Below are 72,089 nucleotides of genomic sequence, written 5' to 3'. Positions count from 1 at the left end.
CGCAGCAGGCGCTCCTGCTTCTGGCCGGACTGCTTCTAAAAGCGGTTCCAGCAGGGCCGCTCCTGGCCGCAGTTGAGCAGCAACTGCATACCCAGGGCAAACCCAAATATCACAGGGAGGTGGTAAGCGGAGATGGCACCCCGGCGGGAGGAGAGTGACAGAGTCAGCCAACCCTTGTCTCCACCCCTAGTTCCGGTGGAGACAAGATGTTAATATGCGTACCGGTAATGTGTCTGTATCTATGCGGACAGTTGCAGGGATGCATGCTGGAATTAGTAATTTCACTTTTCATGAAGTCCCACCTATGCGAGGCTGCTAGAGAAAGGACCACCACAGGAGCATTGTGACTCTATATAAATGGTTCAATTAGCTAGAATCAAGTTCGTTTTGGCTTTGTTTGTCTGTGGCACTTTGGATATTTGTTCTGCAAGTGGCCAAAAAAACACTCCTTGTGTATTGCACGTGCATTACCGCACCCCCCACACCTCCCCTTTGACTTCTATGGGAACCTTTAGTGCGCAAATACGCAGAAAGATAGAGCATGTTCTATCTTTTCTTGCACGGGTGAAATGCACACGCAAAATATGCACATGTGAATGAACCCATTGAAATCAATGTTTTATATTCACTGTGTATTGCGTGTGCAAATACGTACCTTTGAAATCGGCTTTAGTCGTAGCAGAGATGTTTTCAATGAATTGGACATTTTTGCGATCGCATAATTGAGGGTACAGCATTCCTGCTTTTGGTTTTTATTACACATGTAAGATAATTAAACTGAAGCTTTGGGTAATATGTGTGGGTAGTTTTAGCACAACCGATACCCGGTGTGCGGTGTCCATGTTTGGATCCACATATCATGTTTATATTTATATACTACTATGTGATTTCAGTATCAGTGATCGTCTATGAATCTTATGTTATGCGTGGATCTTTTTTGCAAGGCTATTGGTAATATATTTAGCTATTATGTAACAAATTTGAGATGTTATGATGTTGGCAACTGCTCAATCATGTGACCTGTTAACTGATGTTCACGTGTCTGTAATTATCAATTTGTTTTTTAGGCCTGGCTCACATGACTGTATCTCGCAGCATACAGCCTATAGCCTTCAAGATATATGGCGGCACCCAGTCACTACACAATGACATTGCATACTGGCTGTGTGCCACCCATCGCCATTTACTATTTGGGGGGTATGTGTGTAATAAGTGCCAAGATAGAACATGCTGTGATTATACTTGCGTTTGTATTTTGTGCAATTAGTGTGAGCCTGGCCGACTATGGGAGATTGGTACAGCGTATTCCTAACACAAAACGTGTACGAAATATGCAACACCAACATGTTCTTGTGAGCCCGGCCTTAAACTACATGTTGGTTGTTCACCTCTGATACAACTAAGGGCACAGCTATGTTCCAGAAATGTATCAGAGAAGTTTTTGTAGTGTGGGAGGGTCATCCTTCACTTTATAATATTTATGAAATAAAGTGGATTTTTAATTTTTTTCTGGGTCTTTGGACAAGCTGGAATTCCTTTCAAAGTTGCTTGCTTATCTGGATGGTCAAACAAGCCCGTATTCTCCCGTGGATCTGAAATAGGCTGGTGAGCTGGTTCCTCTCATTCTGTAGATCGGCAAGTACATGTCATAAGGTAATATGGCCAGTAGATGTCACCCAAATCACACAGCAAACAACACAAATTACTGAGAAAAGTTTAAACACAATGTAACATACAGGTACCTATATACCAAATAAGGTTAGTTACATATTGTATCTGTATGAAACATTATACTACACAATTTATTATCTATTTAGTTTGATTGTCTCCTAGTTTTGGTCCCTATCATTACCTTAAGACATTATTGTTTTGTACTCATTGATTTAACCCCTTAAGGACCAGGCTGTCTTGTACCTTAAGGACCAGACAATTTTTAGGGATTTTACCCATGTGGAGGTTTAACTGCCCTATTTTTTTCCTTCAGCTACCAAAATTACTTTTGCTGTGTTTTTTTCCCCCTGTGATATATATGGCTATTCTTTAAATATCTTTTTCACTGCCTTTTTTTCAGTTTTTTTAGTTTTATTGGGATAAAAAGCTAAAAAAAATGTATTTTTTAACATTTGTAGTTTATTGTAATTAGTATAGTTACGCTAAAATAAAGTGTTCCTCATTTTGTGTTGGACATTTTGATATATAATATAGTCTTGGATTGCAGGGCGTGTACGGCCACTGTTTTGGTTGGCATCGGCTTTGGGTTATTTTCTTTCTTATGTATATATTTTCATTTTGTATTCTGTAATTTTGTTTTACTTATGTATGTAATTATTTTTTTTACTATCTATGTCCCCCATGACGTCATATAAAACCTGTGGGGAATATTTACATAGGAGCCCCAGTTACAGGGGAAAATATCCCCTGTAGTGCCAATAGTCACTGGCAGAGCTGATCAAAGTCTGCTAGGATCCTGTAGCTCTGCTATGTCAGGGGATCCCTGCGGTCACGTGACTGCCGGCTCATGTAGTGGATGTTGTACTTCCACTTTCACTTTTTAGTACATAGCGCTCATTGAGCGCTGTGTACTAGTGAAAGGAGAAGGCAGAAGGTGTTAAAAACCACTTTTCCCTTCTCCTCCAGGTTCTCAGATGTGACTAACAGCTGACAACCCAAACTACTTCTGCTTGATTGCAGAACAGGGTCTTTAATCCTGTGCCGTATTTTTACTATTGGCCGAGATTAAAGCCCAGAACCAAGCGCCGTAAATTTACGGTGCTTGGTCTTTAATGGGTTAAAGAAAACCAATAAAACGAAAACCTAAAGTTAGTTAAATAGCAAGTTCCTGATCTGAATTCTTACTGACTGCCACAGAAATAAGGTCAGCTTCACATCTGCGTTGGAACCTCTGGTCGAAGGTTCTGTTGCAAATCCAACATAAAATACCGGAAGAAAAAGTCAGGCAGATGAGCCACATTATAGTCAATGGTGTCTGTTTGGCGCTGTTCAGTTCCATCCAGACACTGAGCTGTTTAGCCACAGGGATTCCCCTTTCCTGCCCCCGAACAGAGCAGAAGAGCAGCACGCCGGGTGCAGGTGTGAAACTACCCTAAGTGGTTCAACCAAGGAAGGTATGTAACTGGTGCTAATAGAGAAAGGGTTCTGCTGTACAATGTATGTGCAATTACTGTCAGAAGAGCTCTTATTTTTAGGCGGACTTTGTGTAGTCATGTTAATGGTGGTGTAAAAATGCTATAGTACATAGCAGAACTATGATGGGCACCATAGAATGCCTGAACTGGTCACATGGATAGAAGAAATCCAAGGACGAGAATTTGTTCTTTAGTAGAGATGAGCGAACGTACTCGGTAAAGCACTACTCGTCCGAGTAATGTGCTTTATCCGAGTACCTCCCCGCTCATCCTGAAAGATTCGGGGAGCGCCACGGAGCGGGGAGCTGCAGGGGAGAGCGGGAAGGAACGGAGGGGAGATCTCTCTCTCCTTCTCTCCTGCCCGCTCTCCCCTGCTCCCCGCCGCAACTCACCTGTCAGCAGCGGCGCTCCCCGAATCTTTCAGGATGAGCGGGGAGGTACTCGGATAAAGCACATTACTCGGACGAGTAGTGCTTTACCGAGTACGTTCGCTCATCTCTATTCTTTAGTTTTTCAACATAAAAAGTATAGGTGATGATGTTTAAGCCTCACATAGCCTGTTTAACCCTTTGCAATCCACTGCTTGACATCTGAAGACATTATGATTTAAGGCTGTATAGCTCCGATGTTGGAAGACGTCCGTCGGGGTTCTCTTACTGTATATTGCCAGCCTCTTTGCTGTCTGAGCCTATCCAACATGTCACCTCATGCAGTACTGGCTTTAGCCAGCATATAGCGCCATTGTATAACGGCAAAAAAAGAGTAAGCCCCCTAGGAAAACCAGGGTACAAATTGGATTGAAGAGGGTTAAAGCCAAGTAAAATACAGAACATTGCAACTACAGGACATGGGGTCACTCAATCTCCGTAGAATCATATGGATGGGTCATATACAGAAACCAAGCAGATTGATGGCTGAATGGACACATACTCCAACTAGTCCACCCTTATATTAAACTTCTCAAAAAAAATGAAGGGAACACTTAAATCACACATTGGATAATGTTCACCACCGTGTGTCTAGACTCATTCACATCCGTCACATGTGCTCAGTGTGAACCTGCTCTCTTATGTGAAGAGAATAGGGGTCAGTGGCAGAACTGCCAATTCTAGTGTTTTCTGGTGAATGCCAATCAAGCTACATGGTGCTTGGCTGCAGGGCCAGCCTTACTTTATAAGGCGTCCAGTGTGAAATGTTCTTTGGCATCCTCACTCCTTCCCCCATCATAATCAGAAACACTAAGGCTGCCTACCCACAGGCGTTGCCGTATTCCCCGGCGGAGCCGCCGCCCGGGAGCAGGAGCCTTGACGGATTTCCACAGTCAGCCTATCTGACAGGCTGACTGTGGAGAATTGCGGCAATTCACAGCATGCTGCGAATTGCCGCCCGGGAGCGGAGAATCGCTATAATTCTCCGCTCGTGTACAGGGGGGCTGTGGTTGCCATAGCAACGCTATGGAAAGCATGCATTGCGTTCCCCGCGGCCGGTTTATCGCCGTGGGGGACGCAATTCAAAAACGCCTGTAGACAGGCAGCCTAACAGTGTTGGGACAGCACCTCCGGCAACAGATATGAGATGCAGCTCTACTATCCGAGAGCACCGCCACACAAAGGACTGGCTGACAAATTTTAGCATGGGAGGCAAGTGCAAAACACTGACCAATATCTGCATCATTTTGTGTGGACTTTGAGTTGTATTTTGATGTAGATCTAAATGGGTGAAATCTGGCGGATCCATTCCAAAATCTGTGTCAAAATCCTGCATCCGTATCGTAGACCAGAATCGGACATGCAACATCCTCTACCCACAGGTATCGAGCAGAAAACAGACATATCTTTGTGTCCAATGCAAGTTGTGCCCAAAATTCTCAGGTGCAACACGAATATGCCTGTGTGAATATGGCCATAAGTCTGATTCACACACAGTATAAATGCTGTGGAAATTCTCCAGCAGAAATCAGCAGTTTTTACAGTACAAGCATTTCTAAAATCTCCTGCACATGGAACAGAAAATTTCTGCAATGAATTGCAAATTCCAAAATCAGCAGCATAACTATATATACACTGCAGATTTTGACCGTTGTAATGCAAAGGTTAAAATCCACAGCAGATCTGCAATAAAAAAACATGGCAAAGTCTGCACCATTCAGATGTGGATTTTAACTACTGTGGATTTTCAGTGTATTTGTTCTGGATTTTCTGCGGCGGAAAGCCTGAAGCAGGTATGCTGTGCGTAAAGCCGTATGTGGCCCCACTTAGTAATAGGGGAACCCTTGGATGTCCACATTTTTTGTAATAGTGAGTCTGTTTGTGGCCCCAAATAGTAATTCCTTCTATGGCCCTACATAGTAATAAAGCTCCTCTATGGCCACCAATTAGTTGTGCCCCAGTCCATTATTTGGGCAATCCAGCCCTGCACCTAACAATCCAGTAGGTGGAAGGGATTAACCCTTTGCAATCCAATTTTGGATTCAGGGCTTCCTAGGGGGCTTTCTCTTTCTGCCATTATACAATGGCACCATCTGATGGCTAGAGCCAGTACTGCAGTGTGGGACATGCCAGAGAGGCTCCCAGCAACAGAGCGGCCAGTAATATACAGTAAGAATACCCTGCCGGACGTCTTCCAATATCGGAGCTGTACAGGCTTCAGTCAGAATGTCTAAAGACGTCAGACAGTGGATTGGAAAGGGTTAAATGCAGTAATACACACATTGCCATTAAGAGAAGCATAGAGTCTAGATCACGTGAGGTAATTATCCCCCTCTACTCTTCCTTAGTCAAACCTCATCTCGAATACTGTGTCTAGTTCTGGGTACCCCACTTTAAAAAAGACATAGACAAACTGGAGCAAGTTCAGAGAAGAGTTACCAAGACGGTGAGCGGCCTGCAAATCATGTCCTATGAGGAACGGTTAAAGGATCTGGGAATGTTTAGCTTGCAAAAAAGAAGGCTGAGAGGAGACTTAAAGGGGTTGTCCCGCGGCAGCAAGTGGGTCTATACACTTCTGTATGGCCATATTAATGCACTTTGTAATGTACATTGTGCATTAATTATGAGCCATACAGAAGTTATAAAAAGTTTTTTACTTACCTGCTCCGTTGCTGGCGTCCTCGTTCCCATGGAGCCGACTAATTTTCGCCCTCCGATGGCCAAATTAGCCGCGCTTGCGCAGTCCGGGTCTTCTGCTCTCTTCAATGGAGCCGCTCGTGCAGAATGCCGGCTCCGTGTAGCTCCGCCCCGTCACATGCCGATTCCAGCCAATCAGGAGGCTGGAATCGGCAATGGACCGCACAGAAGAGCTGCGGTCCACGGAGGGAGCAGACCCCGGCGGCCATCTTCAGCAGGTAAGTATGAAGACGCCAGACCGCCGGGATTCAGGTAAGCGCTGAGCGGTTTGTTTTTTTAACCCCTGCATCGGGGTTGTCTCGCGCCGAACGGGGGGGGGGGGGGGTTAAAAAAAAAAAAAACCGTTTCGGCGCGGGACAACCCCTTTAATAGCGGTCTACAAATATCTGAAGGGCCGTCACAATGCAGAGGGATCAGCCCTATTATCATTTGTACAAGGAAAGACTGGAAGCAATGGGATGAAACTGAAAGGGAGGAGACACAGATTAGATATCAGAAAAAACTTTCTGATCATGAAAGTGATCAATAAGTGGAACAGGTTGCCACAGGAGGTGGAGAGTTCTCCTTCAAGGGAAGTGTTCAAACAGAGGCTGGACAAATATCCATCCAGGATGATTTAGTGAATCCTGCACTGAGCAGGGGGTTGGACCAGATGACCCAGGAGGTCCCTTCCAACTCTACCATTCTGTGATTCTATGATCTGTTCTGAGTCCTTGACACTCTGAGTCTCACTGCAGTCAATGGTACATAGCAGCTTCTTCACTCCTCCCCACCCTGGCATTCACTGTAATCTGGGCACTGGAACCTGGTAGGGGGAGGAATGAAGAAGCTGCTAAGTCTGATGAACCACAAAGAGACTTGGCAAATTAAGGACTCGGAGCAGACAGCAGACTGTGTATTACTGCATTTAACGCCTTCCACCTGTTGGAGTTTTAGCAGCAGGACTGGGTGGTGCTCCTTCATCTTGGTGGATTGATGCACCATGTGCATTTGCACAGATTACACATCCCACAGGCTGGCCCTGCTTGGCTGTGAGCAAAGGGCCCACTACAAGACATTGAGCTAATAGGCCACCCTCATGGAGTCTGTTTCTGACTGTTTAGAGGTCACGGTGTAGGGTTCTAACAGTGCTCTTCCTGTTCTGATGCTGAATTGATGCCCTTCTACAGCCCTGTCTAGCTCTCCGTGTGTAACAGTCTGTGCCCTGGTATTTGTTGCATGCTTTTCAGACTGTGCTGAGAGACACAGGAAGCCTTCTGGAAGAGCAAGATTACCTGTGCAACCTGAAAGGAAAGCAGGTACCACCTCATGTTGTCATGTTGCATGTTTGAAGCATTTCTAAACTGTAGCAAAAAAGCACAAACAGATTTTAAAAACCAAACAATGTTGTAAGAAACTCATAACATGTTAAAAACTAAATGCATTTTTTTTAGAAACTGCACACTGTTTTTAAAAAAAAATCATGGCTTTTTTGAAGAGCCACATTCGTTTTTTAGTGTGGTATTTTTGCTGTGGTTCAAAGTGTGATTGTTCTCAGTGTAGGCCCATTTAGATGGGACGAATGTCGGGCAAACGATGGCCAACACTCGTCCCCACACATACTCACTCCCGTGCTGTTGCACGGGAGCTACTATCGCTGGCTCGCTCACAGAGCGGCCAGCAGGGGGGCAGGGAGGCTGCAGAAGATTTCTCTCCTCGTGCTCACCCGCCCCTCTCCATTGAGTTAACACATGATCGTTCAGTGTAAATAGGAGCCGTTCAATATTGAATGGCCGCTATGTTAAGTCAATGGAGAGGGGTGGGGGAGAGCGAGGAGAGAAATCTCCTCCAGCCGCCCCACTGTGAGCCAACAATGCTAACTCCCGTGCAGCAGCACGAGAGCAAGTATGTGCGGGACGAGTGTCGGGCATCGTTTACCCGACATTCGTCTTGTCTAAATGGGCCTTAAGAGAAACCAAGTAATATTGTAGATATGATACCCTTTAATGGCTAACACTAAAACATGATGTTATAGCGAGCTTTCAAACCTACTTAGAGTTCTTCTTCAGGCTTAATGGAATAAATCCGAAGAAGCATTCATATATATTCACATATATATGAAAAGGTACAGACATGGTGTTTTTAATTTGCACTTAAAACAATACCAAAACAGGATGAGCAGATGAGTGAATACTTAATTAGTCCACTGATAACGGATGTGAAAGTTTTATGGTCTCCAGGGGTTACCAGGCCAGTGTGTTATCTCTACTCCAGATTTCTCATATTCTCCACTGATGCGAAAAGTCCCCTTCTCCACTGATTCCAAAAATGCCAAGTGTGAACCCAATGTAAGTGCTCCTTTAATTTTTTTGAGGGATGAATTTCCTTTTAATTTCGTTCTTAGGTAATACATTTATCGTAGGCATACTTAAAGGGGTAATCCGATTTATTCTAGTTTTAGCTAAACAGGCTGCCCATGTGAAAAAATAATAAAGTGGCAATAATCACCTCTCCCAGTTCCCCGCTGTGTGCAGTGTTGCCGCTCCTGTCTCTCCCATGACATATTATTTACAGGCTGCAGCAGCACATGTAAAGGACATCACAGGCTGCTGCAGCCAATGACAGAGCTTAGTAATTATGTCACAGGAAATAATGAAAAGTGATGTTGTAACATGACAATTGAACACAGCCTGAGAATAAATTAAAAGGTTGTTCTGACATGACAGTAACACAGCTTATGAATAAAGAAAAATGTTATTCTGGCATCACCACAGTAGAATTCTGCCAATGAATAACACTAAGTTTTATTGTGATCACACAATGGATTATTGCATGGGGATTAAGCAAATGCTATTATTACACCATCACAGTGGAATACTATTTAGGAATAAAGTCAAAAACTATTATGCCATTATTACGTGTTATGACTGAAAATAAAGAGAAAGTATCTTGTGACACCACAATTAAACTCTTCCAAGGATTTAGGACAAATGCTATTGTGCCACATTTACAAAGGAAGACTGTCTATGGAAGAGGACAAAGGCTCCTTCGAAATCATAGTGGAACACTGCCTTAGAATAAAGACAAATGCAATTGTGACATCATAATACTGCCCTAAATGAAATATACATTTTATTGTGACGTAATAATTATTGAATCTGCATAGTGATCCTAAAAAGTGGTATTGTGAGATTACAATGAAAAACCACATGGGAATAAACATGAAGGCATTCATGACAGCACTTGGGTACGAAGATTACTTGGTTTCTCTGGGAACAATCACATTTTGGGTACGAAGACAAACTCTACCAAGGAACCATCACAATAGAATACCTCAAGAGAGTAAAACTAATGCTTTTATGAAATCACAGTTTAACACTGCCTGGGAATAACACGAATGGCATTGTGACATCATCACAATGAAATAATAAAGACAGTGACATAATCACTATTTATACTTCATTTGAATGAAGAAGATTGCTATTGTAGCATCACAATAGAACACTGCATGTGAGTAAAGAGAAAGGTAACTTTGACATCACTATTGAAAACATCCTGGGGATAAAGAAAAAAGCTCTAGTGACATCACAATGCAATGCTACCTGGGAATACAGACAAATGTTATTAAGTAATCCCAACATATTTCTTTCAATAAAGACAAACGCTAATGTGATATTCACTTGAGAAGAGAGGCAAGGGTACTGTATTCTCCCCTTCATTATGTCGGAAAGCTTTGGAGAAGATCATGGAAGTGAGAGAGATATGTGGTTACTGCAATATAGTCAAACGTGGAATCAATTCCATAGGCAAGTAATGCCAATCTCCTGGGACTAGGGATAAATGGGAGCATGAAATCTGATACTTACTGATACAAAGATACTGTATGTATAAACACTAACGGCATGCAGAAAAGACAAAATAATATGTAGGGAAGGTTACACAGGTATAAAATACTGATGAACAGCTACTCACAACTACCATCCAAGGTCCTTGGTTCCGTGTAGACCCTGTGTCAGTAAATTTCTATTTGGGTAATTTCTGTGTGGGTTATTTTTCCCGTGGCCAAATTTCCATGTAGGCAATTTTCCTGTGGGCATTCATGGCCATGGGCTTTTTTCTGTGGCCATTTTTCATGGAACCATCATCAGTAACTGTGATAGAAGTGTCTGTGTCCCACTCTAAGCAGTTTCTGTAGTACGATTTATGCAACGACATCACGCAAGCTGAAAAAATTGACCAGCTGCAGACAGCATAAACCCAAAGAGATGTCAGGTGGACAGAACTTAGATCACATGACCATCTGGAGAAAAAGAAGCCCAGAGTTTCCGATGGAGAGAAATACCTAACGAAGATAACACTAAGTCCTATATATACTTTGGAGGATAGCTACATAATAAATGAAAAAAAAAAATCACAGCAGTGTCCCTTTAAATTAGCTAAGTTGTGATCAGGGTTGAACTGGAACACCAGAGAGCCAATGAATCCCCCTATTGCCCCTGATCAAAGAAAAAGGCATAGCTTTCTAAAGAAAGTTCTCCTCCAGCTCCATCACCAACTGCTAGGAGCTATTATGTGCACTGCATGGCGGTATATCAATGGTGCATATACTCTAAAATGGCTCTCGGAATGCAGCCACACCAAATGATTTTTTTTCTATAAAACATAATTTTATTGTGCAAAAGTAATAAAATATGAACTAAACTTTACATACTCCGTATCATTGCAGCTCAGTATCACCGCAGTAGAAATAATGTTATTTTCTATACATAATAATGGGGAAAAAATCTTTTTTTTCCTATTCCCTACAAACAAAATCAATAAAAGTGAATTAAATAAATAATATGTACCCTGCCCCTCAAATGGTGCCAATTAAAAAAAAAAAGGGCCCCCATTTGGCTATGTCAATGAGGGTGGATTCAGACGACTGTATATTGGCTCGGTTTTCACGCCGAGCCGATATACGGTGTCCTCATCTACAGGGGGGGGAGGATGGAAGAGCCAGGAGCAGGAACTCAGCTCCCGCCCCCTCTCCGCGCCTCTGCACTATTTGCAATGAAAGGAGGCAGGGCGGGGATGGGGCTAAGTTCCGAGAATGAGCCCCGCCCCGTCCCGCCTCTCCTCATTGCAAATAGTGCAGAGGGGCGGAGAGGAGGCATAGAGGGGACGGGAGCTCAGAGCACTGCTCCTGGCTCTTCCAGTCCCCCCCCCCCCCCCCTGCAGAGAGAGACGACGTATATCGGCTGGGTGTGAAAACCCAGCCAATATACGTTTGTCTGAATCCAGCCTAAGAAAAAAGTGTGTGGCTCTGGGAATGCTGTGATAAAAAATGCTGCATCCTGAAGGTCTAAAAGTGAACAGATAATATTTGCCTAAAACTTTATGCACCCAAATCTAATACTTATTTCGATGATAATTAGCTGTTGACTATGTAATGGTGCACCCCCACTGATCAGACTTTTTCACCTATCCTAGGCATAGGTGATAAAAACGTAATTCTGGTTAAAGCCTTTTAAGGGCCTTTCACGTGAGCAAACTATCTCTGTATTCCGCAAGTAACAACACAGCTAAATCAGCCACTGCCGATTTCCTCTCCCATTACCCACATGTATACATGCGGATTTTGGTGCGGGATGCAGAAGTATTCCACTCATGTTAAAGGGCCCTACGTACAATTTTGTTTCTATGTAATGCAAAAGAGAACTTTTTAAATCAAGCATGTGCTGTATGTATGCGAAAATAAAAATCCACTTATGAACAAATGTGTGACACTTTTGACGCACTTATTTACAAAATTTCTATATATGACCCAGTATCTCAGATGATGAGTGTTGTGTTATTTCAGCATACTGCATATAGGCTAAAAGAAATGTGTATGGCCGATTGGTGCAGCCTAAGCAGCCAAAGGCTTCCAAGACATATGACCTACCCCCCAACAAAAATGAAAAGTCAGTTCTACAGGGTGATAGTGATCACAGTGCAGTTATCTCCAGTAATCACAGGTGAAGTTTCCAGTGATTGGCATCATTCACTTTTGTTTTTCTTACCTACCTGGGCCCAGAAAGCCATTAAGACTTCTTCCAGCCACAACTCATTCCTGTACTCCCTATCTTGTTGCTGCCTCCAATGGCCCTCTCAGTCCCACCTACACTGTAATGGTGCCCCATTTGTGCCTCTCCACGAGGTAATAATGTCTCCTTAGTGTCCCACAGTTATAGTACCCCCTTTATGCTCTCACAAAGGAATAAAGCCCTCTTTGTGGGGTGCACTAAGTTATAGATAGTTATAGTTCCCACAGGTTTACAGTGCCCTTACAAGTTAACACAGCCTCTTGAGTGCCCTCACAGGTTTAGAGTGCCGCCTTAGTGCCCCCACAAGTTAAAACAGCCTTCCTAGGGCCCCCACAAGTAAATGCTGCCTCCTTAGTGCCCCTATAAGCTAATGCTGGACACTAAGGCCCCCTGCACACGGGCGGAAATTCCACAGAGGGATTTCTCGCAGAATTTCCGCCCGTGGAAGCTGTCATAGGATTGCATTAGAAAACGCAATCCTAGGCAGACAGCCGCGATTTGTCCGCGTGAAATCACACGCAGAAAATAAATCGCGGCATGTTCTATTTCTGTGAGGGTCTCGCAGTTGTTTCTGTAACTCCCATTGAAGCAAATGGCACAGCCTGCTATATTGTTTGTGTAACATGTGAGTTACAGAAACATTGTAGCACATTGTGTTATGCTGTTTCTGTAACTCCTATTCGCTTCAATGGGAGTTATGGAAACAGTATAAGGATGCCGACTCAGGCTACACTGTTTCAGTAACACCCAGCAAAGTGATCAGGAAATAGCTGCAGGTTTCTCATCTCAACCATGAAATACTGAGATAGAAATACCCTTTTAACACTGCCTCCTTAATGTCCCCCAAAATTTACAGTGCCTCCTTAATGCCCCCAAATTCAGTAGTGTCCCCTCTATGCCCCTCCCGTCCTGAAGGCTGTTCAGCAGCAGTGGCACTGTCTATATTTGCAAATGAGTGGTCCAGCAGCTCACTCACTGCCCTGTTGCTTCAGTCTGCTGTTTACTTCCTAAGTCCATGGCTGTGTTGTCACTGTGTGGCACTATGTATCACCAGTCCTCTTCCTCCCATCCCCTTTTCTTTGATTCCTCTTCACTGAAGCACCAGAGTGCAGGAAATAAGGGAGGAAATACACAGTGCTGCACGGTGACAACACAGCAACGGACATAGAAATAAACAGCAGACTAAAGTAAGAGCGCAGTGAGTGAGATGCCTGACTGGTTGTCTGCAAATATCGGCAGCGCTGTTGCTGCTGAATTGCAGTGGTGGCACTGAAGGCACAGGGTCCCTTAGGGAATGGGATCTTGAGCAAACTCCCAGTTTGCCCCATCCTAATGCTGGCCCTGCTGGTGAGCCATACTGCCCTCAGTGTTTTCCCGAACAAAAATGGAACAGCTCTGCAGAAGATTAACTCGTTTGTTCTCAGTAGGATTTGTATAAGGCCTCATGCCCACGGCCATGTCAGATTCCGACTGCGAAATCTGGCAGCGGAATCCAACCCTACGTTACGGCGGTGACCCCTGCGTACCTGTCTGGCGCTGCGGCCTAGGTGCCGCGGACCTGCCTGCTGGTGCTCCGTCACGCAAGCGAAGTAAGCACCAGCGCTGGGCTATGATGCGGATTCCTGCAATACATCCGCAGTGCTGACTGTGGGAGTGCCGCACGATGGATGGCTTCCATTGACTTTAATCCCGGACAATTGTAAAATAACAGTACAGGATTAAAGCTCCCATTCCTACAATGTAGCAGGAGCAAGTTGGGTCCTCAGTTGTTAGTCACAGCCGTAAACCCGGAGGAGAAGGCAGAAGCGTTTTTTAACTGCAATAGGGATTAAATAAAGTCTGTTAGCTTGATCACGCAGTCCAAACTGCAGGCACCATGTTACAGTAGGAGGAGCTGAGAAAATTGATATATAGTTTTATGGTGAATGATTCAGTATAACTTCTATTTTATTCATTTAAACCTCTGCTTATTAGGATATGAACAGTCCAGTGGGCGGTCCTATCAGTGATTGACAGCTACCCCTCTATGCACATTCATAGCTGTTAATCACTGATAGGACCGCCCATTGGACGTTTCAGATCAGAATCAGCAAAGGTTTAAATTAATAAGTACAAGTTATACTGAGAGTTTCCCCATAAAACTATATATACAATCTGCTCAGCTCCTCCGGATTTATAACATGATGCCTGCAGTTTGGACACCAGATTCCAGCTGACATATTCCTTTTAAATGTACAGTACATTCTAGCAATTTATATAGTTAAAAAGCTATTTAAAGTGCAGCAATAATTAAAAAGATACATTGAAAAATACATTCAAATCAGTGCGAATTCACATGCAGCTGATTTGCTCTGGATTTTCCCACATATTTTGGTCTAGATCTGCAGCAGATTTCACTCCATCAGTTTGAATTCAATTAAAGGAGTGAAATCTGCTGCAGATCTGCAACAAAATCTGCACCAAATCAGCTACACCTGACCACAACCTTAAAGGGCCACTCTAGCGAAAACACATTTCTCCATCCCTGTCCATCAGCTGATTGCCTGTCACACTCTGGAGATCTCCTGTGTGTATTGCAGCCACTTCCATGCAGTGCAACCCCTTGTCTGATGCTTATCAGGCACCATTTTGATTGTGATATTTTTTTGGCTTCACTTTTACATTAATCCCATGATGCATTAGTTAGAGGCTATATCATTTCTGCCTGCTGGGAGGACAGTTCAATTCTCATTACCTTCTGTAAGCTACAGACCATAAGTATATAGTCAGGAAGATGAGCTGTGATCTCCTCATTATAACTGTGTGACAGGAGCTGTGTGATCATCATAAGTAACTGTAATAGGTGTGCCTGTGTTCCCTTCTGGGCAGTTTATGTGGTAGGATCCATGTAACAGCATCACACAGGCTGAGAAATTAACTAGTTTCAAACAGCATAACCTCAAGTGAAGGGTCAGAATTGAGATCACATGACCATCTGGGTAGAAATTGGGAGTCTCAGATAGAAAGGGATAACTAATCAAAATAACACTAGTTCACTTATATATACTGGGGGAATACTACATAATGAATTTAAAAATCCCCGGAGTGTCCATTTAACCCTTTCCAATCCACTGTCTGACGTCTGAAGACATTCTGCTTGAATGCTGTACAGCTTCGATGTCGGAAAGACGTCCGTCAGGGTATTCTTACTGCATATTACTGGCTGCTCTGTTGTCGGGGGGCCTCTCCAGCATGTCCCATACCACAGTACTGGCTCTAGCAAGCAGATGGCGCCATTGTATAATGGCAGAAAGAGGGAGCCCCCTAGGAAACCCTGAATCCAAAATTGGATTGCAAAAGGTTTAGGCCGCCTGCACACGGGCGGAAATCCCGCGGCGGTATTTCCCGCGGGATTTCCGCCACTAAAAGTTTGCATAGGAGTGCATTACAATACGCACTCCTATGCAGACGGCCGCGGTTTGGCCGCGCAAGATCTCGCGCGGCAAACAAACCGCGGCATGTCCTATTTTTGTGCGGGGCTCGCACTCACCCGGCCGCCGGCTCCGGTCTGCGCATGTGCCGGCTGCGCTGCAGCCGGCACATGAAAGAGCCGGGGCCGCCAGGCGCGGGTGAGTACGCGCTCGTCCCTGCAGGCTCTCGGGTCGGGTCCCGCGGCGAGAATTCTCGCTGCCCGATCCGACCCGCTCGTCTGCAGGCGGCCTAAAGTAGCTATTTATTGGGGAAATTCTTCTTATGAATCATAGAGCTGTTTATGGATCATAGGGTTCACAATTGTATTTATCATAGAGCTCCTCATGCCATCAATAATAGGTATGAAAAAACGGTGTTTGCCTGATTTATGAATCATAGCGAATTTATTCCTAAAGTATATTATTCATTTAGGCATGTATGGGTGACATGCAATATGTTTTCAACTTAAAGGTTTTCAGAAATCTTCAGCTCAGGATGGAAAATCATTTTCTTTCCAAGCAGAAATTATTTGAATGATACGAGAAAATAATTAATAATTTCTCGTAAACTGAATAGATTTGTGCCGGACTTTATAAGGGCTGTCTCACACAAGTGTATGGTCATAGCGCATTACATGCGTAATATGCGGTACCAATATACCATAGGCAACCATGTTGCCACTCACAAGAATTGCACAAAATAAACCCGATGGGAAAATGGCGCAGTCTGCAGCATTATTTTCCTGTAAAAAACAGAAACTTGATAAAATAGAAGCAAATGGAAGCCTTTCAGTTCGCTTTCTGTCTTTTTGAAACTTCACTGAAATCAACATGGAAAAAAACAGATCAGTTTTTTTCTGTTTTATTTCAGTTTTTCTCCTCCAAAAATAGACCAGAAAGACAGAAATTTTCAACTGAGCTCTAACACAAGCATGAAAGCAGCCTAAAAAGGTTAAAAAGTATTCACATAGCAAAACTATATAAAGGGGGGAAAAACGCTGAGTTGGGGTGGTTTCATACCTGCGCTGGGGATTTTGTTTTCCTGTTCCGTTTGGGGAACAGGAAAGGGGAATCCCCATGGCTGAACGGTTCAACCTCTGTACAGAACAGAACACCACCAGGCAGACCACATTGACTATTATGGGGTGCAGTCTGTCCGCTTTCTGCCCAGCTTTTGGATGGAAGAAAAAGTGCGGTATTTTGAGCCGGACCTGTGATGGAATATCCAGCCTGAGATTCCAACGCGGATGTGAAACCGACCTTAGCTCAACTTTACTGACATGCTTTCAAACTTCATTTGTTTTACTCTTGGGCAGATTTCCAATCCCTCCTAGCTGTTTTAATATGTAGATTTGTAGGGATCCTACTTATAGCCTGAAAGCATTCGAAAAACTAGGTAATTCCGGTGCGAACAGGCTTTTTTCCTTACTATATGCTGATCACAGCACTAGCAAGGGAAAAATAAGATAACTGATTTAGTTAATTCTAAAATATCCTTGCCTTTAATATTTTTTCTTCTAGAAGTCACTGAAGTGGACCTCTATGCATTTTATTGTTTTCTATTGCCAGTCCTTCAGTCATTCAGCATAGGAAGGACTGAGAATAGGAAAAAATGGTTGAGCAAACCCACAGAATTGTTTAAACAAGTGAATTTCTTCAGCAAAGGAGGTGTGGAGGTACTGCTCAACCAGACGAACGCCTCGCTGTATGCAGGTGTAATGTAACACAGAACAACTGAAACTTCCCAAGGTACAAAATAGAAACAGCAAAGCGGAAGAATTATGACCAACTTCTCATTTATATTAAAACCAGCAAATAAACACATTTCAAGGTATAAGACCTCTTCATCAATAAAGCTGGAGTACAGAACTATGTTAAATATGACAAATATATGCTACCAAATTGTGTTTGGTATTATGACTTTCTAATTATTCATTGACCTAATTATGCATTATGAAAATCATTGGCTTAAAATTTTATTTTTTTCCCATTTTTATTCCCCCGCTCTTCTTTGTCATCCCCTATAGTTGTCTTAGTTAACATAGTTAACATAGTTCTGTACTTCAGCAATACTGATGAAGAGGTCTTGTACCTCGAAACGCATTTCTTTGCTGGTTTTACTACAATAAATGAGGAGTTAGTCATAATTCTTCTGCCTGACAGCTTCAAGCATTTTACTCTGTATCCAGCATCAGAAGTCATGTGTGTGGGGGGGGGGGGGGGGGGTAATATAAGGCTGAGGGAAATGCCTGAACATTTGCTGTGTCTCCACAGTCCCTTCGAAAGTGAATGGAACATCAGCAGGCTCCATTCAGTCGCTTCCTCAGTGCAAGAAAGGGGGTGGGGGGGTGGAGGGTGAGGACAACTGGAGACAAGGCACCCCCGCTCTCGAGATTGCCAGGGGTTTTAGCAGTGAGACCCCTACCGATCGGCAGGCTATAGGGAATAAAATAAATAAATCTTGGCATTTGTATAGCGCCAACTTATTACGCAGCGCTTTCAGGTAATTATTACTTATTATCCCCCACCAAGCTGGGTTCTCATTTTACCGACCTCGGATGGATGGAAGGCTGAGTCAACCTTGAGCCGGCTACCTGAATCCGGGGATCGAACTTGCAACCTTCAGGTCGTAGGCAAGAGTTTACACTCTGCACCACACGAGGCTCTATCTGTGCCACACGAGGCTCTATAACTTGTAATCTTGGTACAACCAAGGTAATTGTTTTGAGATTTAATAGCAGCATCATGGGATGATTTAGTGAATGGGATGATTTAGTGAATCCTGCACTGATTAGGGGGTTGTACCAGATGACCCTGGAAGTCCCTTCCAACTTTACCATTCTATGGTTCTATGAACATCACTCAGCAAGTAACATGCACATATCTGGTATCTTTATAATCAGAAGAATTAGTGGATTATTATATGTAGTATATTTATTTGGCTTTACCAAAAACATTAGAGATCAGGGGGAAAGAAACAAGGAAAGTGACTTTTTCCTCAATGTATGTTATTTGCCTATATAACATTGACAAATCAAAAATATAGTGATTCCTTTTTGATCCTCTAAGTAAGGCCTGAATATACAGCAACAAAGAAAAAGAATATTGGTAGACTATGAAATAAAAAAAATATTCGACTTTAGAATACATTAGTGAAAAACGCTTTATTGACCCTTGGTCCTGAAAGAGTTAAACATGTCTTGAAATGATTCTGTAGTATATTTGATTTTGTTTCCTTCAGAACAGATGCAAACATTCAAACATTGTACATTTATATGAAGCTCTTATCATGCATAACAAAAAATGTCAGCCAATTTGTTAGTATGTGGGTCGTGTTCTGCTGTTATTTTAGCAGACTGTTTCTGATCCCGCAACATAATCTGTTTCACCCTGCTGAACTGCCGAATCTTTTCCAGTTGGCACACTGTAGCGTCAAATAGTTATCAGCTTTAAATGTTTGAATATTGGATGTTTCCATAGAAGATAAGAGAATCTGCGAGCAGAGTATTCTCTACTGAGGCATGCTAGATGATTAGTTTTAGACTAGGGCAGAAGGAATTGCAATTTTGTCTGACTATTACGGATAGATATATATTTATTTTTTTCATTGAAAATATCCAAATTAGCTTCCAGCTTCAGGCTCCGTGATCGAATTAAAATTAAAGTACCACTCCAGTGAAATCACATTTTTCCATCCCTGCCGCCTCACCTGATTGCCTATCACACTGTGGAGGTTTCCTCTGGATATTGCAGCCACTTCCCTGAAGTGCAGCCTCCTGTCTGAAAGTTATCAGGCACCATCTTTATGGTGAGATTTTTTGTTTCATTTTCATATTTTTCCCATGATGCCTTACCACGGCATTGGATCGAGATTGTAACCTTTTCTATCTGTGGGATGGGACAGTGTAATTATAATTATCTTATAGCTTAATTATAGTGGCTGTAATTCTAAATACCTTATTTAGGTGAATATAGAAGATAATGATAACTATCATTACCTTCTATGTTGACCTAAATAAGCTATACACCATACGTATACAGTCAGGAGTATGAGCTGTGATCTCCTCTATTATTACTGTGTGACAGGAGCTGTGTGATCATCTTCAGTAACTGTGATAGGAGAGCTTGTATCCCACTCTAGACAGTTTCTCTGCTAGAGTCCCTCCAACAGCATCACATAGACTGAGAAATTGACTAGTTTCAGATAGCATAATCCCAAGTAAATCTGAGCTGGTCAGAACTGAGATCACATGACCATCTGAGGAGAAGGAGGCCAGGAGTTTTCAGAAAGAAAGGAATAACTAACCAAGATGATACTAACTCACTTATATATATACTGGGGGGAAAGTTACATAATGAATGAAACAAAATCACCAGAATAGCCCTTTAAGTTATACACATAGCTAGGTTTGCATTCCTGTGAGATTCCAAGTTGTTAAACTATTGTTGCCATTCTTTTTCAAGTTAATTTAATTAATCTTCTGTCATAGCCATATTCATTCATAGTGACAACTAGCATTGGTTCCACGTATCCAATAGCAAATTTGTGCATATTTAGGGGGAGTCAATCTGACTGCAACATTATATTCTCTTGGTTCTCCAGAAACTTCAACCCACTGGTGCCCTGAGAACACACCAATAACTTTCCTCTCCCAGCGGCCACCACGACGTAGTCGTCCATAAACACCCGATCCACTGGCACCTGGGCGAGCATCACAGTGCTGATAGAGCAAATGTACCGTCTGCTGTTTCACTCTGCATGACCTGTAGACCAGTTCACCAGGTCGGTCACTGTCAAAGCCAGAAAAGTGTACCCTTCTTCCAGCCAACTTCTCCAAAGGTGGAGAGGCAGCGAGGTGCATATGAGGCTGGGGTTGTGCCCGTCGTAGCTCCAGCAACGCATAATCATAATCCATACTAAGTTCTATTGGGGCACCAATCCATCCTCGAGGTATCTTTGTGCTTTTAACACGTACCCAACGCAGAGAAGTTTGGACTCCTGGCCTTAGGAAACCAACTCGTAGCTTATGTGTTCCTTTAACATAGTCATGACCATCATGAATACAGTGAGCTGCTGTTAAAACATGACGTTCAGTTACTAACACACCTGTGCAACCTGTGGACACCTGAACAGCAGCTGCAAAAGGGAAATCTCTAAGAAAGCGATGACTTCTGATGGAAAAACGGATATCTGGTCCATAGATTTGCCTGCGAGGCCGTATCAGTTTAACATTCCTGTGTTTTTTCTTTTTTATATTGCTCTGAGGTATTCGTACTGTTACTGTTGTCAGTGTGCGGCTGCCATTTAGGTATGCAGTCTCATAGTCAAGTTGATGATTGATAGTAAATGCCTCTGGCTGAGACTCATGCCAGATGCACTTCTCTGTGCAGACTGTAGTTAACTCTGTAGTACCATTGGCTGTAAATTGAGATGGAGTTAAAGTCAATGTTTGTTGGGTCACAAACTCTAGAATTGGAAGTTCTGAAGCAGTGACTGAGAGATAAGCCAAGCACACAATTAAATGCAAAAAGGATCCACCAATCATCATATCAATGTTGCTGAAAAAAAAGGAAAATACATTTAGTATCATGTTACAGCACAGTAAGACATTGTTAAAGAGGACCCATCGTAGGCTATAATTAGTGGGGCTAGCTTCATGACTCTGCAGGCACGGCCCCACTGACTCATTCCCTGTTTTTCATTTTTCATCATATTCATCTCCCTTCACTGGCATGGACTTTTCTTGGTCCGATTCCCGACAATCTCAATGTGTCAAGTGGGTGGTCTCCACTGAGCTCATTCTCAATGGGTGATGTCAGACTTGATTAAGAGTCTGATGTCACACATTGTGAGTGGTGGGAACCGCCAACTTTAGACTCTGAGAGTTCTGGGAGCTGGACCTAAGAAGAATCTTTATGAACAAAGGGAGGAGTGTATATATATTACAAAAACAGGAATAGAGTCAGCAGAGACATACAACTAGCCCACTAATAATATAATCCTGTGACAGGTCTTCTTTAAAATAATGTGGCCATACACTACCGGTCAAATGTTTTAGAACATCTCAGTTTTTCCAGTTTTTATTGATATTTACACAGTTTATTCTTACAAATGTACTTTGAAATTAGCTTTGTTTCACGAAATTAAATCCACATTTTTGACTCTTCATAGTAGCCTCCTCTAGCTGATGTAACAGATTTACACAATCAAGGCATTATTTCTACAATTCCATTCAGATATTAATCAGAAATCTCTTCCTGGCATTGTTACAGACGTTCCCACAAATGTGCTACATTTGTAGGTTGCTTTGCTTTTCCCTTTCTGTCCAGTTCATCCAAAACAAGCTCAATGGGGTTTAAGTTTGGAGACTGTGCAGGTCATTCTATTTTTTTGTAGCCTATCGTCTTCTTGTCTTGTAGTATTTTTGACATGACCGAGAAGTATGTTTTGGATCATTGTCTTACTGTAATATGAACCCTTGACCAACTAGGTGTACACCGTAGGGTATTCCATGGGATAAAAAATGCGGTAGTAGCCCTCTTTGTCGAGTGTCTCAGTCACTCTGTGCAAATTGCTAACTCTAGATCCAGCAGAAGAGCCCCGGACACTCATGCTTCCTCCACCATGTTTGACAGCTGGTGTCACACACTCAGGAACCATCCTTTCACCTACTTGACAGGTTAAAAACTCTGCATGATGTACCAAAGATTTTGAATTTTCATTCATCAGCCCATAAAATCTTTTTCCACTCTTCAGTAGTCCACTGGAGGTGCTACCCATGCAAGTCTTTTTAATTTTGCCATATTACCAGGGACTTTCTTACTGATACTCTACCTGCTGTGCTTGAAGGTTTTGTGGTGTACGGCACCGATCACACAAACTGTTGACTCTCAAAAACTTATCTTATTTTTTAGTGGCCTTTGGTCTTCCAGACCTCTTTTTGTCAGAGTTTCTTCCAAGTGCCTTTTGATGGTATAGAAAAATGGTACTGACTGCCACCTTTGCTTGTTTGGCGATTTCTCTGTAGGACAGACCTACACTTCTAAGGGTAATAATTGTCAGTCTGTCTTCTTTGGTTAATTGCCTGTATCTTGTCATTATGATAGCAATGTATTCTGTCCTGAAGAGCAAAACCATCCAAATCCTGCCCTAGAGGGTGTTGTAATGCAGTCTGTTCCAACACTGGTTATATAGAATCAGAGGGTTTGAAAGTAATCTACAAAAGTTGAGACAATCTGTAGGAATAGTTTGCATCCAATTTCAAGTGATAATGAGCTTTCTGTGCTGCAGAGCAACTGTCCTTGTGTTTCCTGAAAAAAGCCCTTTGGTTAAAATAATAAATTCTGACTATTGAGTTTAAGGTTAAAATTTAATAAGTAAGTTTTTAACTTACTTTTGAACTATTTCATGTTATTTGCTGGATTTGAATTATGTTAACGTAAAAAATAACTGGAAAAATTGAGGTGTTCTAAAACGTGTGACTGATAGTGTATGTACTAAAACTATTATAACGCAAATTCTCCATAATAACTAAATATTGCCATTATTCAAATTTCTAAAATGCACTGAAAAATTTTTACTTGAAATCTGAATGGTTGCTATGGGAAACAATAATAATTTTGTCTTGATATATGATACCCTGTGTGAGGAAGAGTGTGTATGATGGCCTCCCAATGTTTCCCTGACAGCAGATATCAGAATAGATAAGGGTCAGGTAGCTAGATTACAGCAAATTTATTTTTTTCTGGAGGAGATAAATTGCTCTGGTAGAGAATGTCTTCACTCTCTGCTTTTAGAACACATACATGCTCGGCTGAGCTGAGCGTGCATATGTAAGAGAGTAAGGTAAGATAACTGTTGGATGAAAATTAGGACCCTTGACGCAGGCTTATGAACGTAGGTATTTTGGCCAAAATATTAACCAATACCTTGTATTTATCAGTATTTTTGCAGCAAGTAATGTGTCTTTAACCCCTTAACGACCAATGACGTACCGGTACGTCATGGAGCCGCGGGGCATGTATGAAGAGAGGTTGCGTGGCTACCTCTCTTCATACAGTGGGGGCGTCAGCTGTTTATAACAGCTGACACCCGCGGGCAATAGCCGCGAGCGGCCGCGCGGCTGATCGCGGCTATTAACCATTTAAATGCTGCTGTCAATTCTGACAGCGGCATTTAAATCCCCAGAACTATGTTCGGGGGTTCCGCACGGCCCCCCCCCCCCTCCGCGGTGAGATCGGGGGAGCCGTGCGGGTGTCATGGCAGCCGGGGGCCTAATGAAAGGCCCCAGGGCTGCCTTAACAGACTGCCTATAAAGCCATCCCCGTGGGGTGGCTTGATAGACTGCCTGTCAAAAAGCAGTATGACGTAATGCTGAAGCATTACGTCATACTGCAGGAGCGATCAAAGCATCGCATCTTAAAGTCCCCCAGGGGAACTTCAAAGTAACGTAAAAAAAAATAATCAATAAAGTTTTTTTTAATTGAAAAAAAAAAAAGTTGTAAAAGTTTAAATCACCCCCCTTTTGCCATATCTATTATTAAAAAATCTAAATAATAAATTAAAAATATGCATTTGGTATCGCCGCGTCCGTAAAAGTCCGAACTATCAAAGTAGCGCATTATTTTTCCCGCATGGTCTACGTAGTCCGGAAAAAAAAATAAAGAACGCCAGGAATGCAATTTTTTAGTTACCCTGTCTCCCAGAAAAACCGCAATAAAAAGCGATCAAAAAGTCTTATGTATTCCAAATTGGTACTATAAGAAACTACAGGACATCACGCAAAAAATGAGACCTAGCTCAACTACATCGACGGAAAAATAAAAAAGTTATCGCGCGCACAAAATGACGGCAGAACATAACAAAAAAATGTAATGTCTTTGAAAAAAAAAAAGAGTATAGTAAAAAATAAACTAGACAAGTTTGGTATCGTAGTAATCGTACCAACCCATAGAATAAAGTTATCATGTCGTTATTGTTGCCGTTTGTGCGCCGTAGAAACAAGACGCACTAAAAAATGGCAAAATTTCGGGGTTTTTTTCCATTTTCCTCCACTTAGAATTTTTTTAAAAGTTTTTCAGTACATTATATGGTACTTTAAATAGCACGATTGAAAAATACAACTTGTCCCATAAAAAACAAGCCCTCATACAGCGACATCGATGGATAAATAAAGGAGTTCCGATTTTTTTAAAGGGGGGAGGAAAAAACGAAAATGGAAAAAGAAAAAAGGCCGCGTCATTAAGGGGTTAAATGCTGGGGGAGCCCAGGGTGCCTGTGTTTTGGACCTTCCTTCTCTTTTTTTCTGTCTCGTTTTTCTGCTAGCTTTTCTCCTCAGGTCATCGATATATTTTTTTTTCAAGAATCATATCTTAAACTGTAATTGAGTGCTTTATGTAAACCTGAGTGTTCACTGTTTCAGAACCCACTCTAAGATGGCACTCCATAGAATTGTTTTCTACCACAGTAGGAATAACTTTTATTGTAGCTTGTTGTTTAGTCAAAAAGACAGATCCAGTGCTGTATCTCAATACTGGTCCTATATTGAAACAACATTAATATACATGCTTTCCACGTCTCTCTATGTCCCGTGCAACCACAGCTTTGACTGAAGTTAGGAAAATGTACTCTACAATACATACATGCAGCCATTGTTAGGCCTCGGTTCATTCCAGGGTTTCAACAAAGATTGGTACCTGAATCTCCAGTCAATGACGGTGGATGACTTTCTAGATGATCTGCCCCAATCGTAGCAAGAGGAGGCTTCAAGTACGCTTTCTAAGTTCAGGCCTAGCAGTGGTCCCATGGGACCTAGAGAGATACGAAAAGCAGATTTCTGCTTCTCACATGCTACTCTTCAACTTTGTAATTAGGTTTTACTCTCTCTCTTACCAAGGCCGCAGCAAAAAAAAAATTGAACTCCATGTTCCAGGGCCCGTGAACCATACCATCGTGTAGTGCATTTATGTCATCCTATTCAAATACACTATTGTTATTTCAATATAGAACACCAGTATTGGGATATAGCGCTGGATCCATCTTATTGACTACACCCAATATAATTAATTTAAAAACTAAAATTGCTCCCTTACCTCTATGACTGGTTGCAGCATCAGTAAGCTTGATCTTCATAATCTAGATGTAAGAGAGATATTCAAATGTACTCTGCTACGAAACAGTAAGTATTTAATTCTAGGCTTGCTGCAGCAACAATTTATGTGTTATACTTTGTAAGACATTTTAGATGCCAGTGACATCATCAGGATGTCTAAAGGCTAATCTGTTGATTAAAGGGGTTGTCCAAGAGTGTAAAGAAGTGTTCTGAAAGCAGGGAATGTGGTAACATACAAAAGAAATTATCTATTACTCACCTGTTAGATCCCACAACAGTGCCCTGTGGCACTGTAAGGAAAGGCTAGCGAGGACCAATAGAGACACTATTAGAACAGTGGGGGGTTGAACAGGTGAGAAATGCCTAAATATATTTGAAGGCTTGGGATCAAAGAGAGGAGAGTCTGTTTAGAGTAGATTCCTGGCTGAGTCAAGGTGGTCTGGAAGTGACTGATGAGCCCACATGTTTTGATTAAAATATGCGCTAAGAACTTTGCATTTTCATGTTATTGGTAAATATAACAGTTATGCAATTTTATTCTAATATTAAAGTGTACTAGAGCTGAGCCACATGTTTTTGCCTAGAATTATGGGAATAGACAGCTTGCTTGAGTTGCTGCAGTTATTGGCTTTATAGTAAGTATCTGGACATTAACCCTTTAAGGCACATGTGTCAAACACAAGGCCCGCTGCCTCATGTTATGTGGCCCGCAGCGTGCCGACGCCACTCACCACTGCAGCGATTACCAGCTGGGGTGCTGCAACTCCCCACTGGTAATCGCGCTGTTACTGCTGATCCCGGCACACACTGACGTCAGTGTGCAGCCGGACTCAGCGCAAGCAGAGTGGGAGCGGCGCTGACAGCAAGAAAGAGGCAAGTATATGGTTTAGGGGGGTGGGGAAGTTAGTATTGCTGGGGGGGTTAATATTGCTGTATTGCTGAGGGAGGGTGGGGGGAGTTATTATTGCTGAAGGGGGGGGGGGTTAATATTGCTGGGGGTGGTTAATTTTGCTATGGGGGGATTAATATTGCTGAGGTGGGGGGTTAATATTGCTGAGGGGGGGGTGTAATATTGCTGGGGGGGGGTTAATATTGCTGGGGGGATTAATATTGCTGGGGGAGGGTGGGGGAGTTAATATTGCTGGAGCAGGAGTTAATATTGCTGAGGGGGGGTTAATATTGCTGGGGGAATTAATATTGCTGAGGGGGGGATTAATATTGCTGAGGGGGGGTGGGGGAGTTTATATTGCTGGAGCTGGGGTTAATATTGCTGAGGGGGGATTAATATTGCTGAGGGGGGGATTAATATTGCTGAGGGGCTATTACTACTGGGGCAACTGTGGGGGTCGCTATTAGGGCTCGTTCACACAGGCGTAATCTTATTTCGGTCGCACAGGTACGCTGCGTATTTGCACAATCGAAAACAGCTCATGCCTGTATATTTGGGCACGCAAAAAAGAACACAGATGGGCCCACTGAAATGGTGCACAAATATGCAGTGAATACATAGGTTTCCTGCGCATTCACCACGTATTTGCGTGGCCCATTCACTTCAATAGCCTATCAGGGTGCGTAGTAAGCAACATAATAGGTCCCGCTGAGTGAAAATATACATTATGTGAATGAACTCATTGAAATCAATGGCTTCTATTCATTGCATATTATGTACGCAAATACGCTTGTGTGAACGGGCCCTTATTATACTGTCTTACTATCGGCCCTTTGAAGGTCACCATAAGCCTGATGTGGCCCTTGGTGAAAATGAGTTTGACATCCCTGCTTTAAGGATATGACCCTTTTTCCCCTTTTTGGTTTTTTCCTCCCCCCTTTTAAAAAAATCATATTTCTTATTTATTCACCATTGTCGCTGTATTAGGGCTTGTTTTTTGCAGGATGACTTGAATTTTTTGATGGTACTATTTAACGTGCCATATAATATACTGAAAACTTTTAACAAATTCTAAGTGGAGTGAAATGGAAAAAAATAAAAAATTCCGCCATCTTTGAGTGCATCCTGTTTCTACGGCATACACACTGCAACAAAAATGAAATAACTTTATTCTATGGGCCAGTACGATTACTACGATACCAAATTTATATAGTTTTTTTTTGCTGTACCGCTTCAATTTTTCAAAGATATTTAATTATTTTAATTTAGTTTCTGTCACCATCTTCTGACCACAATAACTTTTTTATTTTTCCGTTGACATAGTTGTGCAAGGGTGCATTTTGTGTGGTACATCCTGTAATTTCCGATGGTACCATTTTTGAATATATACGACTTTTTGATCGCTTTTTATTATATGTTTTCTTGGAGACGGAGTGACTAAAAAAAAGCCCAATTCTGGCGTTCTTTTTTTTCTGACAACATTCACCGTGCGTGGTAAATAATGCATTACTTTGATAGATCAGACTTTTATGGACGTAGCGATACCAAATATGTATTTTTGTTTTACTAGATTTTATGCTAAAATGGCAAAAGGTTGTTTTTTTTTTTTAAACTTTTATTACTTTTTAATTTTTTTAATAATTAGTAAAACTTTTTTTAAAATTATTTTTACTTTAGTCCCCAGAGGGGACAAGAACTTGCGATGGTTTGATTACTTCTGCAGTATGATGTAATTCTATAGCATTACATCACACTGCGATCTGACAGGCATTCTATCAAGCCACACCACAGGCATGGCTTGATAGATACTCTGCAATGATAGCTCTGGGGCCTTTCAGAAGGCTCCCGGTTACCATGACTCCCGCACGGCAACCCGCAGTGCGGGACCCCCAAACATTGGTTGGGGCATTTAAAGCGTTAACAGCTCCAAGGAGCGGCGCAGCTTATTGGAGCTGTTGCGGGTGGGTGTTGGCTGTAAGAAACATCCAGCACCTGCATTGTATGGTGCGAGATCGATCCCTTCATAGTATCCTGAAGCTGCTGGACGTAACTGTACGTCCTGTAGAATTAAGAGGTTAAAAAAAATCAAAACAGAAAACATTGATTTAGATAGGAAATGCTATGGCTATGTCATTCTCAAGGGCGAGAGAGGAGATTATCTGTCCCCATCACCTACTGTCAATGGTGTGAGCATGTATTATTGCCTCCAACTTTATAATAGAAGTGCTACCTTTTATTGTACGTTTCTCCTCTGATGATAATGAGATGACTGCAACTCTGCTCTTCTTGCAAAAAACCCCAAAACATTAAAAATAAAAATGTCCTAAGGAAATACTACATGGTGCCTATTGAGATAAATAGGCTTTTCCTCTTAACACATATTAATGCATAGATGAACTGATCTCCCTGGAGGAAAACCATTTCTTTGCAGCTACTGTGCACTCTGAGTTGAAGATGTCAGTTAGTAGTATACGGAGAGTGTGGTTTGTAACAATAGGATGTGGGCAAAAGGGGGATGATTGGGCCAGGCCAAAGAGGAAACCACCCATTGGACTGCTTCAACTGATTAACATACTTAATAAAATTGGCGATATTGGGGTAGTGGATAACTAAGAGAACAAATTAGGGTTGGTTTATTATGGACATTTTAGATGGTCTAATGAGGGACAGATTTTCTCAGCTGATCATAAAGTGACTTACTGTATGACCACAAAGTTCTATCTCCTTCCTGCACTCCTCTCTCTGATTATTACAGGAAGGAAGCAGGAAGCTGAACTATCAGTGTTCAGCTTCCTGCAATGGAGGGACGGGAAGGTGGGGTACAGCAGTCTGGGTGGAGGGGAGCAGTTTGTGTAACAGAGGGAGCATGGGGAGCAGTCTGTAAGAGGAATAGAGACATGAGAGCAGTCTGTCTTACATGGAAGCATGGACAGCAGTCTGTCAGATAGATGGGGTCATTAGAGCAGTCTGCGGGAGATGGGACACAATATTAGCGGGGAGGAAGGTGCAGATGTCTACTAAAAGGAGCAACACTGGAGCCTGAAGGGGTAACTGGATACCAGGTTGCAAAATAAATCCTTTCTCTGCCTCTGGCCCCCAGGGATACGGACATTCATTTGTTTTCTTCCCCAAACCACAATTTATGCAGATATTAACCCCTACACTGCCCTGGACCATGAGGGTTGCAAATATTAACTACTTTGTTCCCCCTAGACCACATTAGAGTTGCAGATGCCTAATTTAGAAGGAACTGGACCCTAACTTCTCCACTTACTAGCTACAAAGGCTTTAAAGGAACATTGCCTATGATTCTGTCCTTGGTTTACCAGTTGTCCTTCTTTGAATCACTTTTGGTAGGCACCAGCTATTGTATACTAAGAACACCCCACAAGACCTGCCATTTTGGAAAAACCTCTGACCCAGTCGCCTATCTATCACAGTTTAGCCCTTGTCAAATTCACTCGGGCCCTCATTCTTACCCTTTTTACCCTGCTTCCAACACATCAACTTCAAGAACTGAATGGTTCACTAGCTGCTTAATAAATCCCACCCCTTGACATGTGCGATTGTCATACAATAATCCATTTTATTTATTTCCCCTGTTGTTATAGCAGATCGGTGTATTGTATATTGCTTTACAATAGTATTCTTAGAAAAGTTGCATTAGCCATTGAGAAGTAAACTGAGAAGAAATTCACCACTTCAATAAACAATAGCACATAACATTTCTGAGCTAGTAATTGGCACATCACACAGCTCCCAACAATACAGTCACACGCTACATAACTACAAAGTCTGTATCCCATGCAGTGCAGTAGAACAGAGCAGGCACTTGTTCTTGTGCCTATAAACCAGATTTTACTGGATCCTTTATTCAATTGCTCCTTTAATATGATTAACAGCCCCATGCTGGCAGAAGAAATGAGCACTGTTATGTCCCAAGTCTATACGAATCTAATCTGACTGATGTGTTGACATGGGGCTATTAAGTTGAGAACATACAGTAGCAGTCTGGAGGATATGATGTAGTCTAATTCTTCAGAACGAGAACTAGAACTTGTCTCCTTATCTGCCACATTTTAAAGATATTTGACTCCTGGCCTGTTCCATGAGTAATAGTCACATACATTCATAGTAACTTTACTATAGCCAGTTTAAGACATGTGTATTGCAACATGTCTTTAATACGGACGTGTCACAGACAACATTACAACCGTATGTCATCAGTATTTGCCTCTGTATTTATTGTCATTGGTTTTATTTTCTACTGGCCAACTACTGATCCATATTTGCCCAACAGAACCAGTTAGAGACCATAATATGCCTTTTTACTGATCTCAGGGGGCTCTTTCTGTCACCCATCGACATCCCGCAATGCGTTCTCAAAATACCAATGGGTTCCAATAGAATTCACTACATAAGTAATACAATGTACTATTCTAATGAATGAACCATCGCATCTTCAAGTCGCCTTCAGGGACTAAAAACAACATCCAAAAAGTTACATTTAAAGAAAAAAACTCAGTTTAAAAAATATATGCATTTTTTCCCACAAAAAAAAAATAGTTTTAGGTGGATAAAATACTAATTTTTTAAATTAAAAGCAGCACATAAGTATTACTGCGTTCGTAACGACAAAGACAATGAAAATATTTTGCTACTTATCTCGCGTGGTGAATGGCGTATAAATAGTTTAAAAAAGTAATGCCAGAATTGTAAATTTTCATTTGTTTGCCTCCCATGAAATGCAATAAAAAGCAATCCAAAAGTCACATGCACCTCAAACTGGTACCACTTAAAACTACAACACTCTTCAAGCCAAAAACAAGCCCTCACAGAGCTCCGCTGCCAGAAAAATAAAATAGAATACAGCGATAGAGATTGAAGTGCTTTTCTTTTAAGACATGTTTTTATTGTGAAAAAGTAGTAAAAAAAAAAAAAAGTAAAAAGTCAGTATAAACTTGGCCTCACAATAATCAAACTGATCCACATAAGAAAATTACCATGTTATATTTACCGAATGGTGAATGCTGTAAAAACAAGAGACAAAAACAATGGCGCAAATTCTGCACTTTTTTTTGTATTCCTTTCCCTACCCCCTAAAACAGGGGTCCCCAACTCCAGTCCTCAGGGACCACCAACAGGTCATGTTTTCAGGATATCCTATAGTAGGAACACCTGTGACAATGTCTGAGGCACTGATAATAATTACATCACCTGTGCAACACTGAGGAAATCCTGAAAACATGACCTGTTGGCGGTCCCTGAGGACCGGAGTTGGGGAACACTGCCCTAAAAGATGTAATAAAGGCAATACAGCAGGTAAAGCCCTCACATGGCTATGTCAATGAGTTATGTCTCTTGCAATGTGATGATGTAAATCACTTGGTCCAAAAGGCACAAAATAGGCTTGTCTCTAAAGGGGTTAAAAAATCCATGGAAAACCCAGCCCTGTGAACATATGCATACATTTACATGCGCTCCATATTACGGTCCATAAAACGCAAACCAAATATGGATATAAAATATGCTTGTCTGAAAGCAGCCTATATCAGTTTAAGTATATTGCAAATGTTTAACCATTAACTGGTAAATACAGCCTGGTTATTGGATGCTGTTTATCCGTAGACCAGAAAACTGACATGGAAAAGGACTTGTGGATTTTAGTTAACTATAAACTTAACTGGAGCAACCAGTGTCAGGCAGCTGCTGCCAAGGCAAATAGGATCATGGGGTGCATCAAAAGAGGTCTAGAGGTACATGACGAGAACATTGTTCTTCCTCTTTACAAGTCACTGGTCAGACCACACATGGAATATTGTGGACAGTTTTGGGCACCGGTACTCAAGAAGGACATATCTGAGCTTCAGTGAATGGGCAACTAAAGTAATAAATGGAATGGGCGGACTACAATACCCAGAGAGGTTATCAAAATTAGGTTTATTTTGTTTAGAAAAAAGACGGCTGAGGGGCGACCTAATAACTATGTATAAATATAAGGACTGTGACTGTAACAAGGGGGCATCCTCTTAGTCTAGAGGAAAGAAGCTTTTTACACCAACATAGAAGGGGGTTCTTTACTGTAAGAGCAGGGAGACTGTGGAACTCTCTGCCTGAGGATGTGTTGATGACAAACTCAATAAAAGAATTTAATAGGGGCCTGGTAGGATGAGCCAGTGAATAGTGATCATGTACAGCACTTAATCTCTGTACTGTGCTGCAGAATAAATATATATATATATATATAATAAATAAATAGAAGGTACATTGTATTTTTGTCGTACAGATCCTCTGAGGAAACCTAGAAAAAAATGTTTGACTGAGCAGTTTGAACACCATAGCAAAGGCCTCACATCTCCCCTCATCTCCAGAGTGCAGTCATCACTCTTTACCCAAGCATCCTACGCAGCTTACCTGTTATTGAGTTAGCTCCTAGCATGAACTTCTCATTCACCGGTAGTTGTGTCCCACTTTCTCTTCCAAGACTATTTTCTTTGTCTCATGTCACCTACTTCCCTCCCCTCACACACCTTCCAGTCTCTTGGAGTAGGAGGAGGGGGGCAAGCTTCTGCATGATTGGAATGTAGCACACTGTGAGAAGGACAGAGGGAGAACATCCACCTGTAGAACAAACCCTGATTGTCTGACTTTTAGCAAGAATGACTACAAGTCACATACAGGTCAAAGAGATTGGTAAATGTGTTTGACTTTTCTAATGGGATAAAAAAAAATGCCCTTCACATATTTTTGAAAAACGCTGTGGCTTCTGATTCCATGGCATGTCTATGTAATCATGTTTTGGAATTCAAACCTTGAAATACAAGGGTTAAATTCCACAGCTGGAATCGGCATATCATTTAGGTGCCGATTTGGCCACCACAAAATTTCTTGTAAAATTGCTATGGATATTTAGTTGCGGAATGCTCACGGTGATTCCGCCACATCGGCAGGCAGCCTAAGGGTATGATCACATGACATTTTATGGCCGTGGTTTTATGTGGAATCTCCACAGATTCTGCATCAAGTCCGTGGAAAGACAAGTGAAGAATAAGGATTGCAAAAATAAATGTTCATTGTGCATATAAAACATCTGGCCAGGCTTTTTTTTGGCACAATAGGGGTCAGGGAAGGGTATCGAGAGTTATAAGGCCATCAATGCTCCTCTGGGAAATATGTAAATAAGATAGAACAATACCTCTACAGCGCCACCTATTGGAAGGCAACATTCCTGCAACATTTCACTTTTAGGAGGCTCTGTAGAGGTATTGGGTATTACTGTATCTTGACGCCACCGTAAGATAGGGGTTTGACAGGGCTTGGATGCAGAAACGCCCCGTCACACCTCTAGCTTCCGATTGCTTACCTTCAGTTAGGTCCTACCAGCAGCGTGTGGATTGCTTTTCGCCTGACCTGGAGGGTTAGGCTTAGGGATTCCTGTTCGTGTTAGGCTTACTTTATTAGCTGTCAACGCTTTAATGTTATAGCGGTAACCTGGAAGCATTGACAGCAAATAAGCTAAGGCTAACAGGAAAACTAATCCCTAACCCCTCCAGGGCAGGCAAAAAATGTATGCACACTGTGGCCGGGGAACATACACCCCAGCGCTGCTGCCAACAAACTGCTCTGCTGATTACACTGCTTCTTCCCCGCCGCTCAGTACCGCTGACATGTGCCGACCGCCAGCTGTCACCTTCCTGCATGACCAGCACTGACATCTGGCACAGGAGTACTCACAAGTGCCAACAGCTGGCTCTGACCTTCCTGCACGGCCAGTGCTGACAAGTGCCGACCGCTGGCTCTCATCTTCCTCCACAGCAGCCCAGGTCATGGGAACAGAGGAGGCACAACGCAGGCGCCAGGGAGAGTCACCGCAGGACCGCTAAAAGGGAAAGGAGGCCATCATGTTCAGAGCTGCTGAAAGCCCGCCGGCGTCTACAAGACCGATGCGCCTGAGGACTGGGAGACAGGCATACAGCCCATTATGAACAGGGGGCAACAACCCCCTGTATCTTGGCTCCACCACTACTTCCGGTGGCATCAAGATACAATAATACCCTCTTTCTATTTACATATTTCCCAGATGTACATGGATGGCGTTAAGTCTCCTCAAACCTCTAGGTGGTCTCCCCAAGGAGAGAAGATACCCTTCTAATGCACATCTATAAGCCTCTCATTAGCCAAGCCAGAAACCTGCTGCACACTGATGAGGGGCAATCACTGTGAAACAGCTGTTCGTGCATGGTTGTCTTCTCCTTCCAGAGAAAATTCTGGCTTTGGATTATAACTCCCAGTCATTGTTGTAAGGATTGTTAAAAAGTCTGACATTGACTGAAAGGAATGCTACCTTCTAATAGGTGGCGGTGTAGAGGTATGGTTCCATCTTCCCATTAGCTTCCCGGGAGCTGACATCAGAGATGGCTGAGCTCTCTCCTCTTCTTCCTCCTCTGGGAGGAGACAGAGATGAGAAGTTTTCATCATGCACCCCTCGGGACTCCCTGGGTGCATTGCCGGGGTTGACCGTTGCTTCTTCCCCAGGACACCAGAAGAAACACGAGGCATCGCCAACAGGCAGACCTGGGTCCCCTCTGCTGGTGATAGTGAGAGCCAGCCAGGCTCTACACATACATACATACATGGACAGGCACAGCAGGGATCCCCATGTCCCTCCTTCTCAACTAGCCATTCACCTCCATACCTTTCAGCAAGAGGGATCAACGTATCTACCCCAGACCTAATCTGGGGACAGGACATCAATAGTTTACAGTCAGAAAACCCCTTCACTGAATCTCCTCCCAAGTACATTTGCCACCAATGCGTGGGATGTAATTGGTATCAGATATGCTAGTTCATGCTGCTTGCTTGATTTTTAGCTCAGCACCTTTAAGACAAATTTGTAAAGCCAACTTAAGACGGAGCAACTATTTGCTTCAAGTCGCAGTAAGAATTTCTATAGATGTAGACTTTTTTTCTTGAAAAAAGAATAACGTGTGCCCCTGCTTGTCTCAGACATCAGGACATCAATAGTTTACAGTCAGAAAACCCCTTCACTGAATCTCCTCCCAAGTACATTTGCCACCAATGCGTGGGATGTAATTGGTATCAGATATGCTAGTTCATGCTGCTTGCTTGATTTTTAGCTCAGCACCTTTAAGACAAATTTGTAAAGCCAACTTAAGACGGAGCAATGATTTGCTTCAAGTCGCAGTAAGAATTTCTATAGATGTAGACTTTTTTTCTTGAAAAAAGAATAACGTGTGCCCCTGCTTGTCTCAGACTGCGTAACCCAATGGAGGCAGATTGAAATACATTTTCCTAGTGACCGTTTCCCTTTAAGCGGTGACTGCAGGATGGCGACAGTTTTTATAGAGAGTCTAAGGAAGTCTAAAATAAACCAGTGATGAGACAGGAGGTGTAGTTTGCAGCTCTGACACTGAAGATTGCCTGCTGTGTATAACACACAAGTCTATCAACAAGCCCACAAGCATGTCGGTGCATGGAGAATGTATTTCATTACAGCAAGGGCAGGAGGATTAATACAGACTGCTCTAAACTACTGGTGAGAAAAAGAGGAATATCATGTAATTGTCACACATGGACAGAGGGGGGGGGGGAGACTTGGAACAAGGGGAAACAGAGGCCTGGTCACATTAAACAAACCCCACATAAGGGGAATTTACAGTTGTGGATCTTTCTTGCCTGGTACTACTGCAAACAGGGTGCATTCACAAAAGGCAGATGTGCTGCAGGTTGTCCGCGGAGGATAAAACCTACAGCATTTGGTATGCAAACACAGCAGATTTCGCTCATTCAATTAAAGGGATGAAATCGATGGTGGATTTTCCACAGCAGAAAAAATCTACAATGTGTGAACGCAAACCTAAGGGCTTTTTTCGTTTGTCGCCCATTTTCAACCAGCATAAAAATCAATCACTGGTTCGCTCACTTCTCGCTACGTCTAAACGCTCCCCGCTCAGTGTTTCATATAACATGTGAAGCACTGAGCGAGAGGTGAGCGATTCACAGCAATGATCTGCCTGTCTAAGCGTTCTGCACGAGTGACTAGCGGCGATGTCACCCGCTCATCCGCTCCTTTAGATAACAGTTGTCCTGTGTAAATGTATCATTACTTACAGGATATTTCCACATGTGAAAAACCAGAAACTCGATTTAGTGGAGTGCAAAATCCATTTTTAAGGGGTTGTTACAAGATTAACTTTTATCACCTATGCACAGGATAGGTGATAATAGTCTGATTCGGGGGAGTTCTCAACGCTCCCCCCAAGTACTTCCAAAAATGAGGGGCCGGTGTCCCTTCTCCTCCTTACTGCCCCTACCACCACCACCACAGTGAGTAGTAGACTGAATGGAGTGGCAGTCAACCACATGTTGCTCCATTCATCAATAAGACTGCCAGAGATAGCCAGGCACTTGTATTTGGCAAGCTACCTCACCCCCATTTAAATGTATGTAGCGATGCTGTACATGTGCGACCACCGCTCCCATTCAATCTGACATCAATGTGGGTGCAGCGAGCCTGTAGTGACAGAACAGGGGGACACGAGAGCCCTGTTTTTGGAATTGGTGAGGTTTCCTAACTGATCAGACATTCAGTACAACAACTTTTGTTTTACTCATCACAACCAGCTGCTGACATTCTAGTTTTCTTATCTGTTTTATATTTCAATGGTAATTATTTTATTCTAATTTGATGTTTATGAGGGCAGACATATTGCCCGAGCTGAAATAGCATTCAGAGATCTACTTTACAGAAGCCACACGAGCCCTTAGTCTAGTCTAGAGATGATTTATTGACTTCTATAAGAGAGGGTTGTGGGCATGCTCTGCACACAGGGAGGTGGAGGAGGTGAGCTATGATAATTACTAATTGTGAATGGCGGATAATGTTTCATTTAATATATATAATGTGTGTGTAATTCTGTGTTGTGTCTGTATATTGTAAGGTTTAGTGGTAGGAGTGTAGAATGCAATATTTAATAGTTTTTTTTTTTAGAGGAAAATTAGAGGAAAGAGAAATCTGAAAAAAATCTTACTTAAACCAATAGATAATGTTCTGAAGACGCATACCCTCTGATGCACATTAAATCTTGGGACCTCAAACAGACTTTCAATTGAGCCACAGTTTCAACTATATGACTACCAACCGTAGCACGCTTTCTGTTACTGCATTCTCTAAGTAATAGCTCTCTCAAGGGACAATTGCACGACAAACATGTGAGGATGCGTTCACACTTTGCATCTGACTCGGACACGATTCTGAAGTATGGTCGACACTGCATTGCATGCAGCTACAAGCAGCCTAATTACACAGGGCCATGTAGTACTGAAGCTAACAGCAGCACTACATCATGACCACTTACAATTAAACTGCGTGGCCGATGGAAATGATAACACAGCCTAAAAGTTGCATGTCGATCTGTCCTTTCACCTGTCATTTTGGTCTAACCTTTGGTGGGAAACGCTGAAGAAAAACGAAGCACAAAAAGAAAATTCATTTTTTATATTCTACAAAAATACATCCAGACAGACCTTATTCCAGGACATAGACACTTAAAAAATAAGACAACATTTTAATACAACAGATAGAAGAATAGAAAGTTACAAATCTTCAATATAAAAACGTACATTTTAAGAACGGGAAAGTAGGTTTATGACAATGAAGTCCTCCGGACACATCAAACACTATAAAAACAATTTATACTGCTTAGTCTTATAAAAAAACACGTTTAACCAAGTGATGTCATCAAATGAAAAGTAACATTCTTGTAAAATACTTAACGACTAGAGATGAGCGAGTATACTCGCTAAGGCACATTACTCGAGCGAGTAGTACCTTAGCCGAGTATCCTCCCGCTCGTCGCTAAAGATTCGGGGGGGGGGCGGCAAGCAGCGGGGGAGAGCGGGGAGGAACGGAGGGGAGATCTCTCTCACACCCCCCGCCGCAACTCACCTGTCACCTGCGCCGGCCCCCGAATCTTTAGAGACGAGCGGGGAGATACTCGGCTAAGGCACTACTCGCTCAAGTAATGTGCCTTAGCGAGTATACTCGCTCATCTCTATTAACGACCCATAAAAGGAATATTTTCAATATTTCCACTTTCACATAGCATTTTGATCAGTATTTTACTTCAGTATTCGAGAGCCAAACCCAGGAGTGGAACCTACATAGAAAAGTATAATGGGAAGATTTGCACCTCTTCTGCATTTTGGACCCACTCCTAGGTTTGGCTTGTATTGATGCAAAATACTGTGAAAGTGGCCTTAATACCGGTATAATAAAAACTCCTACTTCTATGAACCGTACAAGGTGATCCTACCATGCCCTCCCTTCTGATATCCTCCTTTGATGATCGCGTGATTACTACAGTGGGAAAAGGGCCGGCAAATTTATTACACCCAGATCTACCATGGCAGTAATACAGTTGTCACATTAATATGTAGAGGATGTAATGTAACTTTAGGAACGTCCACGTATCCGATTTTTATTGCCTACAATAAGTTACTATTTTATTAAATCAGTGCAACTAAAATAAAGACACAACTTCAGTAATTACATATACCCTAACTCAAGGCACAAGCGATCATGGGATTTGACCCCCAATGTGCCAAACAATGAGGATTCCTTTTCTCTGTACACATTTCAGAGGTGACCATACATTCGGCGTCATCCACAATAAGTGCATGGAAGTATCTGAATGCTTTCAATGCACGTGCAGTTCTCTCTGTAGAGAATGGGTTAGTATGCTCTCTAGATGGATGGCCACTCCAATCACTGGACCAATGCCAATCACAGTTTTTTGATATTTTGGGCAAGAGTGTTTATTTAGACCAGTAGTTTAGACAATGGTCTAAGAGATCTGAAGTTAAGTGCACCAAGTATATTAAGAGGTGCACGCCTTCAAAACTGGGGTAGATTTCAGCTATAATTCACAACAGTTTTTGGCATAAATTATAGCAAGACCCCTTGAGTCCACGCTCCCTTTTTGTTATGCCCTGCTAATTTATTTAAGTAAAGTGGTGAAAATGGTGCAAAAGGCACAGAAGTCACAATTCTTTTTGATTAAAGTAGGATTTGCGAAAAATGCGCAACATTTTGTTACGCCACAAGGCCTCCAGTACACTAGCATATTTTGGAGCCACGAGCTGCCCGTGTAATTCCACGATCAGCACATAGCCCCATTATAGCCAACAGGGCTACACAAGGACTTTTTTTTTTCCAGACAGACTAATGTTCCATATGAAAAAACTCGTCAGTTTCACTGATGAAAAATAGGACATGCCAATGTGCAGTGTCCGTGTAGATCGGACAGCACATGGACTGGTCCACGTGTGCTGTTCGATGCAAGTTACACCTAAGTTTCTCTGACACAAATCGAACTTATGGCTAGGATGCTAATTAGAGATGAGCGAGCATACTCAATAAGGCAAACTAGTCGAGCGGGCAGGTACTCGAATAAGGCACTACTCGCTCGAGTAAAGATTCGGCTGCCGGCGCGGGTGAGTTGCGGCGGTGAGCAGGGGGGAGCGAGATCTCCCCTCCGTTCCTCCCCGCTCTCCTCCGCTGGCACCCGAATCTTTAGAGACGAGCGGGCAGGTACTCGGATAAGGCACTACTCGCGCCAGTAGTTTGCCTTATCGAGTATGCTCGCTCATCTCTAATGCTAATGTAAAAGTGTGAAATTCCCCTCAACAATGTAAAAACGGTTTAGGACAAATGTCTTACCAAAACCTGAAATTCTGAGCGACTTTCTACAGAGACCTAAGAGAACATGTCCAAAAAGTGTAAACTGGTTAGTATATACGGAAGAAACCGTGAAGTACAAATGATGCAGCATATGCTAGCAATAGTACAAGAAACTAAGCTGAGATGAAGAGGAGCCGTGGAAAAAGTATAAAAATTAAAAAAATACAATAAATATATCTCCTCTGTAAACATAAAATTCAAGCATTCATGTACAGGCACTTCCAAATCATGCCCAGCTTAGTACTTTTCTGAAATCGTTGCTTAACATTCAGGTATTTGAAAGGGAACTTCCATTCTAAAAAAAATATAATTCAATATATAAATAAACATGTTGGCAGAACTCAGTCTGAATATATTCCTACATCACAATACATTACAAAGAGGAAGCCGCAGCTGAATGCAAGATGAGATCTAGCTTTTCATCACAACTGACAATAGCGGTTGATGGCAAAAATGAACACATTGTAGGAATCTCAAGAACAGCACAAAAACCTCAAGAAGAATTCAGGCTGGTTATACCGAGCCCGTTACTATCTGTATGAGATAATCTACACATCTTTAAAAGTCTCCTGCTATTGCACAGTCAACTGGCTAAAACATGAAGGATTCAAGAAAATAAGGAAGTCCGTCACCTACATTACGTTTTAGGATTGCTTTCATATAGTAAATGTGCCAACAGCAGATGAAAGGAACTATCTTTTTGCTTTTTTAATCTCCCTTTGGTGCTTTCAATCTCTAAATCAGATAACCACGCAATGGACGCTTCCACTGCTGAAGTTGTCCGGGCTCCATTCTCACTGCCACACCCCTCCCTCTAATGATTGACGTCTCAATCTCAGCCTGGAGATCTTGTATTCTAGTAAGACTGCACTTGTGTCATTGCGGACTTCATTGCGCATACAACTAAGCCAGAAGTTCAGTGAATCATTAAAGTGAGGGCTGCGGTTGCAAGAATGGAGAATAGAGCCCAAAGAACTTTGGCATTGGAACACCCATCTGTCTTTAAGATGACCATCAGCACACCACACAGGAAGTTGGACTTTTCAGGAATGAAAACACAGAGAAAGATAAAAACTTGTTTTTGTTGTTGGCACATCATAAGTTAAGATTACTTTTAGGCTATGTTCATGTTTTTTTTGTTTCCATCTAGCTATTCTATTGTGGGAGCAGCTAAATGAAAGAAAACACTTCAATTGTAGTGCCCATAGACAAGCATTCAAACAGAAGACCTTCAGTGTCAATGCGTTTGTCAATTTACTGTTACAGTTTCATATATATTTTTTTTTAAACTGAAGCAAAAGTGATTTTCCTTCCAGATCAAAAAACGGAACCAAAAACAGATTTTTTTTTTTATATCATTGCTGTCAATGGAAAGTTCTGTATTTGCTTGCGTTTTTCATTTCCTTTTTCTTCCCCTTTAGCTGCTCCAACAACAGAACAGCTAGACGGAAGCAAAAACCGCTAGTGTGATCATAGTCTACTAGCAAATCTAAGCAACAGACTTCCTTTAACCGGATCTGTAACCATTTTACAGTTTTGTAATTGTTAGATATCAAGCAAACCTTTTTGGCTGCTCCATGACCACATTAAAGTTGGAGCTTTGACGGATCAATAAAACAGAGAAACGAGAAGCTGAAATAAATAGTCAAGCTGAAATTCTAGGGGCCACAATGTACCTACATGGCCACAATGTAACCATTGTGTTTGACTCATGTAGTTTGATTATTTTATTATATAACAGTTGCCGAATGATCCTTGATAGCTTGACTGGGAGAGTCGGGGCTTCCCAGATTGTTCCTCGCCTTAGAGCTCTGTTCCTCAGTGCTGTTCCAAATGCCATAGCCGAAGTAGATAATGAAACCTAAAGCACAAAACAATTGAAAATTACTTAACTGGTCACTACACTTTGAGTCATTTTAACTTACTATGATAGCCAATGTGATAACAGACAAACGTGCAAATAACTTTAATTCACCCGAAACTATAAAGTGTTGACCAAGGACTACTTTTTTTTGCTATTTTGCAGTCCCCAGCCTGTTATCAGATGTATTCTATCTCTAATAACAAACATAACAAGATGGAACACAGGATGTGGAAGAGGGTGATGACTTAAGCTGCCTCCAGAAGTCTATGAAGAGGTGGGGAAGGGAGTGATACTCACAGGAGTCCTGCTACTAAGGTCACACAACAGCTTTTATGTTCATTTTTTTATGAGCCAAAACCAGGAGTGGGTCCAAAATACGGAAGACGTGTAAATCTTTCAGTTATACTTTCTCTCCACTCTTGATTTTGGCTCACAAAAAACTGAACATAAAAGCTGTTGTGTGAAAGCACCCTAATAGTGAACGATTTACTGACCCACAGCTGCAAAAGTCACATCTACACTGCTCAGTACTTCTGCATATATGATTCTACATGCTATTATTTATGTGTGTGTTACAGAGAGTTAAATTACCTTGCGTGTTACAGAGATTTAAGGTACCTACATGGGACAACTGTTGGTCGCGTAAGTGACTGACAGTCTTCCCAAAGACTGCAGCTGCTGCACTTTCACACAGGAGCGATAATCGTTCAGTGAATTGAAGAGAAACACTCTAGAGATCTCTTCTTGCTACATACCTCCATTAACATTGAACAGGTAGTCGTTCAAAGAATGAAGGACTCCTGTTTACACCGAGCGAGAAGTCATTCACTAATTGTTTCCCTTTTAGTGAGCTAAAACCAAGGTGACTACTAAGTGATTTCTAACTCAATGGCCTGTCGGCGACTGTGTGTAAACGGTACAACTATCGCCAAAATTTGCTATTTCCGAGAATTATTCAAGAGATAATTACCCCATGTTGGCTTACTTGGGCTAATATTTTGTGGTACTTTAAGTCACTTCAAAAAAGTCAAGTGAGGTACAAAGTGTGCTGAAAACACAATTCTTGTGCAAATCATGTAGAGTAGGCCCATTGCTTGGTATAAAGGGAGCTAAAATTCAGGTACATTTAGCTTGGGAAATCTGTTCTACAGTCAAAGGGGTTTTCCACTTGGAAGCTTCCTAATAAAAGACTATGCTATGACAAACGGATCACGTTATTGCATCTATAATCTGCAAGGATACCTGTCAACAGTGTTCAGTGCTCCTACAGTGCCACCAAAGGGGAAGTTAAGGATGATGTAGTTCTCAATGGAATTAAGGTGGATTTTCATGTAATGTATGGACATGCAGGGTCCTTTAGAGCAAAGCACTCTTTATAGCAGCTGCTGCGTCTCTTAGCCACTAGACAAGGGTTCTGAATGGGAATCTCAGTCTATTAATTCCTATAAGAGCCATTAATAGCTAATAAAGTATTTGAGAATACCTTTTCTAAACCAGACAACCTCTTTAACCCCTTAATGCTCCATGACGTACAGTTACATCATGGAGGTTTGGGGTTTGTATGGAGGGGAATCGGGAGCCGATCCCGCTCCATACAATGTGGGTGTTGGCGGTTTCCTATAGCCGACACCAGCTGCAATCGTGGCTGTTAACACTTTAAATGCTGCCAATTCTGACAGCGACATTTAAATGCCACTATCAGAATTCAGGGTTCCTGAACGGCCACCAGCGATGAGATTGTGGGGGAGTGTTTGGTTGCATTAGCAGCAGGGGGTGTTCTGAAAGCCCATAGGACTGCCACTGCAGATTACCTATCAAGCTATGTCTGTGGCTTGCCTGTTAGATCACGGTATAATGTAATGCTATGGTATTCCATCATACTGTAGGAGCGATCAAACAATTGCAAGTTTATGTACCCTATGGGGACTTAAAAAAAACAACAAAAGTTAAAAAAATCAGTTTAAAAAGTTTTATTACTAAAAAAAGGTAATACATTTTTAATTCCTCTATTCTCATATTTATAATAAAATCTAAAATAAAAAAAATAAAAAAAACCACAACAAATTTGGTATCATCATTTACCTCGCAAGGTGAACGTGGTCAGTAAAAAAAAAAAAAATACACAGTCAGAATTGAGCTTTTTTTGGTCACCCTATCTCCGAAAAAAAAATGTAATAAAAAGCGATCGAAATCTCATGTGTACTCCAGAATGGTACTAATAGAAACTATGGAAAGTCTTGCAAAAAAACAAGCCTACAGACAGCTACGTTGATGGATAAATAAAAGTTATGATTTTTAGTGGGGAGGAAAACGGAATGAAAAAGTAACGTGCCACCTCCTTAAGGAGTTAAATCCAGTTAATGAAACTACAATTAAATACAAAACGATATTCCATCTAAAATAACGTGAGTGACGACTATCTCTGTAAAGTGATGCAGAATATGTCAGTATGATGAAAGCAACAGGAAATGTTACCTAGAGCCATCCAGATAGAAAATCGAATCCAAGTTCCAGCGTTGAATTGGACCATGAAATAAAGGTTGACAAATACACTAAATAGAGGCAACAGCGGGAGCGCAGGGACCTGGCGAACAGATGAGAAAGAAGATTACATAAAAATTATTCATCTATTATGGCTATATGACTATCGTAGCACTTACTATTATACTGATAACACTAAGTTTTGTAATGTAGTCTGATACTTTTCCCCCCCATTTAAAGTTAAAACCTGAACCTTTTCTCAGATGTAACTTACTTTAAAGGACAGCTTGTTTTTACACTCCGGTTGTTTCCAGATAACTAAAGTAACAGCAGCAGACCCCACGGACAGAAGGATAAAGACAGTAATCCAGATGGGACTTCCACTAAGAAGGTCATCAAGCTTCTGACCAAGTATCACACACATGAGGATGAACAAGACAGCTGAAAAGCCATAAAGAGAATAACGGATAAATAAGGGAACAGCGCTGCTAATAACAATGTTTGCTGTATTGCTAAAGGGACTAGTGTACTTACAAATGACAGAGACACAGCCATAAACAATGTGTCCAGATGTCTTAGTGGGGACATCACTGCCCGGAGACAGTAGACGCCTGATGTGGAATGTATCGCTGTCAGTAAAGGTGACCTGCAGATCGGCGTCCCTCTTCTCATTCAGTTTGACCATCTCGGTGGTCTTCAGTGTACAGGTCTGTTTCTGTGGTTGGTACCTGTAAGCCCAAAGCCAACAATTAATTTGCAGCTGCCTCAGGAAGGTTCCTAGGTCAAACTAGATGAGCCTCGGTGTCTTTAGACACAGGAATGATCGTATGCAACAACTTGCCTGAGAATAACAACGCAAGCAGCCACCAGGGAGTAAGCAAGCAAGGTACCAATGGACATCAGCTCCACAAGGACGTCCAGCTCGAAAAGGAACGCCATGATTGCTGCAAAGAAATACTCACATTAATTACAATGAAACAAAAGAACTTTAAACAAAAATTGCACACGGGGGACTTGAACATTTTGTATTGCAATACATTATGCCTGTCAGTGTTAGCCCATTAACCCTTTCCAATCCACTGTCTGACCTCTGAAGACATTATGATTTAAGGCTGTACAGCTCCGATGTTGGAAGACATCTGTCGGGGTTCTCTTACTGTATATCGCCAGCCTCTCTGCTGTCGGAGCCTATCTAACGTGTCACCTCATGCAGTACTGGCTTTAGCCAGCATATAGCGCCGTTGTATGACGGCAGAAAAAGAGTAAGCCCCCTAGGAAAACCAGGATACAAATTGGACTGGAAAGGGTTAAATTCTTCCTATGGCAGTAATTTTTTTTCATCCGCCGCAAGAGCTACACTACACATTCATATTAAAAATTGGCAGATTTCTTTTCAGCTACATGTAGCCATAGCTTTGTAAACGTCATTCACGTGTATTGTACAGTAAAAGGTCATGTTTTGTTCTTGTTTTGTGTAGACGAGGCACAGTAAATGTGCAACAAATCAGCTAAATAGGAACATTACCTTAAAAAGCAAAACATCAGAGCAACAGCGGCACAAGTCAATATGCATCATGTCATTCTTAATAAAAGCTGACAAAGACACATATTATTCTTACCTGACACAATACCAGAAACAATGGTTGCAATGAGCGGAGTCTTTGTCCTCTTATTGACATTAGCTAGGAACTTAAAGAGAAGTCCATCTTCAGCCATGGCATAGATAACACGTGGCATTGGAAACATGGAACCCAACAAACTGTAGAAAGGACAGTAAAAACACAATATATAAAATCAGGCAACTTTATTTCCACACTCAAAGTGGTATTAACATCCACAGGATATTCCATGAAAGTCTGATACATGCTGGTCCTGCCATTGGAACCCGCACCTATCTCTAGTTAGTTATGACCCCTACTGCCCCCGGCCTGACTGAATGCAGTGGTCAGCAATTATATTAACAGCCATGCAGGTTTTACTATGCTATTTCCAGAACCCCACAGAAGTCAATTAGAGTTGCGGAAACAGCGTAGCACAGTAAGCAGAGTTGTTTCTGTAACTCTACAGCTGTCGAAGCAGCGCATTTGGCTGTGCTACAAGGTTTTCACAACTCCAATTGACTTTAATGGGAGTTATGGAAACAGTGTAGCAAAGCCCACTTGGCTGATTTCATAAGTCCTGGCCACCGCATTCGACTGGGCCAGGGGTGATGGGGGCCCTAACCAGAGATAGGTGTGACTCCCATGGGTGCTATCAGACTTTCATGGCCTATCTTATGGCTATGCTATGAGAGTTTCAGATGGCAACACCCCTTTAAGTCTTCCTGATAACACATCTACTTAACTCAACAGTGAAACATGAATGCGGTTTGTAGGCCAATCTCTATTACCGTTCACTTTCATTTTTTTATATATATTTCAATTGATATAGAAGTTAGGTTTCTAAAATGAATGCATTATGTCACTACATCTAAGGGAAATGCCAGTCTAAACTGGAGTTTTTCCCATCATCATTTTCCATACTTACTTCTGCCATGCTGTTTTATTAGGCAGCACCTTGAATATGTTTGGCAAGTGTATTCTAACACCTCCAATATACGGAGGGGTTACAGATTGCACCAGTATTTGCTTTCATTGCACAACACAAAATAAAACTAATGAATGCATATAGATACAATAAAGAAGCATTCAGATTCTTTAATGGATTTTCATTAGCTGCCCATTATGGTTTGCAAAATACGGCACAAAAAACTAATTACAAATATGCTCGTGTGTAAGTGGGAATATTTTGCAGATACTTGGAGAGAAGTATAAGGAAAGAAGTATACAGCTCCTCTCATTTATATTCACTCCTGTTATCGGCTCTGAAAAAGGCATCAAAATCTCAAAGTGCGATTCCAGCCCTAAAGCATATTCTGAAGATTGGCAATTATTGCATATCTGTAGGATGTCAAATGTCTGATGGGTGGGGGCTGAAGTTGTGAGGAGAAACAGGACCGAGTCGGCCCGGCATGTACGCGCCTTTCTCTGTTAGGGTTATAGAAACAGCTATATACAACCAGAGGAGGATGGGACTTTAGCAGTCCCCCGCCTTGATAAGAGACTTTACCTTGTTGAGAGGGCACATAGAGACCCAACAGAAACAACGTAACGAGCGGGCTCCCAGTGAACGTGGCGGAATGCTCCAGGAAGGGGACTATCTTCATTCAGTGCAAAGTATGGCATCATAAGTGTAAGGGCAGCTGATACTCCGAAGTAAGCCACAAAGCAAACTAGGAGTGAAACAATGATACCAATGGGAATAGAACGCTGCGGGTTCTTGGCTTCTTCACCTGGAAGTATAGAAAACATTTTGGACTCATGAGAAATCTGTTACCCCTTGTGGGGTGTGCACAGTCATATGCAGTAATGAGTATTACAGAGGACTTGTCAGCTCTTTGGACAAGTGTATTTTCCAGTAAATACATGCATTCTGGAGGAGGTTTATTAGTAGAAAAGCACAATGCAGAATTCTGTTATTCCTCCTGGAAATGTGTAAATAAATGCAGAATATGTTACAGTTGCCGTTGTCAATGTTTCCTGTACCTACACAATCTGATATTGCCCAATCCGTGCAAAACCTTACTGTACACTCCCTACTGTCAAGGGGAAAAGTAATACCCAGGTGTCAAATGTATTCCTACTTTTCCATGAGGAATAACAGGGTTTGGCATTTGTGAAAGAGGGGACAGGTACTCGGTTAAAGACAACAATGTTAAGCCGCCTGCACACGAACGGATTTGCATTGCGTAATTCGCGGCGGGCGTCCCCGCTGTGGTTCTGCAGCAAATATTGTTCAAAGCACGCAATAGAAAAATCGCTTCTTCCTGCACACTCGCGGAAATGAACTGCGATTTTATCAAGCAGAGGAAAAAATAGCAGCATACTCTATTTTTGTGTGGGGTCTGCAGGGATGGCTTCAAGTGAAGTCGATGGAAGCGGTCCGGCCCCACCCGTAATTGACATTGCGGACAGGTTGCTGATTCCGGATCTTCACAGGAAAAATGAGCATTTAAAAAACAAAACAAAACTGTACTGTGCATGTCAGATGACGAGCCGTCAGGTCCATCTGTAGTCCAGATTATGAAGAAAAGTGACACCGCCATCAGCGGTCGGATTCCGCTGCGGGCTCCTGCATGTGGAATCCAACCCGTTCGTGTGCAGGGCAGCCTTTTGTGGTCCTGTTTAAAGTAGCTAAATCTCTTACTTAAAACTTGACAAGTCTCCTTACCGGATCTTCTCCAGTCCCCTGGGTAGCCTCACCGCAAGCTTGCCAGATCTTCTTGTTAGGGAGCATCAATTTTCGGCATTCTTCTTCCAGCAGGTCAGTGTAGGGGACGTCACTAATGACATAACGTTCACTGCCTAGCAAGGAATGCCAATCTATTGCCGAGACTGCGCATGTGTGCTGCCTCGCCATGAGTGTTCATATACTATTGCAGAGAGACCGTGCACACGCACAGTTTCGGTGATAGCTCAGCATTAGCTGCTAGGAAGGAGAATGCTGGCAATGGTCGCTTAGTCACCGGAAGAAGAATCGGCCAGCTAGAGGTGACATGACCTGGGGGACTGCAGGAGACAGAAGATCGGGGAGGAGAAGGTGCAGCAAGAAGACTGTCGGGGAAGAATAGATAAGTAAAGAATTTTTTTTTTTTCTAATGACAAAACCCCTTTAAAAGGAACTTCAAATCTGATCATCCTTCCAAAGCAAAGAATAAAGCAAGACTACATGCTGCCCAAAATAAATCAAATTATCACCTACTACAATTCGTATTTATGTACAAATCAATCACCTACCTGTTGTGGCAATGCAGTCAAACCCCACAAATGCATAAAAGCATGCTGCCGCACCGGACGCAACTCCGCTGAAGCCAAAAGGAGCAAAACCTCCGGAGCCAAACACCTCTGAACTGTAAGCACAGCAAGCAATGGTTAGATAGGGATTTCTCAGCATTACCGAATTGCTATATAAAAGCGTTGCTCAGCTGCTAGTACTGCATAAGTACAAAGCATAAGACCCCTAAGATAATCCAAGTCCCTTGGCATTGAATACTATGCTTTTCAGGTAAATGGGACAACTGTGGAGTCCAAGTAAACATTCTTACCTGTTAGAGACTTCAGATGGCGTGAGATTATAATAACTATTATAATCTTCCTGTGTAAGCCTCCAGTTCTTGATGTCACCTTTGATGAAGCCAGACAGGATGACGAAGGACAATACCAGAAGATTGATAGCAGTGAAGACCTTGTTAACCAGTGCCGACTCGCTTACACCAACAGCCAACAACACTGAAGACAGAAAAATGGTTTTAGGACTAGGAAACATTTTTTTGAAAACAAAAAGGACAGTAAAACCACTAATAATACCTCAAAACTCCACACAGGTGAAGATCGACCAGCCAAGACTGGGTACACTTGTCCCTACAATGCGACCAATGTGCACTCACAATGCAGAAGAAACTACAAGGGCATGGGAGTTGGCATAGTTTTCAAACGGACTGCAGCTAAAAGTTTCATAGTTCTGCCAGCGACATTTAAATGCCCCTATCAGAATTCAGGGTTCCCGAACGGCCACCAACTATGAGATTGTGGGGGAGTGTTTGGTTGCAATAGCAGCAGGGGGTATTCTGAAAGCCCATAGGACTGCTACTGCATATTACCTATCAAGCTACGTCTGTGGCATGGCTTGATCGATTGCCTGTTAGATCGCGGTATTATGTAATGCTATGGTATTATATCATACTGTAGGAGTGATCAAACAATTGCAAGTTTATGTACCCTATGAGGACTAAAAAAAGGAAAAAGTCAGTTTAAAAGTTTTTTTTTTTTATTATTGGAAAAAAAAGGGTAATAAAGCTTTAACCCTTCTATTCCCATATTTATAATAAGGTCTAAACTTATTGGGGGAGCGGTGAGTTGCGGCAGTCAGCAGGGGACAGCGGGGGACTGCGGGGGGGGGGGGGGGGGGGGGGGGGGGAGGGAGAGAGAGATCTTCCCTCCGTTCCTCCCTGCAGCTCCCTGCCCGCCGCCGGCACCCGAACCTTTTCTCTCGAGCGGGCAGGTACTCGCTAAGGGCAATGCTCGCTCATCACTAGTAAAAAGACCTATTAAACGGCACCGGGTTTAGAGCAGCCACCCTGATCCCGGATAGTTATGTGCTGTTCATCATTCCCACTACAGCTTCAGAGGTCTTGTGCACATGAACAGCGGGCGACTGGCTGCAGTGGTCGCATGAATGATGAACACCAGGCGATCCCTGTAGCATCTCTGGGAACAGGGCAGCTGAGCTATACCCGCTGACATTTACTGTTTTTTGGTTTTTTTTTAAGCATGTTCATTGCTCTTAGAATCTTCTATAACACCCCTATAGGACGGTTAGCACGTGAACACGTAATGGACATTTCATGTATAAGTCGCCCATTGAAATGAATGGGGTGCATAAAAAAATGCAGCAAATATGCAATCGCATGCGAAGTCCTGGTTTGTGTGCCAAAATGAAGGAAAAAATCTCAGACAGGACAATAGGACAAAGCTAAACTACACATTTTTGTAACTCATTTAGTAAAAAAACATCTTTGTGCGGCCACAAAAGAATCTCTGATTTTCCTTGCAGGAATGTTCATTCATTCACTCATTTCACTGTATTTGGTCTTTGGGCGGAAAATCAAAAAGCGTATAGAAAACTAAAATTTCATAATTGCATTTTTGTCATAAAGTTGTCCCCACGCACTGCTGACCTGAAATCCGGTACACGAAAAATAGCCTTCATTAGCTTAATGAGGCTGGTAAATTTTCATTAATTTTTGCTGAAGCAGCACAAACAATTTTAATACCAACTAACAATCCATAATCTAAAATGTCAGTGCCACAAATACAAAAAAAAGAGATAAAAACCAGTGAATTACATAGGCGACATTTACACGGGCCCCTTGGCTGCAATAAATACTGCATTTGGAAAACTTTTGCTGCGGTTTACGATGGAGTTGCAGTTGTATTGCAATTGAGGTGCAGCAAAAACATACCGTCACTGCCCTGTGCGATTACAGCTCTGCAGCACTCACAACTAGTTTCCCACATGTTCCATTATGGGGTGTCATGCGTTAAAAGGTAGCCACACAAATTGGATAAATATAGGCCAAGCATGCAGATGTTGGCAGAACCAGTGAACTATCTAATGAGCATGGAGGTAGACAGACTCAACAACAATTGTTAGAGGAAGAAGGATTGTGTCTTTTGGATTTCAATATGCCCAATCCTTTGTTCTCACTGGAGCTACGCCCCCTGTGGGTGTTGTCCGGAACTGGCTTCCTCCTTTCTTCCTAGTGGTAGAGCCGAGTGCGCATGTGTATGTAAGAACGCGATTAACTTGCTCGTCACCAGATATTATAACCCAACATGCCGTGACCATTATATAGTAACAGTCTAAGGCCGGGCTCACACGGACGGATTAGTATTGCAGATTCCACAATCTCCGTCCACATGAACAATCCATGGTAAAACACAAGCATTCAAAGGCATGCCTTTTCGATTTTCTGTTCACACTCACGGATACAAATTGCGTATTCCACAAGCGGAAGAAAAATCGTAGTATGCGCTATTTTGCTACGGAATCTGTCCGAACGGTCTCCATTGATGTCAATGGAGGCATTCCGACCTGCAGCCCATACGCAATTAATATTGCATATGGGCTGTGGATACCCGTGTCATTGCTAAGCAACGGCATGGGAAATACAAACAAACAAAAAAACTGTACTGCGAAAGACCGCCGGCGAGCTGCTGCGGTCATCCACAATACAGTTTAATGAGGCACATATGGTCAACAGCTGGGCTCACAGACGAAATCTGCTGTGGGCCTCTTGCATGCGGAATCCGACCCGGTTGTGAGAGCCCGGCGTCCGCGACTCTACTAGGATCAGTCGGGATTAAAAAAAAAACACACACAGAAACCACAAAAAAACAAAAACGGCTGCCCATTCAGGCACCAGGACTTTCTGAATGATGTGGGGCACAGGAGAAATTCTTACCATAGTAGCAGAGGAGCATTACACAGATTCTGGGCACAGAGTTATAACAGTCACCCTGACACTCTATACTTACAGAAATTGTTCTATGAGAAAAACGTACCCCTCAGTTATAGGATAAGGGATTAGTATCTGATTAGTGGGGGTCTGAATGCTGATCACAAGAAGGGGGTCCCGAGGGTCCCTAAAGGAATACAGCTGTGCACTACCACTGGACTTGTGTCGACAGGACTACCGAGTACATGCTGTAAGCCTGCGGGATGCCAGAATTTACTGGACCAGAGATTAAGTGTCTACTCCCATCAATAATGGATGTATTAAACAGAGCCGACAACAGAACAGACATATTATAGCCATAACATTAGCACCCACCTGTTAGCAGCATAACGAGTAGAAGGGCAAAGAAATCCGGGTATTCTGCAAGGACATTTTCCACTTTGATGTTTATTCTCTCCTTAAAGAAGTTTTTAATGTGATTGCCAATTATATCATCAAAAGTAGAACTCCAAGCCCTCGCTACACTGGCCGTACCTGAGTTGGGGAAAAACAGAAAGGATTAGCAAAAGGAAATTATCCTTATTTCAAACAATTGCGGACAAGGACAACACAACAGTAAGACTCAGGTTTTTATGGTTCTAATTTAACCCTTTAATCCCTTAAAGGGGTTTTCTGGGCGAATACTATTGATCCCTGGGGATCGCCACTTGGAAACCCCGGTGATCAGCTGATCATTTGACCCGCTGTCAGTGCAGCGGGGCCGTCGGCTTCATTCCTGTGGGAGGCGACGGCTTCACTTCACTATTGGTAGCTACAGGAAGGCTTGTTTTTGCAGAGATTATATTACTGGCAGCTTTCTTTAGGTACCAAAACATATTGAATTAGCTGGACAGCAGAAAAAGGAAACGGCAATCCCACTACTGTTTGTATAATTATTTTGATGTGTTTTCAATGCATTTACTGAACGTTTTAAATTACATTCACTTTATAACTGCATATTGATAAGATTACAGCTACACCAAATGTACATTATAAAATTATAGTTTCTGGTTTTTGCCACTGCTGCACAATAAAATCACTTCTAGTTTGCCTTGTGTCGCGGCGGTTCAAGATCGGCAATTTATTGTGCTATCAAAAGCATGTATACTTGTTTCTCCAGGACATGTGGCATTCATCAGCTAGTTTTGCAGTTAAGATTGGTACATTATGATGAAACACGAGCAATGCTCTAGGGCCAAGTAAGGCCGATTTCACTTCTGTGGCGGAACTTTTGGCCAGAGGTTTCATCACAGATGCGGCACAAAATACGGTTTAGAAGCCGGGCAGAAAGCGGTCGGAACCCATTATAGTCGATGGGCCCATCCAGCGCTGTTCAGTTCCGTGAAGCAGAATCCCCAACGCAGATGTGAAACCACCTCATGAATATTTGTAAAGAATGACTAGTCATGATATGCACAAAATTGAGGAGCTTTCCAGTAGACATAATGGGGATCATCAAGCACAGAAAGTTCTCTCATATTTCAATCCAAACTCAGGAAAAAATATAACATTTCTGTATTACGCAGGAGCCCCGCCATCATTTTTCCGCTTCTGGATCCAATAAGATAGTTAGTTGTCTCACAAAACTCCCTGCATTACAAAAGCCAAAAAGTTGAAGTTTTCCAAAAGTTCTGATTAAGACTTTGCAGAATGTCTTACCCCTGAGGAAGCCACATTTCAGGTGGCAATGTGTGAGAGGATTCTTTTCCTCAGGACTTTGGGTATTTGACCCATACCTGCATTTGCATTCTGTTTTTCTGCGGTCATATTGACATCTGTGAGGCCGCTTACAGACTGGTCATGGCTTGTTTTCAAACTTCTGAAATTCAGATCTAGTTGCTTCTTGATCCATGTTGTAGGACTTTCTTGCACCATTTTCCCCTCGTAGGGCTTTGGTATACATTTTTGTATGTTGGTCTATGGTGGGTCGGTCGAATGAATTTCATTTGTCCCATACACATCATTGCAATATATATCTTGCATTCATCATATCTCAATTAAGTTGCGTTTGGGGTAGTTTCTGGACTGCGGATTGTGTCTCTTTGTTTGCATTTAAGGGTGTTTAAAATGAGTTAATCCTTTGATTATTATAATGCCTGCCTGTATCACATCTTGTACCCAAGCTAGAGGTGGTACAACAGGGTACTAGAGCCTCCATGCCTGCCCGTATCACACCTTGTACCCAAGCTAGAGGCGATACAACAGGGTACTAGAGCCTCCATGCCCGCTTGTATCACATCTTGTATCCAATCTAGAGGCGGTACAACAGGGTACTAGAGCCCCCATGCCTGTCCGTATCACATCTTGTATCCAAGCTAGAGGTGGTACAACAGGGTACTAGAGCCTCCATGCCCGGGCATATCACATCTTGTATCCAAGCTACAGGTGGTACAACAGGGTACTAGAGCCTCCATGCCCACCCGTATCACATGCTGTATCCAAGCTAGAGGTAGTACAACAGGGTACTAGAGCCTCCATGCCCGCATCACATGCTGTATCCAAGCTAGAGGTGGTACAACAGAGTACTAGAGCCTTCCTTTAGTTTCAGTTCAGTTTAGGGTTCAGTTTTCTGCAATAAGTTCTCCTTCTGCTGTGATATTGTAATCACTTACTTATAGCAACGTTACAATTACATCAAATTTCATTCCATTTCGACAACTCCTTCTAGGTGCCTGGTTTTCTAGGCTCCGTGTTCCTTTATGCACTGTATTGCTTCAGGATACAAAGTATTATTATACTGGCAACTAAAATTCCGCAATACAATCCAGTGGTTAGATTCCTTCATGACAAGGAAATTGAACACAGATAAAGAGCAGAACTGTGAAATAACCTAAAAATACTTAAGAACTGACAAGCTTTTCAGTAGTCCTACTAGTGTAGGCATGTGGGAAACATACATGCTATATACATGTAGGGGCAGAGGCATAATTTGAGGTTTCAGGGTCCCAGTACAAAGATCTGTAACAGGGCAGCTCTTATTTATGTACCATTTATACTACTGGTGTGTTACAAGGCAGAGGGGCTCCTGGCCCCCTTTGACCTACAGTACGAGTGTAGCAACTACCTCTGCACTGCCCCCATAGCTACACCCCTGTATAAGGATTATGTACAAAGACTTACCTAAAACGTATGAAAGTATTAAGTTCCATCCAGTTGTGAATGCCCAGATCTCTCCAACAGTGACATAGCTATAAAGATAGGCAGAGCCCGTCTTCGGTACCCTTGCCCCAAATTCTGCATAGCATAGCCCAGCCAACACAGAAGAAAGAGCAGCAGCGAGGAAGCAGAGGACAATTGCAGGGCCAGCCTTCTCTTTTGCGACTTCACCAGCAAGAACATAAACTCCAGCGCCTAGTGTGCTACCAACTCCTAATGCAATGAGGTCCAATGTAGTCAGGCAGCGGACAAAGCAAGAGTTTTCACTGCCGCCATCTAGGCATCGCCTGCGGATCAGTTTCTTGCCAAAGGTTGTCAGTCCACCACAAATCATCTTGTCTGCGTGCAACCTTTAAAAAAAAACAAAACAAAGCAATATGTCAAATAAAAAAGTCTGAAACGAGGGCAATGACACCATTCAATGAACATGTTCAATCTGCTGTGCATTTGTATGGTTACATGTAGGCAAGCCAAGCATCTGGGCTTCCAACTGAGGAAGCAAAGCCAAGCGCCAAGTGACTGTTGAGCTGGGAACCTGCGGGTCTACAGAATAGGCAGAACATAAGTAGCTCATTTTAAAAGCATGAGTGATTCGGGTAATAGAGCATGACCGAGAAATCCCCCCCCCCCCCAATACCCCATCATGGCCCCCCAAGGGCCATCAGCAGAATATCCAGTGGCATTTATGGCACTTGCATCTTGTGAAGGGATAAGGCTCATCAGGCCCTTATGACAACCTATCTTCTCCCTCTATTCATAAGACGCGGGGGCTGCACACATGACTTGTATACGGAAGTCAAGGAAAGCGCTAGAAGGTAGCTAGAAATATCTTGTAATGATGGAGAGTACATTTCTTTGATATTAATAAATTCTCCGTAAAGGCTCTGTTCACATCACGTCCGAAAATCCTGGATAAAGTAGCACGGCGTGCTGCGATATTTCGTCCGGAGACTGATGGAAGCCGGATGAACTCGTTTATTGACCCCTCCAGCCCGGACGAATCTGGCTTTTGATTCTATGATAGCACAGGAAAAATGGAAAGCAAAAGCTATTACGAACCCGGCCTGACTTATACGGTATATACTAGAGAGAAAACAAGGTTGCCATTAAAAATCCCCTTTTCTAAAAAGGTGACAATAATAATTACTAACTTCATCCGTCTTCTAGAATACAGATTCTTCGGCTGCTGAAACTGCAGCTCCTTGGAAGAAATGTTCAATTTCTTACTGGATAATGACAACTACGGCAATGGAAGTATTGATGGAGTCTTAGGATCATGGGATATAAATGACATGTCAGGCATTGCTACAGACCTAATCTATATCACTTACAAATAATGACACCGTTCGCCACTAATGTGTCGGGCAGAGATCGATTACAAAAGAAAAAAAAACGAATGTGCCTACGTCACATCAATACTGCAAGTCTGTTGCCACAGCCTGCCATCTAGACAGCAGGTTGTCACACTTTACTTTTTAATCCCATAGCTTTTGCAGACCGGTCAAAAACTAACCCCTTAGTGACCGGGCTTTTTTGCTTTTTTCCCCATTTTTGTTTTTTCCTACTCCCTTTTAAAAAAATCGTAACTCCTTTAGTTATCCATAAACATTGCTGTATGAGGGCTTGTTTTTTGCAGGACGAGTTGTATTTTTCAATAGCACTATTTATTGTACCATATAATGTACTGAAAAACTTTTTAAAAATTCTAAGCGGAGAGAAATGGAAAAAAAAACGACATTCCACCATCTTTCGGTGCATTCTGTTTCTACGACGCACAAACTGCAACAAAAACGACCTGATATTTTTATTCTATGGGTCAGTACGATTACTACGATACCAAACTTATATAGTATTGTTTTTGCTGTACTACTTGTATTTTTTTTTAAAGATATTACATTTTTTTCAATTATTTTCTGCGGTCATTTTGTGCGCGCGATAACTTTTATTTTTCCGTCGACGTAGTTGAGCAAGGGCTCATTTTTTGCGGGATGTCCTGTAGTTTCCGATAGTATCAAGTTGGAATACATACGACTTTTTGATCGCTTTTTATTGCGTTTTTTTCTGGAAGACAGGGTAACTAAAAAAATGCATTTCTGGCATTCTTTATTTTTTTTTTGGACGACGTTCACCGTGCAGAAAAAATAATGTACTACTTTGATAGATCGGACTTTTACGGACGCGGCGATATCAAATACATATTTTTATTTTATAATTCAGATTTTTTAATAATAGATATGGCAAAAGTGCGGTGATTTAAACTTTTATAACTTTTTTTTTTTTACAATTTAAAAAAACTTTATTGATCTTTTTTTTTTACTTTACTTTGAAGTCCCCCTGGGGGACTTAACATGCGATGCTTTGATCGCTCCTGCAGTATGACGTAATGCTATAGCATTACGTCATACTGCTTTTTTACAGGCAGTCTTTCAAGCCACCCTGTGTGGATGGTTTGATAGGCAGTCTGCTAAGGCAGCCCTGGGGCCATTCATTAGGCCCCGGCTGCCATGACACCTGCACTGATCCCCCGATCTCACCGCGGGGGGGGGCTGTGCGGGACCCCCAAACAGCATTCGGGGGATTTAAATGCCGCTGTCAGAATTGACAGCGGCGTTTAAAGGGTTAATAGCCGCGATCGGCCGAACGGCCGAGCGCGGCTATTGCCCGCGGGTGTCAGCTGTAAACAAACAGCTGACGCCCGCGCTGTATGGAGGGAGATAGCGGCGCTACCTCCCTCCATACACGTCCTGCAGCTGCAGGACGTAAAAACACTATGGCCCGGTCGTTAAGGGGTAAAAAACGCAATGCACCAAAAACGCAAGTTGTGTTGCTTTTTTAACATTAGAAAGTCCCATTGACAATCACGTTAACAAAAAAAAAACGCAGCGTTACAAAAACGCAAGTTTGTAGGAGCCTTTAAACTAACAAAACTTAGAGATCTAGTAAGACGACTTGAAGCTTGTTAGATTTATTGTGTGGAGACTTAAGGTTTGCCTTAAACAGGGTTTTATGAGATTTTGATATTGATGGTCTATCCTTAATATCAGATTGGCAGGGAGGGACTTTTGTCACCCCCTAATTAGCAAATTGAAGGGGCCTTGGCAGTTCAACAAGCCCCACATCCTCATCACTGTTTTAATTTAAAAAAAAAATCTTGCTATTTCTATAGCACTAAGTGTTATCTCCGTAGAGCTTTCAGGTAATTACCCACCCACCCACCAAGCTGGGTACTCATTTTACCGACCTCGGAAGGATGGAAGGCTGAGTCAACCTTCAGCCGGCTACCTGAACCAAGCGGGGATTGAACTTGCAACCTTCAGGTCGTGAGCGAGAGCTTACACTTTGCACCACGCATTTTGTAGTGGCTGGGACCTGTTCAAGTGAATGGGACTGTGCTGCGATACCAGGCACTGCTGAAAACATGAAGCTGGTGAATAATGCATGGGGCACAACGCGTGCCAGAGTCACACAATCCCATCAGTACACTGATCAGAGAGGGTGAAAGGAAGAGTGTATTTTGAGGCTTTTTTTACAGTCATTGTATAGAACTATGAGCGTAAATTAATATCCATTATTATCCACATTGGACTTTTTCTTTTGGCTTATTTTTAAGGTTTTTTTTTTTGATCTGCCAGTTAATGGACAATATGCTCAGACTAATTCCCTTAAAGGAGATGTCCCGCGCCGAAACAGGTTTTTTTTTTTTAAACCCCCCCCCCCCCCCCCGTTCGGCGCGAGACAACCCCGATGCAGGGGTTAAAAAAACCACCCGCACAGCGCTTACCTGAATCCCGGCGGTCCGGCGTCTTCATACTCACCTGCTGAAGATGGCCGCCGGGATCCTCCGTCTTCGTGGACCGCAGCTCTTCTGTGCGGTCCACTGCCGATTCCAGCCTCCTGATTGGCTGGAATCGGCACGTGACGGGGCGGAGCTACACGGAGCCGCTCTCTGGCACGAGCGGCTCCATAGAAGACTGCTGAAGACCCGGACTGCGCAAGCGCGGCTAATTTGGCCATCGGAGGGCGAAAATTAGTCGGCACCATGGAGACGAGGACGCCAGCAACGGAGCAGGTAAGTATAAAACTTTTTATAACTTCTGTATGGCTCATAATTAATGCACAATGTACATTACAAAGTGCATTATTATGGCCATACAGAAGTGTATAGACCCACTTGCTGCCTCGGGACATCTCCTTTAATAGACGAGGGATGCCATGCTCCAGTTATATTGGCATCCGGACCGTTATATTTTACAGTTCAGTAAAGGAAATATGCCTAACTGGAGATCAAAAATGCCCCCTTAGTAGCAATAGATTAGGAATGGAAAGCACTGCATAGTCGCATGGCAAGTGATCTATATTTCTAGTGCACCGAATAGTTCACAAGATGTACATGTACATCTGTATTTTCCATCTGGAAACCCTTAGCATTAGACTCACACGGTCTTATGCCCTTTCATACTGGTGCAATGTGGCGTGTGATGGGGTGTGCAGGGAGAAGAGACACATAATGCCTACATAGTTCTTACTGAAACTTAAAAGGCAACAGTAACAAGTGGTCGCTGTCTGTCGGAAACACTGTGGCAATCGGCACTACTCCTTGTCTAGCAGTCTTGCTTCTCAGACATCACTCATCTGGCAGAACCTGAGCTACACTAGAGGGAGCTCTCTCCACTATGCCAGCTACGCCTGCTCACCCGTCCTCCACGTTTCATGCCACACACTGCTCAGCCACACTAGAGTCATTCACATACTGCATGGAAACCCATTACATAAGGTCCCATATACATACAAGTCACATCTGCAACTTCACATGTCTTGTTTACCCATCACCATATTTTGTGGTCATTTATTAAAAAAGGGGCTGTACCAAGATTATAAATATTGTCCACAGGTTAGGATATAACTACCTAACTGGTGGGGTTTCACCGTTTAGACCCCCAAAAATCTTGAGAACAGGGGTGCTATGTCCCTCTTCCTCCTCACTGCAACCCCCACAGTGAGGAGACGACTTATTGAGCGTGACCTACCCTCCATTCAAAGTTCAAGAGGGGCCTGGACAGCTTTCTGGAGCGATACAATGTTATATGTTCCAATCACCGATAACTTCAGAAGGCTCGGTGAGCCGGGGATTATTTTGATTGCCAGATTGGAGTCAGGAAGGAATTATTTTCCTTAAATAGGGAAAATTGGCTTCTACCTCATTGTTTTGGTTTATTTTGCCTTCCTCTGGATCAACGCTGGGGGTAATAGGCTGAGCTGGATAGACAAATGGCTTTTTTTGGCCTCACAGACTATGGTAATCTTTGTTGTTCAGGTGATGAATGAAGGCTGAACAATATTAAGGGGTTTATCTGTCCATACAAGCAGACCCTTACATTAGGTACAGCAATTTTTCTGATCTTATTCCCATTACACTTTTCTAAAGATTAAAAAAAAAAAAAAAAAAAAAAAAAACACCTGAAAGAAAAATAACACTATAAGCACAAAATTAGAACCGCCACCAGAGCTGCCCGTAAAAAGCCTGAGATCTATGGCGCTCTGTGTGCGGCGGAGAAAATAAAAGGAAGCTCCCATTTAAAATGCTGAATTAATTGGAGTGAAAATATTCTCATTTCAAATTACAAAGAAAAGCAGCTTTGGCCACGATAGCGATCCCACTTCTGGAAGTGGAAGCAGCGCACGGTAATAAGGAAGCGCAGACATGAATTAAAAAAAAAAGTCAAAAGCAGGCCACCGCTCTCGTCTGAGTATCCAAGGCAACCGGATCAAAGGAACAAGACATGATGGGCATCACACCGATGTCCCTGGTCTACTGCCCTACAGTGACAAGCTGCAGAAATCCCAAGAACCTACCAAGACAAGTAGCCACCAGATTCACGGACCAATGAAGTCTAAGTGAGCGCATCAGTAGACTACTTCACGGAGACGAGGGAGGCACACGTAAAAGTCACGGAGAACTCCGAGGTCCAGAAAGAGAACCCAAAAAATAAAATTTCATGGCTGGATCAGCCTCCTCCTGATGACAATGATGAATGCTGCCATACTTGAAGCAGAAGTCTATTAGAAGCTTATAAGGGTATTTTCACACTCATCATTTTTGCATCTGATTTTTGGACCGAAAACTGGAAGAAAATAGAAAACATTCATCTCAATGACTTTTTATTTTGATGAACAGTTCGGTTACAACTGTGCATCGAGCTCCCGCCCCCTCTCCAGCCCTCGCCACTGTTTGCAATGGGTGGGGCAGGACAGGGTCGGAGATAAGTTCCACCCCCTCCCATTGGAAATAGTGGCAAGGGCCGGAGAGAGGGCGGAAGCTTATTGCACTGCTCCAAGCCCGTCCCGCCTCCTCCCCATGCAGAGAGGGACAGCGTATATCAGCCGGGCATGAAAACCCAGCCGATATACGGATGTCTGAATAAGCCCTTAGTGCGATTGTCATACGAAAATCACTCATTCAAGTCAATGCAATTGCATGATGTGAGCGTGATCCGTTTTTAAACACCTGTAATGATGGGGACCATAACAAAAAAAAGAGTAAGAACCAGGGAGTCAAGTACATTTATGCATGTTTTAAAAACTGCAAAAAGGCCTTTAAAAAAAAAAAAAAAAAAAGGACAAAATTAAATAGTTCATGTATACAGCCTTAAACTTAGGTGAAAATTAATAATTTTTGAAGATTTGAGAGCCACAAATCAATACCGTCTGCACTCTTTGTCCCTGTGAGATGAGGGTTTCTTTGACATGGGTTCGGTTGTCATTGTCAACAGGCCAAAATGTTGAGGGATCCTGTTTAGAGATGAGCGAGCATACTCGCTAAGGGCAATTGCTCGAGCGAGCATTGCCCTTAGCGAGTACCTGCCCGCTCGAGAGAAAAGGTTCGGGTGCCGGCGCGGGTGAGAGGTGAGTTGCGGCAGTGAGCAGGGGGGGGGGGGGGGTTGGGGGGGGGGGGGGAAGAGAGGGAGAGAGAGAGATCTCCCCTCCGTTCCTCCCCGCTCTCCCCCGCCGCCAGCAGCCGAACCTTTTCTCTCGAGCGGGCAGGTACTCGCTAAGGTCAATGCTCGCTCGAGTAATTGCCCTTAGCGAGTATACTCACTCATCACTAATCCTGTTGCATCCATTTGTATTGCAGTATATAGTCAATTGTATGGCATCACAAAGTAGTGTGAAGCTAGCCCTAGAGTACAGTAAAATCGATGAAAGCAGTGCAGCAATTATCTTTAAATATTTTAACCTGCAGGGGGGGCATGTGGTCGCCTCAGGCAATTCTCCCAACAGGGGTTTCTTCCTCTAACTTTCAATATTTTCTAGCTGGATCTGCCATGGGGGCTCTGCAGCTGGCTGGTTGTTATTAGGACAGTGTGGCCGATGTCCCCGCATCTCTTAAAGAGTGTGGGAGGGAGTAACTTTTTTTTTTTTGAGAATTAGCGCCAATCTTGTACATAGGATCGGCTATGTCTGGTATTGCAACTCATCCCCACTCAAGTGAACAGGACTGAGTGGAAATGTGTGTGAAGGCAGGCGAGCGTGAAAAGGAGAAAGAAAGAGAAAAAGAAACAAAACATTCCTTTTCTTCAAGCCATCCGGCTAGATTTACTCAGTAGACATTACATGGCCGCTATACAATACAAACTGATCAGTCAGCTGAATGAATACAGCCTGGGGTTAACCAGGTGGAATAGATTTGATTAAGGAGGGATTCATTCCTGTTTGTCTTGAATAGTTCAGGGATTCTGAGCTTTTCTAATTCCTCATTCCCTTCACTTGAAGACGACAGAATGTCCCGGAGTAGCGAGGCGTATGACAGCGGAGGATAAACCTGCCAGTCATCTCAAGGGGTCAAACTCTACGGTCAACTTATAAAGGCAGCACCTTGACTCTTCGGAAAATGATGGACACGAAGAAAGAAGACCACTTGACGTTGAGCAATGTTAGTCATGGAGACGATATAACGGTGTTCTCCTTACCAACACGTCCGAAATAGTTTACAGACATCTTGATAAAAGGAAAGCTGCCTTTAAAAAGGCACATAAAAAGCTGCTCTGAAAGCTGGAATTAGAAACTTACAAAAACTGCATATGCAAAAAGACAACCAGGTGCCGCCCCCCGTTGTGCAATATCCGTATACGTTAGGATTTCTTTACGTAGATATGACACCGCCACCCACGCCCATCTCCACAACAATCTCTTCTCACAGCCTGGCATGAGGAATGGCACGCTATCCCTGCCCAAACTTACAGAGAACTTGTGGAAAGTATGCCTCGTCGTGCTGCCGCTGTAATACAAGCAAAAGGAGGGCCGACACGGTACTACTGTGTTTCCCCGAAAATAAGACAGTGTCTTACATTAATTTTGTTCAAAAAGGTTTAACTTTTTTACATGTATAGCTGCCTGGACACTATTTAAATTGACTTTAAATTAACTGTTAGCAGGGCTTAATTTTGGAGTAGGGCTTATATTTCAAGCATCCTCAAAAAGCCTGAAAAATCATTTTGCATCCTCAAATTCTGGAAAATCGTGCTATGTCTTATTTTAAGGGTATGTCTTATTTTCAGGGAAACGGGGTAAATAGAATAAAGCGCTTTTTCAGAAAAACATGGTGTCCAAATACTTTTGTCCATATAGTGTATGTGCCGACTGTTTTCTAAGGGCAGCAAGTAATAGATCTTCTAGAGCAGGGGTCCCCAACTCCAGTCCTCAGGGACCACCAACAGGTCATGTTTTTAGGATATCACATAGTAAGAACACCTTTGGCAATGTCTGAGGCACTGACAATATTCATATCACCTGTGCAATACTGGGAAAATCTTGAAAACATGACCTGTTGGCGGTCCTTGAGGACTGGAGTTGGGGAACACTATCCTATAGAGCTTAAAACTCCCCTGATTCACTCCACAGACTCATATAGGATGCAGCTTCACCCTGCCTCCTGCTTGTGATAGCTTTCCCCTTATCACATCTTCCAAGCAGAAGGCAGGGAGAGCAGTGTGAAGCTGCCCCTCATAGGACACACAGGAGATATAGCGCACAAATATTGTATAGACATTAGTGAGAGCCAGGGGAGTTGCATAGCTCTGGAGTTGATCTGTCATGTAAGCAGTCCCCACCGATCACTGTCAATGGTTGACATTGGACCAGCAATCAAATCCGACATCACCCATTGACAGAAACCTGTGGAGACCACTTACTTGACAAATTGATATTGCCCAAGATGGACCCAAGAAGAGCCTGTTCAAATAAAGGAGAGAATGATATGGGGGGGGAGGGGGGGGGGGAATAGAAGTAGCAAGACCATGGCTGAGCCACTTCTCCAACTATGTGATGCATATTGTACATAGTATGCACCGCTAGTCCAAGACCCTACATGCTCCTCAAAGCAGGTGTAGGGTCTTCGACTAATGATGCATACTGATACATAGTGTATATGGTGAAGCCATCCTTGTTTCTCCAGACCAGGAGGGCTATTTTAATGTTCATTTTCTCATGCATCTATGCTAGGAAACCAGTAAATTGTCCAACATAGACAAGCCTATAGATGATACATCTGTGTTATATAACACGCTCTACACTTTATATACACACAATTTGAAGAACTGCCACTAAGGAAATCATCCAAAGAGTTCCCTTCCATTTAGAAATTGCTGGCTTCGCCTGACCTAAATGTAGGACGGCTATCAATTTCATGCTTCAATTTACCTCTGCAAATACATTTCATGAAGATGAAGTCTCATGGTGAGGGATTGCTGCACTCCGGAGCCGCAACACATCCAGCTGTCAACATTCACAAAAATGATCACTTACAAGCTGCTCGATGGGGCTTGGCTGACAAAAATGATTAAAAAGACACAATCGTCCAGGTGCAGCGTGATAAAAAGAAGGGGAAAAAAAAGGCTCCGGCAGGAAGTTCTCATCCGTTTCACTGTTTCACTTCATTTATAGAGCAAGTGTTTAGGACACAGATGAATGACACATGCACAGGGTAATTACCGATGTATGACACTATGTATCAAGGGCACCTGCACTGGTTACATCACAGGGTTTGTACGTCCGTTTGGTCTGTCCCTTGCGTCACGGCGCGGGCTACAGGAGTCGCAGATGTTGGGAGATTTATTATTTGTCAATGTCAACAACACTAATTATATTCGGATATATGCTGGGCAGCTTCTGGTTAAACAGGATAAAAGGGGGCAGCGCGCAGGAAGCAGGCCGTACGCAACGGTGGCTGGAAAAAATGAACTCATCCATCTTGATAACGTTGTGTTAATATAACCAGTCGAACGGGAAACAACACACACAGTCCACGTCAGCCAACACTACCGAGAAGGTTCTTAAAAGCACAGACTTTAAAGGCTAATGGATACTTTTGCAAGTTTATTTATTTTTTAGCAGTAGGACATAAAGTATCTATTTTATATATTCTCAAAAGTTTCTTTGTTTTAGATTCTATTGTAAACTACAGCTCTTCTGCTGACTTGTTGGGTCTCACAGGATAAAGATGGCAAACTAAACCCTTGTAGTCTGCTTCTGCACTCGCATAAGGCCCATTTACACGCAAAAAAATATTTCAAACAATTGAAAGATTTACAGTTTTAGAGCTCGTTTCGCATAAAGTGTTAATGGACACTAATGTCCATTAACACTTTATCAGCTTTATTTGTGAGTAAAAGGGCCTCAAGGAGGTGTTTGCAGAACACATTGTTCTTGCATGGGCTGTCGGCAGAATACAATGTAATCTACGACTCACGTGCCGAACACAGCGTGCGGTCCCTGTTATTTACTCTCCGGTTAAAAGATGGATTTTAAGCTCAGCTTAAAATCATTGTGCACCCGTGGAAGTTCTTGCTACATGGCTGGTTATCAGAGCAGAGAGCGCCTGCTGAAATGCTCTCTTACAGGATTTATAGTCCAGAGCTGCACCAATCCGTCTGAACCATAAATCGTCAGAGAGCAGTACGGCTGCCTGCGGGGACTGGCGGCTCTCAAAGGTCTCCAATAACACAAGCAAAGGCATAACATTACTAGAACTTGTTCCCAGAGTCAAATCTGTATTACTGGTAGATCACACTGGGGTGGGAAGCATATTTAGTAGGTTACTCCCTTGTAAGCCTCCAACACACTTGCAGCATTTTATGAACTGCGACCAAAACGCATGGGTGCAACTTGCATCGGACACCTGATATACGGACGGCCCGCAGTTGTCATGCATTTGCATGTCCCAATTCTTGTCCGTGATATGGATAAGAATAGGACATCCGATGAGTTTTCTCTCGTGGACCATTAGTGTGCATGACAAAGGGACTGTCCAAGTTAAGGAAACCCCCTGTCACTGGGTCCCCCATTTATTAAAACAAACCAGTGGTTACTCACCTCTTTCCGCACCGCCGGCTCCGGTCTCTGCTATCTCTTTATACAGGCTGCTGTGGACATCCTATAAACCTGCTGCAGCTTGTTTGAATGTAAAGTGACATCAGAGGGAGTCCAGAGTCGGACGAGAAGGGAGAGGCGAGTAAGTCCGGTTTCTCATGGGCAAGCCGGAAGCCGTGCAGGCGACAAGGCAGCCAGCCAGGTCCCAGGGCTGTCATGGTAGAATGCCTATCAAGCCATGCCCATGGGGTGGCTTTATAGACTGCCTGCCTGATAGCCATATGACGTAATGCAAAGGCATCACAGGTTGTTGTCGCCTATGGGGACTAAAAATAATTTAAAAAAATAAGAATAAGATCAATAAAGTTTTACTAATTAAAAAAAAAAGTAATTAGCGTTCAACCCTCCTTCACCAGATTTACAATAAAAGATTCTAAATCATAAAACAAAAATACATATTTGGTATCGCTGCGTCCGTAAAAGTCTGATCTATCAAAGTAAAGCATTATTTACCCCGAATGATAAACATTGCCCGGAAAAAATAGACAAACACCAGAAATGTGCTTTTTTGGTCACCGTCACCAAGTAAAAAATGCAACAGAAAGCGATCAAAAAGTTGTATGTATTTCAAAATGGTACCAACGCAAATTACTGGACATCCTGCAAAAACGAGCCATCGGACAACTATGTCAACAGATAAATAAAAAAAGTTATTGCGCGCAGAAAATGGCGGCAGAGATTTAAAATAATTAAATGCCTTAGAAAAAAGCTAAAAGTAGTACAGAAAAGAAAAGAAAACTATGTAAGTTTGGTGTCGTAGTAATCGTACAGACCCAGAGAATAAAGTTATGTTATTTTGTAGCCCTTTGTGCGCGGTGGAAACAAGACGCAACAAAAGATGTTGAAATTTAATTTTTTCCCCCCATTTTTCTCTACTTAGAATTTTTTACAAGTTTTTCAGTACATTATAGGGTACATTAAGGCCAAATGCACACAAGCGGAAATTCCACGGCGGGATTTCCGGCAGAATTTCCGCCTGTGTCCGTTGCCATACGATTGCATTAGATCATGCAATCCTATGCAGACAGCCGCGATTTGACCGCGGTAAACAAATCGCGGCATGCCCTATTTCTGTGTGAGTCTCGCAGAGGCCGCTGGGCGGCAGCTGGCACATAGCAGAGCGGGGACACGCAGTGGTCACTGCAGGGGCACAGCACACATCCCACTGCGAGAATTCTTGCAGCGGGATCCGACCCGGCAGTCTGCAGGCGGCCTAAATAGTACTACTGCAAAAAAATAAAACAAGCCCTTAAACAGTGACGTTGATAAATAAAGGAGTTACGATTTCCCCCCCCCCCCCCGCTTCGGGGTGGGGGGGTGGGGGGGTGGGGGGGAACAAAAATGGGGTAAAAAAAAGAGGACCGGCTATTAAGGGGTTAAAGGGGACCCAGAGACGGGGGTTTTCCTTAACTCTGACCACCCCTTTAACATACATAATATAAAGCGTTTCGCGACCAAGATGGAAGACCCGAGCGTAGACACAAAATACGCCGCCGCTCGGAAAAGACGCGATCCTGTCGATCTACTGTAAGAGAATGGCCATGTAACAGTCCTTTACACATCAGATTATGACCTGCAGGTGAATATATAATGTCATTTACCATCTATGGGGAAGACTTTATGGGAAAACCGTCTTAAGAAATAGTGCAAGAAACAGCAATCTAGAAGGACTGCAGCAATAGTGGGACTCAGTCCAGCGCCATCACGTCCCCCAGTGATGGGTGCGCCCTACAATTACGGGGACGCCGCCACGAGGCGAGGAGGCACTTCCTTCTCAGAAGTTTCTGAAGTGCGCCGAGGAAGCGGACGAGCCGGACCCGGGTACTGTCTCCTGTACACGGGGGACCCTGCGAGCAGCCGCCACTCACCTGTATGCTCCCGCACCGGCAGCTCCGTCCTCTCGCCGCGGGTTTCGCGCTCAGCTCTGACAGCAGCCGCCCGCCAGCCGTCTGTGAGAAGACTCTCCGTGACGTGCGAGCCGGGAGGAGTTCCGCTCTGGAGGATGGCCGACGGCTTCCCGCGGGCTGCAGCTGTCTGCGCGGTTTTGATTTTTTTTCTTTGAACACGCTTTTCTCAATGAGTAGTTTTTTTCGCTTTCCCTTTTTTTCCTAAACAGTGAGATGCCCGTACACATGTAGCAGAGCCGAATAATAGGTGTTTGCACTGCGCAGGGCTCCTGCACCCCGGAATCCGCAGCAAATACTACCCATAGCCTCTCATGGAGAACTGCTGCTTCATGCACACAAGCGGAAATCAACTGCGATTACCGCTCGCAGTAGAGAAAAAAAATCGCAGCATGCTCCATTTCTGTGCGGTTTATGCCAGGACAGCTTCCATTGAAGTCAATGAGAGCCGTCCGCCCCGCTGCCCTTCTGCAATCATAATTGCAGAAAGACAGCGGGATCTGCGTCATCGACCAGCGACGGCGCAGCATAATCTGTACTGCGCAAGTGTGACGGCCGGCGCTTCTGTAGTACAGATTATGAAGAATCCGGACAGGTGGCAGGGTCACCGGCCGGGCACAGGGTCGGATCCAGGGGGCCTAATATGCTATGCTAAAACCCTATTGATTTACATTGGGCCATTCAGATAAGGTGACCAGACATCCAAATTTAGGCTGGACAGTCCCACTTTGGTCCCGTGTCCCGCTTTCCGCCAGGACCCAAGCGGGACAGCCATTTGTCCCGCTTTTGGGACATCTGGTAACCAATACAGTAATTACCAGCCAGGGTACTACAGCTCCCCAGCTGGTAATCACTTTACAGGGCTGTGGCCAGATGCACACGCCGATAGCACCGCTGAGGCCACTGTGGGGGGGGACGCCACCGCCGAGGCCGCTGGGGGGGGGGGACGCGCGCCACTGCTACTACCGGGGCCGCTGTGGGGGGGGGGGGACACCACTGCTACTACCGGGGCCGCTGTGGGGGGGGGGGGGGGACACCACTGCTACTACCGGGGCCGCTGTGGGGGGGGGGGGGGACACCACTGCTACTACCGGGGCCGCTGTGGGGGGGGGGGGACACCACTGCTACTACCGGGGCCGCTGTGGGGGGGGGGGGACACCACTGCTACTACCGGGGCCGCTGTGGGGGGGGGGACACCACTGCTACTACCGGGGCCGCTGTGGGGGGGGGGGGACACCACTGCTACTACCGGGGCCGCTGTGGGGGGGGGACACCACTACTACCGGGGCCGCTGTGGGGGGGGGGGGGACACCACTGCTACTACCGGGGCCGCTGTGGGGGGGGGGGACACCACTGCTACTACCGGGGCCGCTGTGGGGGGGGGGACACCACTGCTACTACCGGGGCCGCTGTGGGGGGGGGACACCACTACTACCGGGGCCGCTGTGGGGGGGACACCACTACTACCGGGGCCGCTGTGGGGGGGACACCACTACTACCGGGGCCGCTGTGGGGGGGGACACCACTACTACCGGGGCCGCTGTGGGGGGGGACACCACTACTACCGGGGCCGCTGTGGGGGGGGACACCACTACTACCGGGGCCGCTGTGGGGGACACACCACTACTACCGGGGCCGCTGTGGGGGGGACACACCACTACTACCGGGGCCGCTGTGGGGGGGGGACACCACTACTACCGGGGCCGCTGTGGGGGGGGGGGGACACCACTACTACCGGGGCCGCTGTGGGGGGGACACACCACTACTACCGGGGCCGCTGTGGGGGGGACACCACTACTACCGGGGCCGCTGTGGGGGGGGGGACACCACTACTACCGGGGCCGCTGTGGGGGGGGACACCACTACTACCGGGGCCGCTGTGGGGGGACACTTACTACTGAGGTCAATATAGGAGACATTATTACTACTGGGGCCACTGTGTGGGACACTATTACTACTGGAGCCGATTTAGGGCAGTATACATCAAGCTGACTTAGGGAATTGTTTACAAATGGTGGAAATGCTGTGTAATGTCCATAGCAGAAATGTCCATCAAAAAAAAAAAAAAAAGCACAGTATGAAGTCAGCTGCGCAGCTGATTTTCAGTCAAAATGCGCACCAATGGTACAGATTTTGACTTTTTTGGATGCACGAGTGCTGTGGAATTTGTTCTGTCTTTTTTGAAATGGGCCTATACATTTTATAACAACAGAGGTAAAATCATACGTTGTGATAAGCCCCGCCCCTGACCACACCCCTGTGTCCTGCTCTGACCCCAGGGAAATCTGGTTACCTTTAATTCAGACCTGCGGTTTTCACCCATGTAAAACGAAGAAGAAAAAATAAACAAATCGCAGCATGGCCTGTTTTGGTCACCGCATAGACAATCTGCAGTAAAACACAGGCATTAAAAACGCACTTTCGATTTTTCCTTCACACTCGCAGATACGCAGACCCGGCAGTACGGGGTGAGAAAGCACTCACTTGTCACTTTATTTCAGCTTACTGAAACAAAGCAACTAGAAAAACTTTTTGCAGAATACAAACAAGCAGTCCTTCATTTGTGAAACAATTCACACCTTGACCTATTCTGGTTTGCTTTCACGGACAAGGATCCCCTGTCCATATTTAATAC

At 43.3% G+C, this 72,089-nt stretch overlaps 2 protein-coding genes across 5 annotated transcripts; both read right to left on the bottom strand.

Annotated features, from left to right (window-relative positions):
• Positions 1–18,912: 18,912 nt before the first annotated feature.
• LOC136580375 (serine protease 23-like) lies at positions 18,913–38,228 on the bottom strand. 4 transcript variants are annotated; one of them, XM_066580899.1, is made up of 3 exons: positions 33,183–33,321; positions 25,860–25,902; positions 18,913–21,326 (listed from the first exon to the last, which is right to left on the bottom strand). In XM_066580899.1, the coding sequence occupies exon 3, from the start codon at positions 21,314–21,316 to the stop codon at positions 20,264–20,266; it is 1,053 nt and encodes a 350-aa protein (XP_066436996.1). In that variant the 5' UTR covers positions 21,317–21,326; positions 25,860–25,902; positions 33,183–33,321; the 3' UTR covers positions 18,913–20,263. The 4 variants fall into 4 exon arrangements, with proteins under 4 accessions (XP_066436996.1, XP_066436995.1, XP_066436998.1 ...); XM_066580898.1 differs by having other exon boundaries at positions 25,860–25,935; positions 33,183–33,302; XM_066580901.1 differs by lacking the exons at positions 25,860–25,902; positions 33,183–33,321 and adding an exon at positions 38,147–38,228.
• Positions 38,229–38,271: 43 nt separating this feature from the next.
• SLC7A3 (solute carrier family 7 member 3) lies at positions 38,272–69,540 on the bottom strand. The gene is made up of 12 exons (XM_066580897.1): positions 69,419–69,540; positions 56,091–56,476; positions 53,307–53,465; positions 50,019–50,202; positions 49,711–49,823; positions 47,984–48,206; positions 46,495–46,634; positions 45,717–45,819; positions 45,410–45,603; positions 45,150–45,316; positions 44,870–44,978; positions 38,272–42,391 (listed from the first exon to the last, which is right to left on the bottom strand). Exons 2-12 carry the CDS (start codon positions 56,458–56,460, stop codon positions 42,261–42,263), a joined length of 1,893 nt encoding a protein of 630 aa, XP_066436994.1. The 5' UTR covers positions 56,461–56,476; positions 69,419–69,540; the 3' UTR covers positions 38,272–42,260.
• Positions 69,541–72,089: the final 2,549 nt, after the last annotated feature.

The sequence above is a fragment of the Eleutherodactylus coqui genome, chromosome 10 (genome assembly GCF_035609145.1).
Source record: "Eleutherodactylus coqui strain aEleCoq1 chromosome 10, aEleCoq1.hap1, whole genome shotgun sequence".
In the NCBI taxonomy this organism is placed as follows: Eukaryota; Metazoa; Chordata; class Amphibia; order Anura; family Eleutherodactylidae; genus Eleutherodactylus; species Eleutherodactylus coqui.
The sequence above is the reverse complement of the archived record's forward strand: the minus strand, read 5'-3'. Positions and strand labels throughout refer to the sequence as shown.

Excerpts from the sequence above, each read along its gene's own strand:
- LOC136580375 (XM_066580901.1), bottom strand. The coding sequence starts at position 21,316 with ATGATGATTGGTGGATCCTTTTTGCATTTAATTGTGTGCTTGGCTTAT.
- SLC7A3 (XM_066580897.1), bottom strand. The coding sequence starts at position 56,460 with ATGATTTGTGGTGGACTGACAACCTTTGGCAAGAAACTGATCCGCAGG. Across the intron at positions 45,317-45,409 it reads TGGCTGTGTCTCTGTCATTT|CTGTCTTGTTCATCCTCATG; the intron begins GTAAGTACACTA and ends ATGGCTTTTCAG. Across the intron at positions 42,392-44,869 it reads TTCTATCTGGATGGCTCTAG|GTTTCATTATCTACTTCGGC; the intron begins GTAACATTTCCT and ends TTTGTGCTTTAG.